The 72089-nt window shown below is 37.3% G+C and overlaps 1 protein-coding gene and 1 long non-coding RNA gene across 4 annotated transcripts; both read left to right on the top strand.

Annotated features, from left to right (window-relative positions):
* The first annotated feature begins 17872 nt into the window (after positions 1-17872).
* On the top strand, positions 17873-19847 carry LOC149847755 (uncharacterized). Its single transcript, XR_016432433.1, has 2 exons — positions 17873-18243; positions 19528-19847. It is a non-coding gene; the product is annotated as an uncharacterized LOC149847755 (long non-coding RNA).
* Positions 19848-22980: 3133 nt separating this feature from the next.
* On the top strand, positions 22981-51147 carry LOC149847754 (translesion synthesis protein REV1-like). 3 transcript variants are annotated; one of them, XM_089998972.1, is made up of 8 exons: positions 22981-23232; positions 23331-23522; positions 23613-23677; positions 38963-39085; positions 39155-39495; positions 41752-41892; positions 42107-43119; positions 50269-51147. In XM_089998972.1, the coding sequence occupies exons 1-5, from the start codon at positions 23168-23170 to the stop codon at positions 39382-39384; spliced, it is 675 nt and encodes a 224-aa protein (XP_089855098.1). In that variant the 5' UTR covers positions 22981-23167; the 3' UTR covers positions 39385-39495; positions 41752-41892; positions 42107-43119; positions 50269-51147. The 3 variants fall into 3 exon arrangements, with proteins under 3 accessions (XP_089855098.1, XP_089855180.1, XP_089855270.1); XM_089999054.1 differs by having other exon boundaries at positions 23350-23522; positions 38963-39495; XM_089999144.1 differs by having other exon boundaries at positions 23347-23522; positions 38963-39495.
* Positions 51148-72089: the final 20942 nt, after the last annotated feature.

Below are 72089 nucleotides of genomic sequence, written 5' to 3'. Positions count from 1 at the left end.
ATAGCAGTTGTGAATGTCCCTGAATTTCTCACTCTGATGAGACCTCTTCAAATAAGTATTATCTTCACAAATACAGTATGAAATTCATGAATATAGCATGTGAACCTCTTTTAAGTAAATGCTCGAGGAGACCCGCAAAAGTCTGAATATTCAAAAATATCAATTGTGAATGTCGTTGACTTTCACACTCTGATGAGACCTCCTCAAATATAGTACTACCTTTGCAATTACAGTACGAACTTTACGAATATAACCTATGAACTACTTTTAAGTAAATATTCCTTGAAGATATCCGCAAATGTCGGTTGACATTTGCAAATACCAGTTGTGAATGTCTCGACTTTCACACTCTGATTAGACATTCATAAATACAATATGACCTTCGCAAATACAATACGAACTTTATGAATATAACATACAAACCTCCTTTAAGTAAGTACTCCTCAAGGAGATCTGCAAATGATTGTCAGCATTCGCAAATACCAGTTACTAATGTCTTCAACTTTCACACTTTGATGAGACCTTCACAAATACATAACTACCTTCATAATTACAGTGCGAATTTCATAGATATAACCTGTAAACCTTATTTAAGTAAATACTCTTCAAGAAGATCCATAAATGTCTGTCAACATTCGCAAATACCAATTGCGAATGTTCCTGACATTCTCACCCTAGAGACCTTTGTAAATACAGTACTGCATTCTCAAATAGAGTACAAACTTCGCAAATCTAACCTACGAACCTCCTTTAAGTAAATATTCCTTGAAGTGATCTACAAATGTTTGTCGACATTCGCAAATACTAGTTGTGAATGTTCCCGACTTTCTCACTTTGATAAGACCTTTGCAAATACAACACAACCTTCGCAAATACAAAACTCCACTAATATAACCTGCGAACCTCTTTTAAGTAAATATTTCTCGAGACTGCTCACAAATATCTGCTTACATTTGCAAATATATGTTGTGAATGTCTCCGACTTTTGCATGCTTGCTTATTCAAATATAAAGCCATTGTGGTGTTTTTTTTTTCTGGTTAAAACCTTAACCCTTTTCCATCTAGAACCCTAACCATTTCCCTCTCTCCCTCTCTCCTTTGTGGTGATTCTCATGAAATCATCTTGTAGCATTCTGACAATATTGTGACAACTTTTTGGTAAACTTTGTTGTCTTTCGGTTAGGTCTTAAAGTGAGTTTCATATATATATATATATATATATATATATATATATATATATATATATATATATATATATATATATATATATATATATATATATATATATATATATATATATATATCAAATATCAAATATTTGTTTGTGTCTTATTTAATATTTGACACTGGATTTTTCATTTAGGGTTTACTATTTTTATAGTTTTATATATATATATATATATATTGGTGTTGTAGACTATTTGTGTTTATTTTTTATCTTTTATTTAATATTTGGTGTTTTTCTCTTGAGATAATGAGGTTAGGATTGACTGTGTACAAACATTCAATTAGTGTGATGAGGTCATTCAATTAGTGTGATGAGGTTTGGGTTGACTCTGCACAAGCATTCAATAGGGTTAGATTTTTTTTTGTTAATTGAATGTATGAAGCATATAATGGTGATCTTTTTGTCACATATTATTTTTATTAGATAAATGATATGTTGTGTGGTTGATATAGGCAGTTAATGATAGCCTCTGAAAGGGTTAAAGTACACTATCATAACACTATTCATACTAATTAGAGATATATATTGATCTCTAAAAATAATAGTTTAACAAAATTTATAGCTTTGATTTTTCATAAAGCTGGATGTACGAAAAAGTTATTAGGCCTTTGGTATAATTATTCTCCAAACGTACACAACCAACAAATATGGATAAATATTTTGGATGATGATAATGTAAAATCATTGTTATTTAGTGGTGATATTTACTTAGAGGTTAACAAAGTTAAATAAGGAGAAATTATTGATGTGAATGATGGAAATCCTGTGAAGAATCTGCATATATCTTGTGCACCATCTATTGAGCGCATTCCTTTGGTGAACATCCAATTGCCCTAAACAATGGACAATATTAGTGTTCTTAACATGCATGCGGATGGCATGCAGTTGCCTGAATCAATTAGGGTATATGACATAACTAGGTAAAAATTATTGAACTTTATAATTTATGCTTGAGATGTAGGTGTGATGGTGAATGTGTTAATTTTATGGTTAATCATAAAATTTGAAAATGCAAAAAAGTTGTATGAATGAAAGCAAATGAAGTGATAAATACAATAACTTTAATTTAGTGTATGCATTCAAGCAATCAATTAGTCATGGCAGCAATCACATTGATAGTGAAGAATTGGATAATGATAATGACTATACTATGTTGGATGACGATGACTCAAAAATGATAGGAGATAACGAATACACTAATGACATGGGATAATTAAGATGATGCAAATGATGCATAAATGGCAATTGAAAAAGTCAAATTCTTGGTATATGTGTTGTACAAGCTATATGAACATTTATTGGGTAGTATAATTATTTTTTATATTTAATCCAATGAGAAGTGATTGAATATGTTCTCGTTCAATAGATTCTCATACATGGAAGAACAATTGAAAATCATTGAAGAAAATGTATCTGAGTTGATTGATGAGTTGCATAATGAAAAACTTAATGATCAAGACTCTTTTCAATGGCTAACAACAAGCTCAAATGATAGAGTCATTGTTGGTGAGTATAAGTTTAATTATCTAAAGCACTATCATGGGATTTTAAAAAATTATGTTATAAAAAATAACTATAAATCAAAATTTGTGAGGAACCACAGTAATAGTGATTATCGTATGCATGAAAAAGAACCTGCAAACTATGAGTGATTCCCCTGGAAGATCCATTACACAAAACTACCGAAAATAATGTTCTTTCAAGTGAAGAAGTATGAAAAAGAACATATATGTGGTGGATCATTGGGCAACCTTTGAGTGAAAAGTGTCTACCATGTGGATTGCAAGTGTTATTAGCGAACACCTACACTATAACCTGAAGATGGCATTAAAAGAAATCATCAATAACATTAGTTGCGAGAAAGGTGAATCAATTACTTATAAACAATCATGACATGAAAGTGAACACATAAAAGAAGAACTATATGGTTCATATGAATACTCATTTAATAAGCGTTCTACCTATTTGGATCATTTAATAAAAAGAAATCCAACAATGGTAGGGTCATTAAGATTGATAAGAAAGAATAATTTAAATATGTTCTTATCTTTCCGTCCATGCATTGACAACTTTATAAAAGGATACCCTCAAGTTCTTATAGTAGCTGGTACATTTCTAAAAGAAAAAATATATGAGTATATTGTTGTTCGCTCATAGTATTAATCCTTATGGTGAGATATTTTCAATAGTGCTTGCAGTTGTAGATAAGGAGTCCAAGGAGTCATGGGCATGATTTTGGAGTCTCTGAAGCCCTAATTCAAATAGTTTGACAAGTTTAGTGAGTTGAACATAATTGACTATTATCACATATGGGCACCTAGGGCAAAAGTATGATATTTCCAACATATTTCATATATGTCATGTTGGATATTGGATCAAACACTTGATAAAAAAACTTTTCTAAAAAATTTAGTTCACCATTTAGTGCACTTTGGTGGAGCACAACTCAAACAACCATGAAACGACAATGCAACTATTTTTTTTTGAAAAAAATTCAGGAATAAGATACAACCACATATGATTAGATTTTCCCCAACATGAAACCAAAGTTTTTGGCTACATCTTGCTTTTAAACAACTCTTTTATTTCTCTTTTATTAGTATTGTTCTTATTGTTTTCTAATATTTTTGTTCTTTAACTTATCCTTTATTATTTTGCATATTTATCTCAACATATTTACCCCTACAACATGCACTCTTTCCATAGTTGCTTTTAGTTGCCAAAAGCTCAATCCCATATAGTGTTATAAAAACACTTTCGAGATATGTAACAATTAATTTTTTCATAATTCTATGTTACTAGAACAAATCATATGAGTAATATCTTGCTCAAACTTACCATTTTGTTGCATAATGTAGTCTAAGTGTTAAAGTTTATGACATTGTTGTATTGCAAAGCTTTGGATCCTGATCCCAACACTTTTGTCACAAGTTTTTCTATAATCATACAAAAATATATTTGTATATATATATAAGCTTTATATTCATCAAAAATTAATTTTTCATTGAGAATATAAGATATATATCATATATGTGTGTGTTGTTAAAACAAGTTTAACACTAATCATATGTTTACATGAAATGGGTTCAAATGTATGTTGCATGATTTTTTTTTGGATATTTTAAATGAGTTTCATATATTTTTTTTCAAGATTATTATTATTATTTTTCTTTATGACGAAGAACCCTCACTAAGAAATGAGTCACTTAATGAACCCGTCTCCCTACAGGGTAAATCTAGGTGGGATCACTGACACCCAAGCCCTTATGAAGTCCACCAGTTAAAGGCACCTGCACACCCGATGGGAGTCCAACCTAGGATGGCACTCGTTTCCATGACGAGTTTTGTAGCACAATCAATTATTTGTATGCTTAATACATAAAGTGGGTTATAGGTCAAGAAAGGATGCAACTATTGGAAATCAATCTTGGATGGTCTGGGTGGGCTTCAGGTAAGGCAGACAGACAAGAAAATTTTACTTTTAATAGGCCAAGTCTAAAATATAGATATTTTATTGATTTTTCATGTTCCTTTGCCTAACTTAAACAACTAACCAAAGTTAGATTTGATAAAATTGACATTCTCATCCATATCCAAATCAATCTCTAGGTCTAATTATATTGGATTCGGTATTGTGTACACCTCAGCTGAATCAAACCAACTTGATAAAACAACACTCAATAAACGTTACATGCCTAGGCTCACGGGGTATGTCTAGGTTCAAGCCTGGGCTTAGGTAGGTTGGTTGGGTTAGAAAACATGGTCTATTTTAGGATGTTCTGACAGAGATAGGGAAAAAATTCAGAACTCTCAATCTACAATAGATAAAATATTGACATTTTATGGGGAGGTTTTGGACACCTAGGTTAACTTGGGTTAAAATCTCAGGGTTATAGGGTGTGTATTCTGGGAGATAAAGTCAAGTCAAGTTGTGGGTTTTATGGTTTTTGATGGGTTAGATGGGTTCACGTGGGTGAACCTTGGGTTAAATTTTCAGGTTTAGATCATGTCAAATTGAGGAGAAATGACTTTGACAACTCGGGTCAGATTTTGCATATTACAACAGACAAAATTTGAACTAGGTGTTGGATTCAACAGTTTGGGGTGAGATCTAAGGTTGGTCTGGGCTTAGGGGTTGGATGGGGATGACTTACTTAGGATGTTTATGCTATGAAGATGGTGGTGAAAAGGGTTGGGGGTATGTAAAATGTTGGGTTCACCACGGTTCGTACAAATGGGACAACCACCGAGTCTTTGAGAGTCTACCGATGCTAGCCTAACCTTGGACTTAGACCGCAACCAAGTCTGAGAGCTTAATAACCTGAAGCATGTCTGATCTTCAATAGTATAGAGGTAAAAGAGAAAGGGGGAGAGAGAATTGAGGTAGAAGAGGAAGATAGAGAGAAAACCTTAGAGAGGTTATGGACTATAGAGAGAGAGAGAGAAAGAGAAAAGGCGAGACATGTTTGAGAGAGAGATATAACTTTGCAATTTCAATTTCTTTTTCATATATCATATCCTACAAGGCACAATACAAGGGCTATATAAAGACTTAAGAGAGGGTCATAAAGCCTCTTTACAAGGTTCCAAGCTAAATTTAAATAAAATTCTAAACTAAGGTAAGACTTTTTGACCTAGACTAAGATTGGATAAACATTCCAAGTCCTAGCTATTCTTAGGTAACACCTCACAAGTTCAAACCTAATAATAGATAACACCTCTTCAAATTAGGTATCACCTTCTTTGGCTTAGCTAGAATTAGACAGACTAATTTCAACCACCTTTTCAAGCTTTAACTCCCTTCACACATCCTTCTAAGTCCCTAAATAGGGGAGGTTGACCATTAAGTCGACCCCACAAGGGTCACCTAGTCCTCGATGGCCTCCTTGGATTTGGGTCCTTCAAAATGAGATTTGTTTCCCCAATGCTTTGCTACTTCCAATGTCAAACTCGATTTGGGTTCTACTGGGTTCGTATCAAGTGCTTGGACAACTGAACTTGGATTTGAATTCTCCACAACCTGTACAAGGTCTTCAACATCTAGATATGTAGCTTCAAGTGAATCCATCCAAGTCCCTTAGTATAATAAATATAGATCTGGATCTGAGTATGCCATACTTCGATCGATTTGGGCCAATGAATATGGGTTGAGGTCTTTCACACTAGGATCTGCTTCGATTAACTCGGACAATAGATCCATAGTAGGGTTCTTCCGAATTTGAACCGTATCATCCGCTTTTCCTTAAGAATTTTCTAGTCCATGAAGCAAGGTTCTGCTTTAAAGACCATAGTCGAACACAAAGGTTGATGCACCATTTTGTATTCTTTGGCAGACCATCTTTCAACCTTGAACAACATGTGGTACCCATGCGTCGTTTCAAAACATGAGTAGTCTATATTCATGAGCCTCTAGAGGGGGAAGCTCACTTCATCGTTGGTGGATTCATTTGTGAATTCTACCTGGATAAAAAATAGTAAGTGGGTTTAATCCCAACACTATGAGATACACCTTCAAGTTGGCCTTCTTGTTGTCAATGCTTTCATTAAGATGCAAACTCATACTTTGATGTGTGCTTGACCATGAGATAGAGTGGGGCCATGGGGAAATCGCCCACCCATCACCATCTACAAGCTTTTCAACTGAAGTGGCTATTGAAGAACAACCCCTAGCAGAAATTTCAGGATGGTGCATGACAAGGCAACACAGTGGTGTGCAGGTAATTGTAACCTTATTATCATTAGTACACATCTCCTTGTGCACAAGCAATTGAGAAACAATGCAAGGGTTGTTGTTCACCATCCATTGTGTAACTCTAACTCTATCAACCACCTTGATCGAGGACCCGTCTATGGCAAGGGCAGCCTTGGTTGGGTAGCAAGAGACCACCATCTGGATCACTAACCCAAGCATGGCATACATCGTAGGCATGCCAGTATCCTCGCCAACTATGAAAAATGCAACACTAGCTAGGCTTATGCAGTCATTGGGGATGACTGTGACTTCAACAAGGGAAAGTTGAAGGGGGCCAGTTGACTGCCCTAAACTTGAGCAGAGCTCCAAGGTGAGGTTGAGGCCCTGTTTCCAAGAATATTCGTTAGCGTTTGCTCCTATGCTGACCAGCCTTTTCACATTCCATGAAAAATGGGTTCTTGACCATTTTTTAAAGTATTAAATGTTCAGCCCACATGTGAAGTTGCTCCCCCATGGTACTTTGCGGGGAGAGCTCCCTCTTGCAAACGAGAGAGTTAGTGCACTCACCTCTCATGTTTTGATCATCTCGCTGACCACCGCCCAACATGGGTTTCAGGTCCAACCCATAACAAGCATGAGAAAGCTCGCTATGAGGCTTCACCTCACCATGCCTAGGCTCGTTAAAGGAGAACCTTCAACTTGCATTTGATTGGTTACACATGCATGGAATCCTAGCAACTAATAGGGGGGGGGGGGTCGATATATTGCTCTCATCATTAAGCTACAGACCCTAGTTTACTTTTGCGGGCATTCATTTGGTTCATACATCACTTTGTTATATTACATATTTCTTTATGCAAAATTTCTCCCATGAAAGTAGCGAAAAGAACCTTCACTGCTTGTTGATGTGGAACATCATGATCTTGCATTATTGGTATTGATTGTGCATCCTTTTCGGGAACTGTGTTGACCTCAAGAGTGATGACAAGGTTACTCTCGCCAGGTTGGTTGATGTGTTGCAGCAACGGGGCTTGTACAACTTATATGAATGTCAAAAATTTGGCACATTCTTCAAGCACACCTTTACCTTGAGAAGTGAGTTGGAGTAGTTGCTGCATGACCCAGACTTCCTAATGCATTTTCTATAGTAAGCTCACGTTGTCGTCTATGACACCGGTAAGCCTTGTAAATTTTTTATAATTGTTTAAATCAATAAAGATGAATTTTGTTTAATTTTTGGATTTTAATTTTTATTAAATAGAATTTGAAGCGAATGAGAATCTCAAATATAAATTTGAATGAATTTAAAGGTTTTAATGAATTTAACTTATGATTTGAATTCCACGAGAAATTGGAATTCGAATAGAATTTAGAAATTTATTTTCAATTTGGATTTGGCAATTGGATTTGAATCTCGGATAGGTCTGAAATCTACTTTTGAATTGGATATGGATTTATGTTTAATCTAAATAGAATAGGATCAAATATGGATCTTAGATCAAATAGGAAACCTAGATTAGGGTTTTAATTAAAATTTTGTAATAAAAATAATATCTTTAATCAATATAGTAGGTAGGATCCTAAGGGTGGTTCGCTCCTCCTTGTGGGCTCTCCTATAAAAAAAAGATGTTTACTAAAATCTAACCTAAACCATCTATTTAATATATTACCTAAATTTATAATCATCTTGATGTTTTCCTAAAATTAAATATAAGAAATAAGTGAAACAAAACTAAATGAAAGGAGCAAGTGAGGGTTGCCCCTCCTACTTAAATAAGAGATCTCACTTATGAGACTCACCTTTTTGGGAAACAGAGAAGAAAGGAAGGGTGGATCGACCCCCCCTTCTCTCTAAGGAAATGAAACAAAACAAAAAGAGAAAAAAAATAGAGAGACCTTATGGTGGAGGGGAACCAAAAGGGAAAGGAGGTGCACCCTTCTCCCTTCCCATTTTGTGCGAGGCCCTACTTAGTAGGGAGCCTCACACACCACTCTCTATCTCAATCTCTCTATCCCTCTATCGATTTCTCTCTCTCTTACTTCTCTTATCTCTCATTTTCCTCCACACGACTAGTATGAGGAAACTCCATTGAAAGAGTTTGTGTAGCTAGTGGAAAGTGCACAACTGAAGGTCGACCAACTGTGTTCGATCTTTGCCAATCCAACCAATTTTGAGGTAGGATCATGGACCACTATATGTAAACAATGGGCCGACATGCATGATCATACAGGGATGCATGTCAATATGCATATCGGTCTCGTGCAATGGCGAGACCGATAGTATATTGTACATGAGCCGGATCATGCACATATGCGTGAAGAATAGATGAATGGAAAAAATAATAATAAATCATTTTATAATGTAAGGAGCCAATTTATGTTTGATTTAATGAATTTTAAACATATTTGAGCATGCATTATCTTGTTGTTTCTTCTAAATAAATTTTGTCATGCATGAAATCAAGTATGAGCTATTCATTTGTATTTAGATGCAAACAAGAAAGAAATATGTAGTAGATTTATAAATTTTAGTGTTGTTCTTTTTGTATTAGATTTCCAAAAAAAAACCCTTGTATGTCATACACTTGGTGATTAAAACGACTTTGTTATCCAAAAGAATATATATATATATACATTGTTTGTCGTAGTAGTCACATTATTTATTTTATTTTTCTTTCGAATGGGTTCAAATGGAAGGGGACAAGGTATGTCCGACCCCTACTTCTTGTGTCACTATTGGGAAGCTGCAACCCTAGCCTGTTAATGTACGGTTCAGTTAGTTAGTCCATTTATGACTGACCGAACATGACAAAGAGGAGGCAGGGTCGGTTTGACCCAGATCCAACTACCACAGGGTGCCACAAGGCATAGCAGAGCCCACTGCACCCTGCTGGGTGCTGTTGCTATGCGTTGTACACTGACCTGAGTGTTGCGGGGCACCACAGGGCACAACAGGGCACATTGCATTCTACTCGAAACTGCCGGCTGGGGTCGGCTTGACCCTAGTCCATGGCCTTGTGCTGTGTCACTGCATTGCACCATACGGGTGCAGTAGGCAGAGGTCTGCCTAACCCCAACCTATTGCTCCTCTGTGGTGTTCAACAGTGCTATACTCTGTTGGGTGCAGCAGGCTGGGGTCAGCCAACCCCAGCCTGCTTCCCTTTTCCTCTTACTCGAGCGTCCAATTGGGCGTGTCACTATGATGGTGTATCTACAAGCTACATACTATGACAGATAGTCTGCCACAACCAGGCTTGCCCAAAAATAAAAATGTATGTAACCTGTAGCATACATTACTGGTTGTTGGTATAACACAGTTACAACTTGGACGGGTGCACAGTAAGATTAAAAGTGGTCCGCCACAACCCAGTCTCTCTCTCTCTCTATCTATCTATCTATCTATCTATCTATTATTAAGGATGGATGCTTACTATGTTGCAATGGGATGTTATATGTATACTTTTTTAGGAAGGTTGTTCCATTTGAAAACCCTATAAAATGTAGTAAGATTGATTATTTTATTGTTTTGACAATCACGTTATGGGTATGAGCGTGCATGTGTATGTTTTTTCGCAAAAATGCAAATTTTATCGCATGCACATGAAAAGAATGTTATGCTATTATTGAGTTTTGCAAAAGAATGAGATATCAACAATGTTGTTTGTTTTGCATGTAAATTTTGGTATGTGATTACATATAAATGTCACGAACATGTCTAGTGTTTGGATCGTCTGTTGATAAATGTTTGTTCTTGATAAATTTGCATATTTATGGAAATTGTAAGGTCATAATTGTGTGAAAGCTCAAAATTGAGCTGCGGTTTTGCAGAACCTTAATGGTGCCACATGACCACTTATGAAAATTTTGTATGTGTGACATGCCATGAATGTATTATGATGCAATAGTGTAATACATGCACCTATTTGTTTTGCATGAAATTGAGCATGTAGTTGAAAAGAACTAACGGGGTATGATACGTATGCCCATGTTATAAAATTGAATAATTACATGCATACATAACCTAAATTAATGTGTGACTAGTTTAAAGATATCAGAGCTTTCTTTCGACGCTCAATTAGTTTAAGTGAAGCACAAGCTTACTGTTATCTTAGTGTATAAAAAATAAATGATTTGACTACCACACTCGTATAGTCCATTGCTTTTGCCATGGAGGCAGACATGGTGTGTACCCTAGAGTGGTACTTGGGCTCTCAGAGCCTTGGATGCTTATTGAGGTAGGTACATGTGAGATTTCACATGAAAATTTATGAAATAACCTAAAAAGATTGATACCCATCCAGTCTTGGGCTACCTTAAAGAGGGTAGATGGTACAAACTCTACTGGACTCATATTTTTGTGCTACGAGTTGCAATGACTCAATTGGTCCCTCGCTCATAAAGTTAGGGAACCCTCACTACCAAATTTTATCCTAAGCGACATGTCTTGTATTTTTTGTCGATGTCGAATGCATCCTGTTTATTTTTAGCTTTGGGGTTTTTTTCTCGGTTATTATACTGCCTCTTTAGGAATCTAATTCAGATCATCATTGAGTATTAAAACACTTAAGCATAATGAACCCCTGAGTGGTCTCATCTGTCTCGATGTAAGCGAACTGTGCATAGCCATGTGGGGTTAATCAAGTGAAACATAAATCTTATATGTACAACTTTACTTTATTGAAAATGTTATTGAAAAATGTTTTAATTATGTTGATACACTACTTTAATCTTGATATGGTTTGAAATATGTCATGTGTTCAATTTTTACAAGGTGAATGCTCAGTAAACACTACAAGCAAAATGCTAATTAGCGATAGAAATTTGCGATAGATTTTTTCTGTCACCAATTAGCGACGGATTAGCGAGAGAAAACTATCCGTTGCTAAAATGCAAAATATTTGCGAATTTAGCGTTAAAAAATATTCCATCGCAACTTAACGATGGATCCGCGACGAAAAATTTTCCGTCGAACTTAACGACAGATTAGCGACGAAATTTTTTTGTCACTATTTTTTGATAAAAACTACCCAACAAGGGCACGAAATTCTCCCTCGCTGTCTCTTTCTCTCTCAAATTACCCTCAAATGATGCTTCCTCTCCTCCCCCGCAGCCGGCTAAAGCCGTGACGCCTCCAGCGCTTTAACCCCTCCCTCCTCTATTTCTTCTCCTTTTATAGGGTTTTAGCTGATCCCTTCATCAGAGACGCTCTCCCCCCGGTATCCCTTCCTCTCTTTCCTTCTCCCCTTGGTTAGGGTTTCTCCGTCTCTTCTTTATCCTTCTCTTCCTTCTCATCTCTTTTTCATTTTCTCAGGGATTTTTTACTGAAAGTCGTCGGTAGGCTCAATGGCGGACATTCTACTCCTCTGCTCACTCTCTCAGACGCTCGTCTTCGATAGCCTCCTCGTTGAGAGAGCTCTTTTTCTTTTTTTTCGATCGGTAAGGAAAAATCTAACCTTTTTTTTGCGAATTTTGTGAGTTTTTGTGTCATTTTTTGCTGAAGTGTTAGTTTCTTCCTTTCCGTCTCCAGAAGATGGAGATCGTCGTAAAAATTGTGAGGTTAGATCCAAAAACTTCTGCTATTTTCGTTTTCGCTCTGTTTATTTTCAGTCATAAGTAAAAGAGGAGAAAATTATTAAAAAACTCGTTCTGCTTAACTTTTCCTTTTGTTCGTTCTCTCTCTATCGTTGTTTATGGAATGTGTGACATCAGGTGAGAAAACACTGTTATACTTGACGGAAAGGAGTACGACTATGCTGTTTGAAATATTATAGAATAATCTTTTCATAAAATATAACTAGTTAAAAGTAATGGGCATAAACTGCCTGAATGGTATTCAAATTTTTTTTTTTTACTTTTTTATTAGTTTCTATTTGTTCTTCTTGCATCTGGTCATTGGGATGTTCCCTTGGGTTCTCGTTTGCCCTGCCTTTACCTCAATATGCATATATATATATTGACCCCCATCTCACTGCAAATTTATTCTCAAACATCAATTTTCATGCTCAGAGGGATCAATGGAAAAAGGAAAAAGCTTCATGTACCTATATTCCAATTCTCTGTCTCAACTTCAAAGTTTGTTCAATGTTGTTTGAAGTAATGTAATACACTGGGAAGGGAATTTGCCACTCAAACAGTGGAGTGGATATGATGACCTAATGCAGAGTGACAGATAGTTCCGAGAGTGTTTTTGGTTCTTTTGATTTTTATTCCTCTTATTATTTTTGTCTTATAGGATGCACCAGCTATTGTGCAATCCTACTACAACAAATGAATAGTTGGATGTCCAGGAGGAGAAGGTGGTAATCTCATATTAGATTGAACCTCAAACTTATTTGCTTGAAGTTTCTTTGGGCCATCCCCACTATATTTCTCTCTGTTTATTTTGCTGAATGACATGCACTTGTTCTTTTGCAGAGGATGAACATGATGTCGTCTGGTTTTTGCTTCAAAGAGACAAGCCTGTTGAATACCCTGTGTGTTCTCAATATTTCAAGGTAAAGCTGGCTTGCAATTGATTATTTATTGATCTGCACTGTCATGTGGTGATTATGAACTAAAGGAGTAAATGAAAAGTCTTTTGGTTTTTGAGATCTGCTAGGTGTTAAAACTGGACAATAAAAAACATTTTTTGTGGAATTTATATTTTCAGTATCACTGGAAATCTGTCTTAATTGTTTTTTGCATAAACATATATCCTAATCTATGAAAAATTAAATTGCATTGTTTATTTGAACCATTTTAGTAGGTGGGACTAGTCTGTACCTTGATTAAAATAAAAAATATATACATATAATATGTTTAGTTCAATTGGCAGAATGTTAGAATTGCTAGAATTTCCTCATCACAAGGTGTTTGTTTGTTGGTCACTAACTAGAGATTGAAATGTAGTGTTCATGTGGGACCTAAATGATGGAAAATTTGACGAGTAGTTATCATTGATGAATTGGATTTTGGGAAAATGACTAAGGAAAGGAACAATAGAATAATTATGAAGGCAACTAGAAATGGAATTTTCACAGTACCATCTTTTCATAGAGCCAGTTTAGAGTTTGGAATGGAATTTTGAATAGATATTTGGGTCCTTTGCTTGTAGCTAAATTTTTTGCTTCTTTAATATGATAATGTCCTTCGATAAAAATAGTGCCCAAGCTAATTTGAAAAAGAATAAATTGTTTTTTGCTAGCTAACCCATGTGTACGAGAAAGAATCTACATCCCATATTTTCTGGTATTGTGAATCCTTTCGGAGACTCTTTAAGGAAGGATGGTCAGATGTATCAATGGTGTTAAACATGGTTGATTTAATAAAATTTCTTGTACTTCAAGGGACCTCACAACTGCATGATGTAGAGTTCAGTGCATCCACCTTTACATGCACTGTTATGTAGCATATTTTGTGTTTATTTTTCTGGTCACCTTTTTAGGTGCGCCCCATGCTCTTCTCCAGAGTTGTTACTTTTGGAGTGTTCTCTTGCATTATAGAGGGATTGAATAAGCAACAACCGACATTAGCAATGCCATGGAAAGGCATGTGAATTTTTCCATGGTAGAATGTTAGAATTGCTATCCTGATGACAAGAAATGGAGAGCTTATCCAAGAGAGAGAAGTTGCTGCTCGGCTATTCAAGGTAAAAGTCGTAGACATGGATCAATTATTTTTTGATCCTAACAGGTACTGTGTGGCATGATAGTTTTAAGTTTCGTTTGTTGAAACCATTTTTTATTTTATTGAATCTAGAGTAAAAGTCAAAGATATGGTTCAACTGTTTCTTTAACCTAATAGGTATTGTCCGGTTCCTATGATAGGTTTAGGTTTTTGTTTATCAAAATTGTTCTACAATGTTTATTTATTGAATTAATTTGATATATGCAGTGCAATTTTGATGGGTTGCGATGGTTATTTTTCTCGAGTTTCATATTGTAATTTTTTTTAAATTAGCGACAAATATTTTCGTCGCTAGTCCGTCGCCAATTAAAATCAATTGATGGGTTGCGACGGAATTTAATCCGTCGCTAAATTGCTGACCAAAAGTTAGTGATGAATTATATCCGGATATAATCCGTCGCTAATTAGCGGCAGAACAATTTTGTCGCTAAGCCGTCGCTAATTAGCAAAAGTTTGGTGACAGATAAACGCCATCGTAATTTAGCGACTAGGATTATGCGACAGATGCTATCTGTCGCGAATTCGTTGCTAAATCGTCACTAAACATGTTAGCGACAGATTTTGCGATGGATTAGCGACAGATAGCGTTCGTTGCTAATCCACATTTTTCTTGTAGTGAAATAGTTCTATGATGTTCATGATTTCATTTATACTTTTCTGAAATAAATATGGTGTCTTTTCTAAATGATTATATATTCATTTGTTTTGGCACATTGTTTGCATCCTTGCAAAATGTTTCCTATTTAGACTTGTGAAGTTTGACCCACATTTACTATCAATTTTATAGTTAAGGAATGATCAAGCAGGAGTGGTTGCGGGATGCTATGGTTGGCGGTATAGGGTCTGCATTTTCTTAAAATCTGGTAGACTCTTAATTATTATTTAAACAAATTTAATTTCAATTTGACAAACTCAGTGCAAATGATTATTTTAAATTCATGTGATCAATGACATTTATTTCTCATGATTTAATGTTTGTGTTGGATCCTAACACCTGTAACTCACCCAAGATTTTAACCAATTTAGTTTAAATATTTCTGTTATGCTTATTTCAAAAAAAAAATTTATGAAAATTTTGGGTAAAATTTTGGGTTGTTACAACACCAATTACACGCTTTCCAACCACATCACGTTTGGTGTTAACTTTTTTCATGGCAGTTTGGCTAACACTAGCAAAACTCATTTTTAAAATTGAGAAGAACGATGATCGTTCACTCTAATACCAAGTTGTTACGTGTCTGAGCTCTTGATGTAGGTCTAGGTTCAAGCTTGGGTTTAGGTAGGTTGGTTAGGTTAAAAAATTGAGTATGTTTAAGGATGTTCTGACAGAGGTTGGAAAAAAAATCAGAACTCTCGTTCTACAACACATAAAATATTAAAATTTATGGGAAGGTCCTAGACACCTAGAGATAACTCGGGTTAAAATCTTAGGGTTATAGGGTTTGTATTCTGGGTGATATAGTCAGGTCAAGTTATGGTTTTTTTGATTTTTTTTGTGGGTTAGATAGAGACACATGGGTGGACTTTGGGTTAAATTTTTAGGCTTAGATTAGGTCGGATTGGGAAGATATGACTCCGACAACTCAGGTCAAATTTTGCATATTATAAAAGACATGATATGAACTAAGTGTTGGGCTTAACGATTTGGGGTGAGATCTAAGTTTGGTTTGGGCTTAAGGGCTGGATGGGGATGACTTACTTGGGATGTCTAGGCTCTAAACACAATTGTGGTTGGAGCTGGGGGTCCGTAGAACATTGGGCTCAACAAGGTTGGTCTATATGGGACAACCACCGAGTCTTTGAGAGTACCATTTCTACCCGAACCTTGGACTTGGATCACAACCAAGTTTGAGAGCTTCACGACCTAAAGCGGGTAAGACCTTCAACAATATAGAGGTAAGTGAGGGAGAGAGACTTGAGGTAGAAGAGAGAATAGAGGTTTTAAGATAAAACCCTAGAGAGGTTACAAACTAGAGATAGAGAGAAGGCGGGATGTATTTGAGAGTGAGAAAGATAACTTTACAATTTCAATTTATTTTTCATATATCATATCCTTTAAGGCACATTACAAGGGCTATATAAAGACTTTAGAAATGGTCATAAAGCCTCTTTACAAGTTACCAAATTGAATTTAAATAAAATCCTAAACTAAGGCAAGACTTCTTTAGGTAGACTAAGATTGAAAAAACTTCCTAAGTCCTATCTATTTTTAGGTAACACCTCACAAGTTCAAACCTAAGAATAGATAACACCTCTTCAAAATTAGGTATCACCTTCTTTGACTTAGCTAGAACTAAATAGACTAATTCTAGCTACTTATTTAAGCTTTAACTCCCTTAGCAAATCCTTCTTAGTCCCTAAATAGGGGAGGTTGACCCCCTAGGTCGGCCCCCACAAGGGTCAGCTGGTCCTCAATGCCCTCCTTGGATCCTGGTCCTTTCAAATGAGATTTGTTTTCCCATGCTCTGCTCATCCCAATGTCAAATTGGATATGGGTTGTATTGGGTTTGTATCAAGTGCTTGGATTGCTACACCTGGATTTGGGTCCTTCATAACCTATATATAGTCTTCAACATCTGGATATGTAGCATCAAGTGGATCCATCCAAGTCCCTTGGTGTAATGAATATGAATATGGATATGAGTATGCGATACTTAGATCTATTTGGATTAATGGTTGTGTGTTGAGGTGTTTCACTCTGAGACCTGCTTCGATTGACTGGGGTAATAGATCCGAAGTAGAGTCCTTCCAAATTTGGCCCAGAAGTAGAGTCCTTGCAAATTTGGCCCGTATCAATAAATGAAGCCAAGTGTACTCCTAGTGGGAAGGTTGAACATGAGATTTTACACCAGTGATCTCAATGATAGAGGTGTTTTTTTCTCGGTAATCTCCCCCAAAACCTTACTTCCCTCACACACGCTCGCACTATAAATCATAGTTACCGATAAGTGAAATGAATACGTGAAACTAAAGCGACAAGTGCATGTTAAAAAGTAGGGTGAAGCATGAAACCAATTTGGTTTTGGAAGTGTGTGAGAAACAAAAAGGGCATGTTTGAAATTGAGAAAGATGTAGTAAAAGTGAAAATGAAGAGAAAAAAGTATGATTTCTCACCATTCTAAATGAGATATTTTTTTCTCTGGGAGTTTTTTTAAAAAATACACTTTTTGATAAGAAACATTCATCCAGAGGGGTGAAGGGATGTTTTCAGGAAATTTTGTGGCTCTCCCTCTCTATCTCACCACCCCCACCATCCATCTCACCACCACCACCCATCGATCATGGGAGGCTAGTGACCACCCACCGACAGAATTCTAGTAGGTGGTGGGCAGTGGTTGCTTCCATCCATTATGGACGATAGAAAGAGATGAAGATAGGGGAAGTGGATAGGAGTTAGGCGACTCGTTAGCTGGTGGCCAACCATTGCAGGTGGTAGGCCACCAGGATGGGTCTGACCTGCGGCCTCTACTCCTGCCCTTGTGGGCACCTGCTACAGGGTCACTTGGCTCTTGTGTGTCTACCTCTTGGTGATGTTCCTCTTGATTGTGCTGCTCTTCGGCTTCACCGTCTTCGCCTCCAAGAACTGGAAGAAGATCGCGAGCAGCCTCCAAGAACTAGAAGAATATCCTGCCGCAAATCAGATTCATGGATAGAGCAGGTAACTACCACTCTTTTATAGGTATATTTCTTTTAATTTTGTTGTGTTCTAACCTGATCAAGGAGATTGGTAAGAATTGGCTATCATGCGTGCTGAACTTAAATTAGAATGTATCTGCATTCATATCATTAGCAAGTTATGCATGTATGGATGGGAATGGTCAATTTGTATATCATCTCTTGCTGCTTAAATTCCTAAACACAATGTCTTATTGTTTCTTTTACATGGAAAAGTGCAAATTAATTGGTTTTCGTTGGACCTCCAGTTTGAATCTATCGTGTTGTTCTTGGATATGGATGTTTAGACGATTCAGTATGCATATTCTAGTCAAATTCAGACTTGCAGTATATGATCTTTTGGATTTGAAGTTGAATTCAGATAGGTGATTTTTTGGATGCATATACATTCTAAATAAAGGTAAGACACTTACACTTCTTAATCATTTACATGTAATTTTTTGTATTCGGTATTAGCTTTTTTCCATCGAAGTATCCGGTTAGCCAATATCCGATTAGTTGGATTTCCTATTGGCTACATTCAACCCGAATCCAAACCATTTACATCCCAAATTGAAGATAACTGCAACCTTTTTTTTCTGTTCCTATGTCCTTCATGGAATAATTCACTTAACAAATTTGGTCTTGTTCTTGCTTTAGATTTAATCTTAACCCATTTAATAAGCACAATGATGTTGATCTTTGGGAGTCCTTGGAGAGAGCATATTTGAAGGATGTTATTAGAAGAAATCCTTTGGGGCTTGATGCTGAGGTACAAACTGAACTCACTTGGCTCTCTTTGTTATCATTGGGTTGAGTAACTAATGTTCCCTAAATTCACCGGTGGGGTATTTCTACAATGGGGAGTAAAAATAATTGTTTGAGTTCCCATTGTATTATAGGATTTTTGTTCACTTCTTTTTGTTTGATAAATTCATTAACAACATATACATCGTCAACACAGAAATGTTGTCATTACTTTGTTCTGAAAAAAACAAACGAGAGAAGCAGTAATGATGGCCACAGTAAATTTCAACTACTAGAATGTTTCAGAAACAAAGTATATGCTTTGTACAGTTATTGTCAGACTTACCAATGAAAGGCTTTCATCCGTCAGTAGTGGCTTTTTGCCAAAATTCTGACTCTGGTTCAAGTCAAAGGCTGAGCATGTTGACAGACAATCCTTTATTTTGTTAACAAGTGCACTTTGCAAGGAGAGTTTCAGGTTAGATTGCATTGCCACTTCTACTGATCAGCATTGTCCTCTCCTCTCTTTTCTACTTTCCAGTGTCGTTGTGCTCGATGTGGTTGATGTGCTCTTGGGTGATGACGACTTTGAAGAAGTCTGCTAACCACTGACAGATATTTGAATCCAACTACATGTATTTTATACTCAGTGCCTTTATTAAGCTCTGAAATATTTACTGGATAAACAATGTTTCTGTTTATTCCTTGTAGCAACAATGCTGGCAGCACAAAGCATTCAGTTTAATCCTTGTTTCGGTTTATTCCGGGTATCAACGATGTTGTTGTGGCTTGTTTCCTGACTGAAGAACATTTTGTATTAGGTTGGTCTGTGCTATCATAATTGATCATTTTGTACTTGTACGTATATAAATTTTTAGGGTTTAAATTTGTAAAAAAAAAAAAAATTATAATCAATGTCGACAATAAATATCGTTGGATTTAAAAAAAAAAAAAATAGTTAATGCCAACGATAAATATCATTGGCCATATGGACATATATGATTTGGCAATATAATATGATAGTAATTATTGTCGACTTTAATATAGAACCGATGATTCATATCATCATTGATATTAAATATAGTCAACGATATTTATCATCAAATTTAATTGCTATAACCGAAGACAATTATCGTCGGTTATTTAAATATATATGATTTTTCAATATATATACGACGATAATTATCGTCGACTTTTAATATATAATAGACGATATTTATCGTTGGTGTTGAAGAATATAAGGCAACGATATTTTTTGTTGCTTTTAACTATCATATCCGACGATATGTATTGTCGGCTTTAAATAATATAGGCGACGATATATATCATCAGTTTCAATTAGTATAGCAGACAATAATTATCGTTGCCTTTAATTTCTATTACCGGCGATATTTTAGAGCCAATAGCTTTGTACCGATTATGTCAAATTTAATTTTTTATAAAAATGATGATATTTATGTCGAAAACAGTAATATAAACAACTATAAAAAGCCAACGCCCATGGCAACGATGTTTATCATCGTTTATGTTATTGGCCATCATAAATCATATATTGCCGATGATAAATATCATCGGCAATGACCTGTTTTTTTTTGTAGTGACGGTCTGCAAGAGCATGGTCGACAGGGTGAACGAGCTAGATTTCATCGCCTTGCAACATCGACGCCTTCGGGAGAAGCTCTTTGGCACACTGAAGAGAGCAGTGATGTATAAGCTCCACCACCACCACCCTCTTCCTCTCCTCTCTCGATTTTTCAAGATTTTTCATCTTATTTTTCTCATGTTACACAAACAAGTGGATTTTTTAATTTAAAAACATTATCATATCAAAACTGCTTGTAGGCAAAATTTTCTTTATGAGAAATTTTCTCGCTTCCAAACATCAAAAAGGGAAACTAGGGAGAAGTGAACGAAAAACAAAGGGGGAAGCAAGAAGCGGAAAATAAATAATAGCATAAAAAAACACAAAAAAAACAAGAGCGCAACAAGGTGAAAACAAAAGCGATGCGAGAGAATCGATTTGAGAAGTGAGTGGGAAGGCCGCTTCCCACTAATGGGAAGCGAATTTCCCTGGTAATTCCCGCTCCATAAGCAAGCTTCCTGAGAAGTACGATTTGCCTCTTGGAAGGCGCACCCAATAACTATGCAATAAAGCACCAGGGTTCAAATTTGGGGAGTAGTTGTGCCTGGCCTGGTTTCTTGTGACCAAGCCCCAACCGGAAATGGATTAGGCCTGGCCCATTTATGCACCTCTGGCTGGTCAACCAACCCATTAGGGGTACAAATGGATGGGAGCAGATCAGGTCATGCTGAACATGAGCGTTTTTGCTCATGCCGACATCGTGGCCGTCTGTTTGCATTTTGGATGAATGCCACGTGGTTTTGTTGACTTTTGAACTTTTTAAAATGCAAATCGGATGGCCACGATGTCGGCATGAGAAAAAACGCTCATGTTCAGTATGACCTGATCTGCTTTCCAAATGGATCGGTGAGGTCGGGCCACTCATTCAATTCTAAAAACCTACTTCCCAGATATAGATCTCAAATAAGATCCATATGTATGATAGGGTTGCATTTGCTTTCATCCATTTCGACCTTTCCCGATTTGGATTCAGGTACCAAGTGCAATTTTCTGTCGGATCTATGACCAGTCTACTATTTACAAGTTAAAAACTTCAGTGCCTGTTATCATATAGTATTTAGATCTAAATCCCACTGCACTGTATCCAATATAATTTGTATTTGGCTGATTCAGATATATTGCTTAGAATTAGGAACCATATTCGGATCTAACATGATTCTTTTGCACCAATACGGCCCATGCCCGTCAACAGCTGGTGCACTCGGTTTAAATTTAGAGCTGGACAGCCTGGTCTGGCCCTTGCAAGATGGTGGGTGTGCCTCATCAGGCTGCTGTCGTGCTGGTCCAAATAGACGTGCCAGTTTGACCAGGCCATGTCCCTTTGAATATGGATGTAAACCATTCAGATTCGGGTTAGATGTAGCCAATACCAAATCTGACTAATCAGATATCGGCTAATTGGACTCCTCAGTCTCAGATTCAGATTTGGATGGAAACAAACGGATACTGCATCCAAAAATGTACATGTAATCAGATTCAGATATCTGTGGAATTCAGACATGAAATCCTAAACAAAAATCCGAATCTGGTTACTAATCGGATTCAGTTTTCTCAATAGAATCCGATTAATCGGATTTGAATTGGGTCGGATATCATATATATCCAATCCGTTGACATCCCTACATTTGAAGGTGCAGGCCATGCCGGGGCTGGCCGGCTGCTCACTCCTCCAGAGACCTAAGTAACTATTAGGATGTCAATGGGTTAAGTTTGGGCTGGCTGCCAAACGGAATCCAAATCCAATCAATCGAATGGGGTAAAGTAAGTAGAAACCAATTAACATTCGGAGTTGGATTCGGTATGAAGTTCTGTATTTTGGTATCTAAATTCAAATGTGATCTGAATCTAAATCCGATGGATGAATCAACCCGGTTACATATATCCAATTAGCTAATGAGACATGGGTCCACTATTACTTTTCTTCAAGCTGACCCGAATCTGAATCCAAATCCTGTAAAGCCAGCTCCGATTAGGTCGAATTCAGTAATCCCAGATCCGAACCGAGTCCGACCCGTTTACATCAACTCTACGAGGAGAGAAGTGATTTGACATCTTCACCGTCCATTGATTCAGGTACAAGCATATTGGATCGGATCTCGGTACTAGTATCCGATCCGTCGAAACAACATGCTCCCAGACTCCCAGTCGGTCCAATTCCATCGTTTAAACTTAAAGCGGGACCTACATATAAAGGGTTTGGCGGTTCACTCCGTCTCCGTCCCCTTCTTCCATCTCCGCGTTTCACCGCCACCGACTCCGGTCGAGAGAAAGCTCAACGCCATGAGTTCCGATTCCGGGAGGCCCGGGAAGCGGAATCGAGATTCCGACGATTCCAGTTCCGGGAAGAAGAAGCAGAAAATCCTAGGCATGACGTGGGGCTCCAATTCTCCCGCCTCTTCCAAACCGCTCGCCTTAAGATGCTCTCCCTTCACCGATTTCGGCAGGTTCTCCCTCTTCTCCTCTTTTTCTTTCTCTTCCAAAGCGACTTTTCTTTCGAAACCCTAAACATTTCTCCGATTTTCCGTGATCTCGCATTTACATGGACGAGAAGAATCGTAAGCTCAGGTCGCAATTCGATGTGGATGCTTCGAGCTCGTCCCCGAGGTAGTCTTCTGAATCCGTTTATTTCTTTTTCTTTGATGTTTTGGAGGGTTTCTTGGTGTTGATTTTCTTTTTGATTTGTTTTTTCGATCACCCGGTAGCGGTTCGAATGGGAAGAAGGGTCTCTTTCACGGGATTTCCATATTCGTCGATGGATTCACCATTCCTTCTAGCCAGGAACTCCGGAACTATATGTTGAAGCACGGAGGACGGTTCGAGAACTACTTCTCGAGGAAACGCGTTACTCATATCATCTGTAGCAATTTGCCGGATAGCAAAATTAAGAACTTCAGGTGCGCGTTCTTGCCGCCTCGAGATCGCTTGCGTTTTCGTTTCTTTAAGGAATGCTTAGTTTTTAGTGTTGTTGTTGTTTCCTTGTATAGGTCCTTTAGCAAAGGGCTCCCCGTTGTCAAGCCGGCGTGGTTGTTGGACTCGATAGCGGTGAATCGTGAGTTCTCTTTATCGTGGAAATCTCTTCTGATTGTGAATGATTTTGTTATTTGATGTAGGTTGTGCAATTCAGTCAACCGAGTACATATTTTTGCTTGTGATTGTATTGATGATGATTCTTGTGCCAGATGGACCTTGGAGTTCAGTGAAAAAATTGAGATATAGGGGAGGGAGAATGATTGCGTTATGGAAAAAGGAGCTGTACTTAATTATCATCCACATTTACAGTAGTAGTAGTTGTTGTTGTCATTTGTTTTACGTCTCTTTTTACTGCCAAGCTGTGATTAGAGAAACCAGGTAAAAAGTAACCAAGTAAATTATTCATTTTAAGCCTCATAGAGATTTAGGCAACCGTGTGGGAGGTTTATCTTCCATTATATGTTTGAATATAACTTTACCAACACAGCCAGTTAAACAGCCATAGATGTACAAGATTTGGGTGCAAATCGAACATCACACTCCAATACTTGAGCAAGAAATGCTTGGATCCTGATTCTTATTCCTGGATATGATTGCACTTTTCATTGATTTGGCGTCCCATCGAGCAGACTCAAAGCATCCCCTGCTTGTGCAAGAGGAATATAACTCAAAATCTGATGCTAGAATGCTGCTTAAATAAGTGATGGGTTGATGGAGGCAAGAGGCCATTTGTGCATGATGCGGATATCTCATTCTTCATGGAGAGCCCCTTGACAGATGGTAATTAAAGCTTGTTTGAGTTTCACATCGTGAACTTCTCAGACATTCAAGTGCCATTTAATAATGGTGAATGACAAGACAGGGTGGAAGGTTTCAGGGCACAGTTGAAATGTCTTGACCATGAACTGGGCTGACTCGTAACTTGGATAATTGAAATTGAACATTTTCTCAACCATTGCTCCTTGTGAACATGCTTGTTCAATCACTTCATATTTTGATAGTTAGATGTGTTGGAATCTTTCATCTGCAGGAGATCTAGTCAGCAAAGCCTTTTCCCCCTGCCCCTAGATCAGTCGAGATATAATGCTGCTTTGATCCAGAAGGGCCACACTTATTTGAACTCCAAGATATTCTCCTTGTCTTATGAAATTTTGGCTGGCAATTTAGAGAAAGCACATGGAAGTGATTGAGAAGCATGAGAGGAAACACATAAAAAATATGAAAAGTAGAGTGAGAGAACGTATAAGAAGAATAGATGAAGCGTATGGAAAGCATAAGAGAAGTGTGGGAGAATCGAGATTCTCATCAAGTTTCATAAGTGAGGAGTATCGAGCTTATAAAGCGAGCTTTTAGGTAGCAAGCTTCCCACCTATGTAAGAAGCTTACAGTAAGTCTGGGTCTGCTTCTTTATTAAATAAATGAGCTTGGGCCAAGCTTTTTTTTGAGTTGAGCGCATGAGGAGCTTGGATATATACATCCGGATGTGTGTCAGTGTGTGTGTGTTAGTGATTAAAATATAGGCGTTGAGGTGACCTAGGTGAATGCTTAGGCGGAGGCACCTTGTCGATATTTATGTTATTATAATTTTTAAACATGATCATCTTGGTTTGGTAACTCCGCCTGTGTATAATTGTTTAGTTATACACTGCCGGTCCCAAGCCCGGATAAAGGAGGAGGGTTGCAGTAGGCCAGTGACAGCCAACATAAAAACTTAGTCATACCCTATGAATATGAACAAATATGAGAATTTCGTTGGGGCGTTCCATACTGAGCGACGCGCTGTACTCTATAGGCCCGAAGGCAGTGATAAATGGGCAAGGGTTGCTAGGTCGTCGCCCGGAAGCGACGTGTCACACCGGCGCCCGGGTGTGGTGTCAAATAGGCAAGGGTTCCCTCACTTTGTTGGACGGGTGGGGGTAAAGAAGTTAGTCCAAGACCATAAAATTAGGTTAGCCACTTGGAACATAGGGTCTTTAAATGGTAAGTTGGTAGAGTTAGTAGATGTTATGTGTAGGAGAAAGATTGATATTTTATGTCTATAAGAGACCAAATGGGTAGGTGAGAAGGCAAAAGTGATAGAACCTCGGGGATATAAGATTTGGTATACAGGAATAAATAAAAATAAGAATGGAGTAAGGATTGTTATGAGTCGTGAGTTTATAGATAATATAGTTGAGGTCCGTAGGAAGGGTGATAGGATTTTACTTATTAAATTAGTATTAGGTACGAATATTATTAATATTATTAGTGTTTATGCACCTCAAGTAGGTTTAGATGATTCCATTAAGCGTCAATTTTTGGAAGATTTAGATGGAGTAGTACAAGGGATATCTTATGATGACAAGCTCTTCATCGGCGGTGACCTTAAAGGACATGTAGGCATTAGTAGGGATGAATTTGAGAGTATCCATGAAGGTTATGATATAGGAGAAAGAAACGAAAGTGGAGAAAGGATTTTAGATTTTAGTTTCTCTTATGATATGATCTTAGCAAACACTTGGTTTAGGAAGAGGGAGTCTCACATAGTAACATTTAAAAGTGGGGTTAATACGAGTCAGATATATTTTTTTCTACTTAGAAAAAGAGATAGGGGTTGTTGCATCGATTGTAAGGTTATACCGGGAGAAAGTATAGCTACACAACATAGAGTCCTAATTTTAGATCTTAGAATTAGACAATGCCGCAAAAGGGATAGACATAGGATAAATCCTAGAATTAAGTGGTGGGCACTGAAAGGAGCTAAACAAAGAATGTTTGTAGAGCAGGTAGTTAAGGAAGCTGATTGGTGTCTCGAGGAGGATTCAGACTCAATGTGGAATAAGATAGCGGGTGGCATGAGAAAGGTGGCTAAGGAGGTATTGGGTGAGTCTAAAGGCGGTGCACCGCTAGGTAAGGAAACATCATGGTGGAACGAGGATGTCAAATTAGCTATTAAGGTTAAAAGAGAGTGTTATAGAAATCTAAGTAATAGTCGTGATAATGAGAATTTGGAGAAGTATATGATAGCAAAGAAGGAAGCTAAAAAAGTAGTTCGAAATGCGAGGGATAAGGTATATAAGGAGGTTTATGACAAGTTGGATACCAAAGAGGGCGAGAAGGATATTTATAGGCTTGCAAAGATGAGAGATAGAAAATCGAGGGATCTGGGTATGATTAGATGTATCAAAGATGAAACACAAAGGGTTTTAGTCACAGATGAGGAGATTAAGGAGAGATGGAAAAATTATTTTGATAAGCTATTTAATGGAAGTCATGCTCAGGATCTTGGAGACTTGTCAATTCCTTTTCATGAGATGAATCGTGACTTCATGCGCAAGATTCAAAAGAAAGAAATTGCAGAGGCTTTGAAGAAAATGAAATCAAGAAGGGCAGTTGGCCCAGATGGTATACCTATCGAGGCTTGGAAATGCTTGGGAGAGAAAAGTTTAGAATGGTTGATAAATCTTTTTAACAAGATTTGGCAGACAAATAAGATGCCTAATGAGTGGAGGAAGAGTACTTTGGTGCCTCTATATAAGAATAAGGGTGATATACAAGATTGCACAAACTATCGTGGTATAAAACTCACGAGTCATACTATGAAACTTTGGGAGAGGGTGATTGAGTATAGGTTGAGGAAGGTTGTCATGATATCGGAGAATCAATTTGGTTTTATGCTTGGAAGATCAACTATGGAAGCTATACTATCTTCTTAGACAACTTATTGAGAGATATAGAGAGAGGAACAAAGATTTACATATGGTTTTTATTGATTTGGGGAAAGCATACAATAGAGTACCTATGGATGTTCTCTGGTGGAGAATGATGAAGAAAACTTTTTCTCTCAAGTACATTAGTATAATTAAAGATATGTACGAAGGAGTAGTAACCAATGTCCACACTTGTGGAGGGGTGACAACCAATTTTCCTATAACGGTTGGGTTACATCAAGGATCTGCTTTAAGCCCTTTCCTATTTGCTATAGTGATGGATGAGCTTACGAGATCAATTCAAGAAAATGTGCCGTGGTGTATGTTGTTTGCTGATGATATTGTTTTGATTGATGAGTCTAGAGCTGGGGTTAATGCTAAGTTAGAATTATGGAGACAGACATTGGAAGCAAGAGGTTTTAAGTTGAGTAAGGGTAAGACAGAATATATGGAATGTCGGTTTAGTAAGCAACGAAGTAGTGATGGAAGTGTAGTGAAGCTTAGTTAGCAAGAAATACCAGTGGATGATTGTTTCAAATATTTGGGATCTATCATTCAAAAGTATGGAGAAATTGATGCAGATGTAAATCATAGGATAAAGGTTGGGTGGATGAAATGGAAAAGTGCAACTGGAGTGTTGTGCGATCGTAGAATGTCATTGCAGTTGAAGGGAAAGTTTTATAGGACGACTATTAGGCCCGCTTTACTATATGGTACGGAATGTTGGGCTGCCAAGAGACATCATATTCAAAAAATGAGTGTAGCTGAGATGCGTATGCTTAGATGGATGTGTGGAAATACAATAAAAGATAAGATTCAGAACAAGGAGATACGTAAGAAGGTAGGCGTTGCACCCATTGAAAATAAGATGAGAGAGAATCGTTTACGGTGGTTAGGACATATTCAGCGAAGGCCTAATGATGCTCCAGTTAGAATGTTGGAGAAATGGGAAAATATATTAGTTAAAAGAGGTCGGGGTAGGCCTAGGAAGACTTGGATGAAGATGATAAGAAAGGATATGAATGCTTTGAACCTCACCGAGGACATGGCATTGGATAGAAATGATTGGAGGAGAAGGATTCATGTGGAAGACCCAGAATGATTTTCTTTGTTGGTTCATATCGCCGACCCCAATTGTTTTGGGATGAAGGCGTAGTTGTTGTTGTTTGTTGTTGATCATCTTGGTTTGGTAGTAATATTTAAAATATTAAAAAAAATTCACAAATTTTCTCATTTTATTATTTTTAGTATTTTGGGGTGTCTCGAGGAGGATTCAGAATCAATGTGGAATAAGATAGCGGGTGGCATGAGAAAGGTGGCTAAGGAGGTATTGGGTGAGTCTAAAGGTGGTGCTCCGCTAGATAAGGATACATCATGGTGGAATGAGGATGTCAAATTAGCTATTAAGGTTAAAAAAGAGTATTATAGAAATCTAAGTAAGAGTCGTGATAATGAAAATTTGGAGAAGTATATGATAACAAAGAAGGAAGCTAAAAAAGTAGTTCGAAACACGAGGGATAAGATATATAAGGAGGTTTATGACAAGTTGGATACCAAAGAGGTCGAGAAGGATATTTATAGGCTTACAAAGATGAGAGATAGGAAATCGAGAGATCTGGGTATGGTTAGATGTATCAAAAATGAAATACAAAGGGTTTTAGTCAAAGATAAGGAGATTAAGGAGAGATGGAAAGATTATTTTGATAAGCTATTTAATGAAATTCATGCTTAGGATCTTTGAGACTTCTCCATTCCTTTTCATGAGATGAATCGTGACTTCATGCGCAAGATTCAAAAGAAAGAAATTGCAGAGGCTTTGAAGAAAATGAAATCAAGAAGGGCAGTTGGCCTAGATGGTATACCTATCGAGGCTTGAAAATGCTTGGGGAGAAAGGTTTAGAATGGTTGACAAATCTTTTTAACAAGATTTGGCGGACAAATAAGATGCCTAATGAGTGAAGTAAGAGTACTTTGGTGCCTCTATATAAGAATAAGGGTGATATACAAGATTGCACAAACTATCGTGGTATAAAACTCATGAGTCATACTATGAAACTTTGGGAGAGGGTGATTGAGTATAGGTTGAGGAAGGTTGTCATGATATTGGAGAATCAATTTGGTTTTATGCCTGGAAGATCAACTATGAAAGCTATACTATCTTCTTAGACAACTTATTGAGAGATATAGAGAGAGGAACAAAGATTTATATATGGTTTTTATTGATTTGGGGAAAGCATACAATAGAGTACCTATGGATGTTCTCTGGTGGAGAATGATGAAGAAAGGTGTTTCTCTCAAGTACATTAGTATAATTAAAGATATGTACGAAGGAGTAGTAACCAATGTCCACACTTGTGGAGGGGTGACAACCGATTTTCCTATAACGGTTGGGTTACATCAAGGATCTGCATTAAGCCCTTTCCTATTTGATATAGTGATGGATAAGCTTACAAGATCAATTCAAGAAAATGTGCCGTAGTGTATGTTGTTTGCTGATGATATTGTTTTGATTGATGAGTCTAGAGCTGAAGTTAATGCCAAGTTAGAATTATGGCACAGACATTGGAAACAAGAGGTTTTAAGTTGAGTAAGAGTATGACAAAATATATGGAATGTCGGTTTAGTAAGCAATGAAGTAGTGATGGGAGTGTAGTGAAGCTTGGTGAGCAAGAAATACCGGTGGATGACTGTTTCAAATATTTGGGATCTATCATTCAAAAATATGAAGAAATTGATGGAGATGTAAATCATAAGATAAAGGTTGGGTGGATGGAATGAAAAAGTGCAACTGGAGTATTGTGCGATCGCAGAATGCCATTGCGGTTGAAGGAAAAGTTTTATAGGACGACAATTAGGCTCGCTTTACTATATGTCACAGAATGTTAGGCTGCCAAGAGACATCATATTCAAAAAATGAGTGTTGCTGAGATGCGTATGCTTAGATCGATGTGTTGAAATACAATAAAAGATAAGATTCGAAACGAGGAGATACGTAAGAAGGTAGGCGTTGCATCCATTGAAAATAAGATGAGAGAGAATTCGTTTACGGTGGTTTGGACATATTCGACGAAGGCCTAATGATGCTCCAGTTAGAAGGATGGAGAAATGGGAAAATATATTAGTTAAAAGAGGTCGGGGTAGGCCTAAGAAGACTTGGATGAAGATGATAGGAAATGATATGAATGCTTTGAACCTCACCGAGGACATGACATTGGATAGAAATGATTGGAGGAGAAGGATTCATGTGGAAGACCCAGAATGATTTTCTTTTTTTGGTTCATATCACCGACCCCAATTGTTTTGGGATGAAGGCATAGTTGTTGTTGTTGTTTGTTGTATTATTTTTAGTATTTTATTTTATTTCTTACTTTTGTTGTGTCTAGCACAGCTGACTGCTATACACACACACATAATGTGTGTGTTGTTAAAATATTATGTCTCTTTTAACTGTAAACTGAAATACCCATCAGGGGTATTTCAGTCCTTTTACTCAATAGGTGTCAGCCACCCTAATGAGCTAACATTTGTACTTTTTCTTTTTTTATTTACTTTTGCTTTTTACACTTTTTTTTTTCTTTTTGACTGTTGTGAAAGGGACAGCTCCATATAGCTGTTGGAGCTGCCCCAACAGTCACAAATGTGACCGTTGGGTGCAGCTCCAACAGTCATATTGAGCTGCACCTGTGGCTTCTTTTTGCATTATAAATAGGCCTTAGTGGCCCTTGTAAACATATTCTTTTTTGTGAGTGCATATGCAATATTGTAAAGCCCCTCTTTGGAACTTATGAATTGAAGTTCATTTTGTTTCATGCTGTTGTGCATGTGTATCCGTGCTTTCGTGCACTTGTGAGTGTTCTCCTTTGTGCCTTTGTGCACTCTTTGTATTTCTTGTATTGTGGTGTTACACACAATCTCTTTTTGTAGAGATTTTCACATGGTATAAGAGCAAGGTTGTTTGGAGAAAGAAATTGGTGTGATTCTTCTCAATATCAAGTGCCTCGAAAAACGTGCCTTCAACTTTTTGGTGATTGGAGTGGAGGCTCTTCTTCATTCAATATTTTAGAAGATTACTACAACAAGAAAGATTTAAAATCTTATTGTGGTACGTATTCTTTTCTTTCTTCTTTCCTCTCTAATGGGTGAGAAAGACTCCCATTTTTCTCTTGGTTTCAAGCTAAATGGCTCAAATTATCATGTGTGGGTCGGAAATATGGAAGCTCACATCAAAGGGAAAGGGCTTTGGGGTTACATTCAAGGCTCGATTCCGGAACCCGAGCCTAAAATTACTTTTGTTAAAGAAGGAGAAATCAAAATCCTTGAGGGAGATGAAAGAACTAATGCTCTTGAGGAATATAGTAGGAAACATGAGCAATGGGAAATAAAGAATTTTAAGATCTTGTCTTGGATTTTCTCTTCCGTTGAGACAAGGATTAATGCCAACATTATAAAGTTTAAAAAGGCTTCTCAAGCGTGGGAGTATCTTGAGAAGATGTATACTTCTAGGGACTTGTCCCATAAGTATTATCTTCAAAAGAGAGCGTTAACTCTTGTTCAAGGTGATATGTCTATAAGAGAGTATTTTGCGAAACTCTCTTCAATTTGGGATGAGCTTGCCATGCTTGAACCCAAGTGGTGTGTGTGTGTGTGTGTGTGATAGGCAATGCCCTATAGGGACATTTTGGTTATTTTGTACCTATGTAATAGGCCTTGTCTATTAGGAATATATTTGTCCTTTTTTGTTTTTTTATTTGTTCACCCCCTCGAGTAAAAGCTTCTATTTTTTTGCCTATTTGGTTTTGTATAAGGGCTCTATGGTCAAAAGACCACGGAGTCGTTGGGAGCAATCCCAATGGCTATATTTATAGCCGTTGGGAGCTCCCAACGATTCTATTGGGAGCTCCCAATGCCCTCGTGAGTTGTATATATAGGGACTCTTTGTCCCCATTTTCTCTAATGCTTCCTTTAAGCATTTTATGAATATTATTATTTTTTATTTGATCTTGTGTGCTCTCTTTTGAAGCGATTTGTGTGTGCCTTAGTGGCTCTTTTGTATTTGGCTTGTGAAGCTTTGTATTTGTGCACACTTTGTATCCTTGTAAGTCCTTGAATGGCATTTCCTTGCGCATACTTTTGTTTCATTACACTATATGCTTCTATCTGATATATGAAGGTGCATGTGTATATGCACACACACACACATTAATAGTGGAAACTCCACTATTTAGATAGGCCAGTGAAAATGCTGATAATGCATCAGTATTTTCAATCTGCTTTCTCTTTGTTTTTCAACAAAAATTCATTGTCCACAATGGACTGATGGCCTCTGCTAATACAGATGAGTTGTTGACATTATTTATGCTTTTCCTTTTTGATATCTTGCATAATTTTATTCATTGAATTAAGGATCATGATATCAAGCCTTATTTTTTCTCTTTGTTTTGTTCAGGTCTTTCTTTTTTCATTTTTCTTGAAAATGACATTTAATTTTCTTTGGTATTGTATAACATACTTTTGTAATGCATATGATATTTTCCTTTTTTTTCCTTTTGTTAAAAATATATATGATATTTCCTTGGTAATACATATTACATAACATACTTTCTAAAATATAGGTCATAAATCTAATGGCTTTATTTGTTATTTTGTTGAGAAATATATGATTTGTCCTTAGAATACAAAACATATTAATGCATGTCATACTTTCACGATCAATGTTGTGTCTATTTTGTTTTATGTTTTTTGTTCAGGAATTAACATGTGATTTTTATAATCTATAACATCCTAATCGATCTATTTCTTGTTTGATAATTTGGCTAAATAGCTTTCTAAATTTTACCTTCGGCCAATAACATAGTTTCATCAGCCTTGTACATGTCCAATCCTCTCTCTTTCAGATAAGGAAATCATTTTTTATTCATTTTTTGTGCATTTGTGCACATCTCTCTCTGTCTCTCTCTCTCAGATAAAGAAATCATTTTTTATTCATTTTTTCTGCATTTGTGCACATATTTTTGTAATGAGATATTGCGGAAATATAAAGAGTGCATACAAGCACATACAACAATGAATAAAAGAGAAAATATCACAAGTCCACGAAGGGAAAATACAAGCACAAGCCTTTAAGAAGGCAACAATATACAAAGCCTCTTATTGAAAAGAGAGAGGAGCTCTCCAAGATTATAATACACAAGGGGATCACCCCTATTTATACAAGAGAAGGAGGAGGAAAAAGGAGGGCCAAAGGGCCTCAAAAGGAGAGCCAAAAGGGGGCTCCCATAGAGTCGTTGGGAGCCCCCAACGGTCACATTTGTGACCGTTGGGGGCTCCAACGACTTCTATGTTGGAGCCCCTTTTGGTCCTCAAAAATAATAAAAAAAGAAATGAAAAAATAAAAAATAAAAATTACATTTGATCAAAAAAGAAAAACTAGTTGTTTTCTAAAACAACTGTGAAATTACAAAAATACCCCTATCGGGTATTGATGTAATAAACAGAATATATATATATATATATATATATATATATATATATATATATATATATATATATATATATATATATATAGGTACATTTTAACACCCCCCCTCAAACTTTACGGGGGAAGGACGGAAAGTTTGCCGAGAAGAAACATGAACCGAGGAGCCGGAAGAGCTTTAGTGAAGAAGTCTGCCAACTGATATTCTGAAGTGACATATGGCAGAGCAATAGTTCCTCGTAAAAATTCGTCACGAACATAGTGGCAATCCATTTCGATATGCTTCGTACGTTCATGAAAAGTATGATTGCTTGCAATATAGATGGCACTCTTATTGTCGCAACACAGCTTGGAGGCTTCAGTAATATCAACTCCCATATCTTTAAGCAAACTGCGAAGCCATACAAGTTCCATTGTTGTGGTTGCCATTGCCCGGTACTCAGCTTCAGTGGATGATAGTGAAACTTTCTGCTGCTTCTTGCATCGCCAGGCAATCAATGAGTCCCCTAAAAAGACACAAAAACCAGTATTTGAGACTCGATCATTGGGATTACCTCCCCAATCTGCATCAGTATAAGCAAGAAGATTCAAAGGGGAAGAGGAGGATAGAAATAGCCCTTTATTGATAGTATTCCGAATGTAGCGAATGATTCGGAGAACCGCACTCATATGCACGGTTGTAGGAGCATGCTGAAATTGACTGACTGAGTGAACCGCATGAGTGATATCTGGTCTGGTGATGGTTAAATATGTAAGAGACCCAATGAGTTGTCGGTAGGGTGTAGGATCTTCCAGAAGAACCCCATCCTCTAACCGTAACTTGGCATTAATAACCTCGGGAGTCTCTACCTTCTTATAATCAGAAATCCCAGACTTAGAACATATATCTGCAGCAAGCTTCATCTGTGACAAAATATATCCTCTAGGAGAATATGCAACCTCAATTCCAAGAAAATATCTGAGAAAACCTAAATCAGACATATCAAAATTATCTTTTAACATATTTTTAACATTAATAATACTACTTTGATCATTTCCAGTGATAATCATATCATCAACATAAAGCAACAAAATTACGATACTAGAACCTGCATTTTTAACAAAAAGAGCAGTGTCAGTATAACAAGAATGAAATCCTAATTTTATCATGATATCACTAAAACGATCATACCAAGCCTTAGGAGCTTGTTTAAGACCATATAATGCCTTTAAAAGCCGAAGTGTTTGACCTTGCTTAATATTTATTCCGGGTGGTGGATCCATATAAACTTCTTCACTTAAACTTCCATTTAAAAAAGCATTTTTTACGTCAAGTTGATAAATAGGCCATTTTTTGGTTGATGCGACAGCTATTAAGGTTCTGACACTTGTCATACGAGCTACGGGGGCGAATGTTTCTTCGTAATCAATACCATATTCTTGGGAGTATCCCTTAGCAACCAATCTTGCTTTATATCGTTCCAAAGAGCCATCGCTTTTAGTTTTAACTTTGAAGACCCAACGACAACCAATAGGTTTTTTGTGTGAGGGTAGATCAACTACTTCCCAAGTATTGGCCTTTTTTAAAGCATTTAGTTCAACTTGCATTGCTTCAACCCAATGAGGTATAGATTTAGCTTGATTATAGTGGGTTGGTTCAAAATAAGAGTGTAGCGTTATCAAACATGCCCGATAGTTGGGAGTTAAAGAGTCATAGGAGACAAACCTATTTGGGGGTATTGATATTCTAGAAGAATGCCTAACTTGTGGTTCCTCAATGGATTCGGAAATTTGAGAGTATTTTTCGAGGGCACTAATAGGTTTTTCTTGATTTCTTCTTGAGTAAACATTTATATTGGCATTGCTATCATGAACATTTGTATTTGAATTATTATCATTTGAGAGTGTTATGTCAAGAGGGGATACCTCGTGAGTGTCATCTATGTTTTCAAGAGAATCTTCTTGTATGTCATCAATAAGATCATATAAGAATACATAATTAATTTCATTTGTCTCTTCTATTTTATCAAAACCGTTTTCTTCTTCGAGAAATGTTACATCTTTTGAAACATATAGTTTATCATTCTTAAAATCATAACATCTATACCCTTTTTGATTTTCACCATATCCAAAAAATACACATTCAATTGCTTTGGGAGATAACTTATCCCTTTTATGTAGTAGGACAAAACATTTGCAACCAAAAATACGAAGTCGATTAAAATCGGGTGAAAACTTAAAGAGTTTCTCATAGGGAGAAGCATTTTTTAACTTAGAAGAGGGCATTCTATTGATTAGATAGGTTGAGGTAAGAACGGCTTCCGCCCAAATTTTTTTTGGAATATTTCTAGACACAAGCAATGTTCTAGCGGTTTCTATAATGTGCCTATGTTTCCTTTCCGCTAGGCCATTTTGTTGAGGAGTCCTAGGACATGACTTTGGTTTAAATAGTTTTGGAATTCGTGAGATAAGTATTCACCACCGGAATCGGATCTTAAAATAGATATGTTACTTTGAAATTGATTTTGAACCTTTTTATGAAAATCTTTAAAGAAAGTAAATACTTCCGACTTATGACTAAGGAAATAAATCCAAACATACCGAGTAAAGTCATCAACAAACGTAACATAATATGAATAACCCCCTTTAGACATAACCGGAGAAGGACCCCAAACATCCGAATGCACCAATTCAAAAGGCCTTGATGAGAAAAAAGATCTAGTTGGAAAAGGAATAGACTTCATTTTTCCAAAAATGCAATCTTTGCAATTAATTTCTTTTTCCTTACAAAATTTATTTCCAAAAGGAAAGAGATACATTTTGGAATAACTTGGATGACCAAGTCTTTTATGCCAAGTTTCCATATTTTTTTCTTGGACATAAGAACAAAAAAAGTTTGTAGGGAGATCAAGATGGTCCATATAATAGAGGTCTCCCTTTCTATGGCCTTGCCCAATCCGCTTCCCGGACCGGAGATCCTGCACAAAACAACCATTAGATGAGAAAGATATTTCACATCCATGGTCGGCAATTTGAGAAACCGAAAAAAGGTTTAAATTTAATTTGGGAACAACTCTTACTTTTGGAACACAAAAATTTTGAGAATCTTTAAAAGAGCTAATACTTGAAATTTTCAAAAAAGTTCCATCGGCCGTTGAGACACAAGAGTCCTTTGAATTGATGCAAACATCACTAAGTGCATTCTCATGAGGGGTCATATGAAAAGAAGCTCCGGAATCAAGGATCCAAGAATACGTACCGGGTGATGATGTCGAAGCAATGGCCGCACCCGATGTGGAGGAAGAAACTTTAAGCATTTGTTGGAGAGCCATAAATATTTGTCCAAGAGTTGCTTTAATGTCATTGTTTTTGCCTTCATCTTCTTTGGAGGTGGTTTCTTCAAGAGAGGCTACTTTAGGCTTGAAGGCTCCCATAAGCTTTGGACAAACGGGTCTAATGTGACCCGGCTCATTGCAATAATGACAAACAATCATTTTTCTTCCTCCATTGTAGTTCCCTTGTTTCCCAAAATGAGGAGGCTTATAGGTTCTAACATTGTTACCCGGTTTGGATACGGCAAGGACTTCATCAACATGCTTACTCATGCCAAGCCTTGTCTCCTCTTGAGTGATTTCGGCAATAGCATCCTCAATAGGAGGAAAAATAGATCTATGGAGAAGTGAGGATCTCACTTGCTCAAATTTGGGGCGTAGCCCAAAAAGAAATTGAAACAATCGCTCTTGTTCCATTTGTTTTTGTCTTAAATCAACATCTTCTATAGAAACCCACTTTGGCTCTAAAAGAGCCAATTCATCCCATAGTGGGTTAAGGGCACTATAGTAGTCTTGAATGCTAGAATCACCTTGCTTGGTGGTTCTAACTTTTTCTTGCAAGAAGTATGCTCTTGCAAGATCCTTTTGGGTATACATACCCCTCATAAAGGACCAAGCCTCATTGGCTCGACGAAATTTAGCTATATTAGCACATACCTTAAGCTCCACATTGTTCATAAACCACGCAAGGATTTTTGCGTGATTGCTTTCCCAATCTTCTACTTCCTTTTGATGATTTTCAATGGCCTTGAGACGGGCATCTCCCTCAAGAGCTTTTTCTTGATCTTCTTCCATTTTTGTGAGCATAAGCTTAGGTTCCGGAACGGTCCCCATGACATAACCCCAAAGCTTCTTCCCTTTGAGATTATTCTCCATTGCCGATGCCCACATCATATAGTTCTTTCCATTGAGTTTGAAAGAAAGATCAATCTTTGTCTCCATGATGTTGCCAAGAAGTGAGAAGATGTCCACCAAAATAAGAGATACACGAACCACACCTTTCCTTCAAGAATCGAGTGGCTCTGATACCATGTAATGAGATATTGCGGAAATATAAAGAGTGCATACAAGCACATACAACAATGAATAAAAGAGAAAATATCACAAGTCCACGAAGGGAAAATACAAGCACAAGCCTTTAAGAAGGCAACAATATACAAAGCCTCTTATTGAAAAGAGAGAGGAGCTCTCCAAGATTATAATACACAAGGGGATCACCCCTATTTATACAAGAGAAGGAGGAGGAAAAAGGAGGGCCAAAGGGCCTCAAAAGGAGAGCCAAAAGGGGGCTCCCATAGAGTCGTTGGGAGCCCCCAACGGTCACATTTGTGACCGTTGGGGGCTCCAACGACTTCTATGTTGGAGCCCCTTTTGGTCCTCAAAAATAATAAAAAAAGAAATGAAAAAATAAAAAATAAAAATTACATTTGATCAAAAAAGAAAAACTAGTTGTTTTCTAAAACAACTGTGAAATTACAAAAATACCCCTATCGGGTATTGATGTAATAAACAGAATATATATATATATATATATGTATATATATATATAATAGGTACATTTTAACAATTTTCTGCTAGTATATATGAATGTGCATACGTTTGTGTATATAATATGCATAGGTAACTCACATCCTTGTGTGCACATATATGCCTCTGTCAACTTTCTCAAAGAATGCTTTATCATACAAATTACTTTTGGATCCTGCTTCAGAGGTTCTTGGCAAGCTTTGGCCACCTCCAAAGCTGTCTGGTTGTTGTTTCAGTTTTACTTTGCACTTTCTGATTTTCTCTTGTATGCTTTGCTTCGTTATGTTATCTAGGCAATTAGCATTTTATTGCTCTGTGCGTGGTATTTGTTTGATTCATGTAGTCATTGTTGCCTTCTGAAGGGGTGCCATATCAACTTCTAAATGGAGCTCTAAAGCAGCAAAATCTATCGTCCTTTTTCGCTTTGAAAAGCAAATCAGCATCTGATAGGTCTGTGTCGCCTTTGAAGTCCCAACAATCTGAAGGTGAAAGTTCAATGACAACTTACATAAATAAAAGGGAGATATCTGTTGACGATGCAGCTCTACTTCCAGTTGAAGATGAGAAACATTTATATCCCCAAGGTGATCAATCTACTGTCCCTGATCATGAAGAATCATTTGGTTGTGGAGATGCAGATTCAACTTCCACTGAGCCAGTAGATCCAGATGGTCCTGGAGAGGATAGAAAATCAACTATTGAAAGATCATCCGAACCAAAAAATTCTTCTCTTGGCGATTCAGAGTCATTTGGTCGTGGAGATGCAGAAGCAAGTTCCACTTAGCCAGTAGATTCAGATGGTCCTAGAGAGGATAGACAATCAACTATTGCAAGATCATCTGAACCACAAAATTCTTCACTTGGAGATTTGAATTTTGTTGAAAAATATTTCAAGGTTAGGGTTGCTCATTTTCTGTTACATGTATGGTTTACAATTGCTTTACGACTTGAGTGGTGCTCATGTCAGTGACTGTGCAAGCAAAGGGCAGAAGATGGATAACCATTCTAGGTATTTGCACAAGTCTTAATTTGTGGTCAATGACATTGGAGTACAAACTTCCATCATAGGGTGGTTTCATGGGTGGAGTATCTGCATGTACTCGCTGTCTACTGGATGATGTTACTTTAGTTATGAGTTGTCAATTGTGATTGTTGTGATGTTTATTTATTCATGTATTTCTTTTTATTCTTTTTAATTACTGCATATGTAACAGGTCGTAAATGGAAACCCTGAGTTGATGATAGAGCAATGTGTATAATATGAGTGAGCTGTTGCAGCTTTTAATTCTGGCTTCTTTCATGGTTTTGGAACGACAGTGACTTTGATATGGGCAATGATGCTTATTCAGAAAAAGAGAAAAAAGATAGACAGTATTGCTGACAGCTATTCTCAATTATTTTTCGATGAATCCACTCCGATTATTTTCATATTTTCTTTATCTTACTTTGTGAGTTTAGTATAAAAAAGAAATTCGTTAATTTCATCCTTCGTTCCTCTGATCTTAATCCTTCTTTTGTTGACTTTATTCTTTTTATTTCCCTTTCTTTGTTCCTTTTCTCCTTTTCTTCTTTGATTATCAATATTGTCATGTGTTGGTCATTGCATGCAATCCTTCTCATAATCTGCATGATAGTTCTTTTCTATTTGCACTATATTTTTCTTTCATGTCATTCCCCAACTGCCATCTTTAGAGTGTGATTAACACCAGACAACAACCGAGACCCACCAAACGCAATCAACAGCTTCAGCGATCTGGCCCCCAAGAATGGTGCCCGGTCCCCCCTTTCCAAAAAAAAAGGAAAAAAGACAACATTTTATAATATGATTACGTTTCTGCTTCTAAGCTTGTTTCATTTTTTCCTGTTTACATTAATTGTTTTTCTCTTTACTTATGTATATTTTTCATCTTCCTCATTTCAATCCTTTCAGTGCGTAGGTTTAGCTGGGGTTTTCAAGGTTTGTTCCTTGGAAGTTTTATAATTATGATTATTTTATATCTATGAGTAGCTGAAGATTGTTCGGACATGGTCATCTTCTCATCCTTTTCAGCTCCACTTTGTCGTGTGGTGTATCATTAAGACAACTGTTTATATTATGGTCTATAAGCCCTATTGATGAGAAAAAATTTATTCAGTTACATCATCACTTTTTATTTCATTATGTTATGAACGTTAATCAGAGCTGGTTGACTTTATTGTGCAATCCCCTTTGACTGCAAATGTTTTTGGAGGTGCGAGGAAGTTTTTTATTTCTTTTGACTTGTGTTAGCATGTTCTATGTCTTGTTCATGTGCATAATATTGCTCTGGGACACTGTTCAGGATAGTCTGTTGTTTCCCTTGCTTCGGTGTATTTGTATATGTTTATTGTTTGATCCCTATAAAGGAATTTGAATGAAGATCTTTTCTGTTTTCCCTGCCTTTACATTGCAAACGGCGGCTCACATGTCTTGATGTCATGATCGTTGTTAATTTTGCTGCATAGAACTTTGTTGGTTATATCACATTGTGATTTGGCTGTGCACTGTCATAGTCATGTTGCTTCTTTTCTGTGTGTTTGCCTTCCCCTTTATGTTAGTAGTTACTTTATCTCTGTGAAAAAACCCTACCTTGTTCAGACGCCTTTGACCAAAAAAAAAGGGTGGGGTGGTGGTTTTTTTTTTTTGTGTTTTGGAGGGAATGGATCGGGACATACCAAATCATTCTGACTCTGTCATAGGGATCCTCCAATTCACTTGTGTCATGCTCTCTTGAACATTATTCTTAATAGAGAATTTTACAAAATTGACATGTCTGGTGTCCTTTTTGTCGTGTCCTTGTGACAGTTCTGACTTGGATGCAACTCTGCTTCCCTCATTTTTTTTGTTTCCATGATTTTTTCTCTCATCTTATTGGTTATCAGAGAAGAGGTTTTCATATATTGATTATGCCTGTAATATTGGATGCTTGGAGAGATACATTAGCAAACTTTTTTTGGTCACTATGAGTGGCTTGGACATGTTGTAAATCCCATTTAACAAGTGCTTCACAGTCCCCTTGCACAGTTGCCTTTTAATTGCCTTTCTTGTCATTTAATTGTTCACTACATATGGCAGATGATCTAAATGGAACCATTTGTCTTCCATTCATTATGTATTTGTTTTTTGTTCTAGAGCTCAAGGTTTCACTTCATAGGAACCTGGAGAAATCGATACCCCAAGTGTTTTGATCAGTCATCACACAGGGCTTGTAACAAATCTGAAAGCAGTGTTCATGCTGCCTCAAAAAGCAGAGTTATTATTCACGTTGACATGGTAACTTCTGTAAATATCTGCAAGAGTTAAATTTTGGATGCAAATTTTTTCTCTCCTCTATTCATCTGCATGCCAAAGTTGATTTTATTTGTTTCTGGTAAATCTGGTATTACCTTAGTCATGTTCAAAAGTTTCATTTTTCAATATTTCATTGTGTGATTATTTGAACTTTTGAATCACAATAAATGTTCATAAGAATTGTTGGCACTTCCAGGACTGCTTTTTTGTATCTGTAGTCATCAGAAAATTTCCTGGGTTGCATGAGAATCCAGTAGCTGTATGCCACTCTGGCAGTCCAAAGGGAACAGCTGAAATTTCATGTGCGAACTATCCTGCAAGAGATTATGGTCTGATGTCAATATCTTGTTTGAACTTTGATTTCTTCACTCATCTGCTGGGCTTCCCTAAGATCAAATGCTATTAGCACATTGGCCAATGTTTTGTAGGCATACATGCTGGAATGTTCGTCAGGGATGCCAAGGCTCTTTGTCCTCACCTTGTCATTATGCCTTACAACTTTGAAGCTTATGAAGAGGTGACTTTTGCCTTTGGTACTAGATTGATGAACATATGAAAACTCTTTCTCTCTCTCTCTCTCTGTGTGTGTGTCACACACAAACACATGGGTACGTTTTCCTTTTGTTTTTATTTGATTGGCAGGTGAAGTATGCTTTGGCCTGATGTGCAGGGGCATTGATGAAGAGAATGTCTTATTCTATTTGTGAAAACACACATTTACATCTTGATGGCCTGTATTAAACATTTATTTTTCTGAAATCTATGATCAGGTTGCTGACCAGTTCTATAGCATATTACACAAGTACTGTAACAAAATTCAGACCCAGAATGATTTTCTTTTTTGGTTCATATCGCCGACCCCAATTGTTTTGGGATGAAGGCATAGTTGTTGTTGTTGTTGTACTGTAACAAAATCCAGGTCTGTTTGTTGTTATGTCTGGATCAAGATTCATTTGCTTTGTGTTCATTGATTAACAATGGCTAACACTAATATCGATAAAGGGCAGGCAGTAAGCTGTGATGAAGCATTTTTATATGTCAGACTTGGAAACAAAGGATCCTGAGGATGTGGCTTCAATCATCAGAAAAGAAATTGTTGAAACTACTGGTTGTACTGCCAGTGCAGGCATAGCTGCAAACATGCTTATGGCTCGCCTGGCTACCAGAAGAGCCAAACCTAATGGGCAGTGTTATATCACAGAAGAAAAGGTGTGCTTGATTTTTTAATATGCTTTTTGCTTGATAAGTGGTTTATAGTGGTTTTGAGCTCGAGTGAGCATCTTTACATTCTGTATATGATTCATTGTGGTTGTTTGAGTGTATTCAATCTGTATTTGGATAGAAAAAGAATTAGTTAAGAAGACACCAACATATGGCATGTTTTGGTATGTATGCTAGGGGACTATTTTTCCAGTGTTTGCAAAATGTGCAAATGGTTCAGGTTGTTATATTGTAGTCAACCTTAGCATATAAAAATTCTAAACAGCACATATGAAGTATGATCCAAGGGCTAGTTTTGGTTTTGGGGTTTGAACCTCTACAAACTAAGAGTATTCCATGATTTGTTATTGTGATTCATAACAAAATAGATTCACAAATAAATAAAAATATATGGAATGTGTGTATGTATATACACATACGTCATGCACATCAATTATGTATGTTAGTAGAGTAGAAACTGTAATGAAATAGTGAAAAATACAAAAACAATGCCACTAAGGGCTTTACAAGATCATGATCATAAACGTGCATAAGCACAAACCAATGCCACTAAGGGCTTACAAGATCACAATCACAATGTGCACAAGCACAAGTCCACTATCAGACAAAACAATAGCCAACAAGGGGCAACAACACAATCACTAAGTGCATATAAAACATTAAGGAACTAAATAGAAAAACAAAAAATATAAAAAATATTCATCTTTATTAAGCATAAATGCTTAAGAGAAGCATTATTTATACAAGAGGGATTCAACTTCAACCCCTATTTATACACAAAACAGCCACTAAGAGAGGCTATTGGGAGCTCCCAAGGAGTCGTTGGGAGCTCCCAAAGGTCATAAAAATGACTGTTTGGAGTCCCAACGACTCTTTGGGAGAATGCCCAAAGAGCCCTTGGTCTTTTGGGAAAAGGACCAAGAAAAAAATAAAAAATAAGACTGTCCCTAGAGGACAGATTCTATTACAAGGGGAAAAAACAAAAATACCCCTGGCAATAACAGAAAATAAAAGAGTAAAAAATATACTATATATACATATATTTTAACAGAAACGGGTAGGAGGGAGACCAAAATATTATGCAATTCATCCTTCACTGCCAGAATGCCAATAAGATATTATTTTAATGAGTCCTAGATTTTGAGATTTTTGTATTGCTTAGCTGTTCGTTGGACCAATCTTTTTGTCGTTTTTGTCTATATGTACGATTGTTTGCTTGTCATTTGATAGCTTGGTTTTTATGTTTTATAGTGTTTATGCTGGTGACAATGTGACTAATAACTGAGCTTCCAGGCGTTGGACATGCCTTGGCAGAGAAGCTGAATGATCAAAATATTCAAACTTGTGCCCAACTTCGCCTTATTTCAAAGGTTCAGTAAGTGGCAAAACTATGTCACATAGGTGCGGGTGTGGATGCGGGTGCGGGTGTGGATGCAGTGATGCGGCACTTTAAAAAAACTTGGGTGCGGGGAGGATATATATATATATAATTTTTAACAGTTTTAAGTTAACACTATATGTATTTGTGTGCATTTATGTATTTATATATAATATAGATAAAAATGGACTTGATTAGGGTTAACCTATGTCACAGGGATTCGGCTAGCAGGGTGTCGCATTCATGTTGACTCGACGGGCGTGCGGGTGCGGCACCGGGTGCGGTCAACCCGACCCTGGGTGCATTGACCGCACCTAGGGTCATTTTGGTTCATTTTTTGGATTTTTTTAAAAAAATAATATATTACATTTTTGCCCTTGCCGCACCCCCGCACCAAAGTTTTTTGAAAGTGCCGCACCCACACCCGCACCCGCACCCATGTGACATAGGGTTTAACTGAATCTACTTTTGGATAGAAATGGACCTCAGTGTGGTTGACTTCACCTAACACAAAGGAAGTTGTGTCCAAGTGTCGCACCCGCCTGGGTGCGTGTGCAACGCGGGTGTGGTGCCCTGTTAGAAGAGTCCGTGTGACATAGTGGCAAACTGATATAAAGCAATTTATCCATTAAAAGTGTTGATATGTTATTAAACGATGCTAAAGCTATTTGTATGTTTGATCAGATAAGCATCCATAGCTTACCTATTTTTTTTAATTAGTTGTCTTTTATATGTTATTTGATTGCATGCCATGTCCTCTTGAATGAAAATTTCCTGCATTTTTTTTATTTTCTTGTGTGCCTATGAATTTTGGATATATTGTACTTGTAGATAGCATAATTTATGGATTGTTTAATTTGCATTTTTTGAATAAATACGATCAGTGCGTTATGCAGTTCATACATGCACACACATAAATACACGATCAGGGTATTTTGGTAATTTCACTACAGCATTTATTTTTTCTTACTTTTTTTTCTTTTCTTTTTTTGTATTCTTTATATTTTTTATTTTTTATGTAATTGGGAAAATATATTAGTTAAAAGAGGTCGGGGTAGGCCTAGGAAGACTTGGATGGAGATGATAGGAAAGGATATGAATGCTTTGAACCTCACCGAGGACATGGCGTTGGATAGAAATGATTGGAGGAAAAGGATTCATGTGGAAGACCCAAAATGAATTTCTTTTTTGGTTCATATCGCTGACCCCAATTGTTTTGGGATGAAGGCGTAGTTGTTGTTGTTGTTGTTGTTGTTATGTAATTGGGACCATTGGGGGCCACACCAATATAGTCGTTGGGGTCCCCAACGGTCATTAATATGACCGTTGGGGCTCCCCAACGACTATATTGGGAGCCCCAATGGCCCCCTCTTAGTTGCCTTTTCCCTTCTATAAATTGAGAGGCTCTGTTAAATAATGTAACAATTTAATATGTAATCTCATAGTTTTAGTTTACTTTTAAGTTTAGTTAAGATTAGGTTAGTTTATTTAACTAGGTTAGGTTTCTTTTTCTTTTTTTTAGTTTATTTTTGGACTTATTTGGCTTTATGCTTTTTTGACCAAAGTCAAAAAGCATAAAGTAGATAGAGCTGTTGGACTCCCAACAGCTCTATTTAGAGCCGTTGGGAGCCCAACACTCCCTCATTCCCTCTCTCCCTTGTATTATAAATATGGGGTGTTCCCCCCTTGTAACTTACACTTTTGTAAAGCCTCCTTTTGGGACCCAAGATATTGAAGTTGATATTTTTTTACGTTTGTGCATTTGTATCCGTACCTTTGTGCACTTGTGAGAGTTCTCCTTTTATGCCTTTGTGCACACTTTGTGTTTCTAGTATTGTGTTTATACACAAAATCTCTTTCACCTCATAAACACACCCTTTCTAATGTTCATTCCATTCCCATAACATCATATGTTTCAACGGTCGATGAGACTTCTTTGAAAATTAAAAACATTGAAACACTTGATTTAAAACATTATCAATTTTTTTTTGTTCCAAAAGGGTGGTTCCAAAAATTAATTTAAACTTTTTTGCTGTTTCTCAAATTACCGTTCAAGGATGCCAAGTCTCTTTTTTACCTAAGGATTGCACCGTGCAGGATCTTCAGTTAGGGAAGCTGATTGGGTAAGGCCATAGGTGGGGCGATCTGTATTTCATGGATTTTTTGACACTACCATCCAAGTCATTTTATAATTTTGTAAATGTCAAAAGTATAGATGTTTGGCCCAAGAGACTTGGCCATCCGAATTTTTCAAAGATGCCTCTCTTCTCTTTTTTGAGAAATTTTTGTAATGAAAAAGTTATGACTTGTAAAGATTGCATTTTTGGTAAATCAAAAGCCACTGTTTTTCCTCAAAGAAGCTTTGTCTCTACACGACCGTTTAAATTAGTTCATTCTGATGTTTGGGGACCTTCTCCTATCATGTCTAAGGGAGGTTTCTTATATTATGTAATTTTTGTGGACAATTTTACTAGATACACATAGATTTTCTTTTTGAGTAGAAAATTCGAAGTGTTTTCCATCTTTAAAGATTTTCATGCAATGATAAAAAACCAATTTCTAAGTAATTTGTCTATTCTAAGATCCGATTTCGGAGGAGAATATATGTCAAATGAATTTCAAACTTATTTGAGATAAAATGGAATTTATCATCAAAGATCTTGTCCTAACACACCGCAACAAAGTGGTCTTGCGAAAAAAAAACATAGGCATATTATGGAAACAACCAGAACTTTTTTAATTTCTAAAAATATTCTAAAATCTTTTTGGGCCGAAGTCGCTTTAACTTCAACTTATCTTATTAATAGAACACCTTTGTCATCTTTAAAAAATGTTTCTCCTTTTGAAAAACTTTATAATAGGTCTCCGGATTTCAAAAGGCTAAGAATTTTTGTTGTAAATGTTATGTACTTACTCACAAAAATGATAAGCTTTCCCCGAAGGCTATTGAATGTGTTTTCTTAGGATATGGTGAAAAATAAAAGGGATATCGATGCTTTGATATATCAAATAATAAACTTTATATATCAAAATATGTTAATTTCCTTGAAGAAGAAGATGATTTTGCAAATAATGAGCCAAAAGAAAACAATGATTACTCTTTCTTATTTGATTTACTACCCCGACAAGATGAATCAATTGGGAATATTGAACCTCTCAATGAAGTTGAAAATCAAAATAATCAAATTTTTGACAATGAAAGAAATGAATCTCATGGAAATATAGATGAGCATGTAACAAATAATACTCAAGTTTATACTAGAAGAAGTGAAAATACTCATCCATGTGCTTTTGATAAATTTTCTCAAAATATGTCTTTAAAAGAATCATCTCAAAGAAGGTCAAACCGTATCTCTAAAGCACCAAATAGATTTGTGTCTTGTGAGTCTTTTTCACCACATTTTCGAACTTGTCTATTAGTCATTCACTCTTTTTATGAACCATCTCATTACAATGATGCTAAACAATATACACATTGGAATGAAGCCATGGAACATGAACTTAATGCTCTTAAGAAGACCCAAACTTGGAAAATTGTGGATCCTCCTCAATGAAAGAAACCCATAGGATGTTGTTGGGTTTTTAAGGTAAAAATTAAAAGTGATGGATCTTTAGAAAGATATAAAGCTAGATTGATAGCTAAAGGATATGCACAAGAATATGAGATAGATTATGATGAGACGTTTGCTCCGGTTGCTCCAATAACAAGTGTTTGAGCTCTTATTACAATTACTTCTATGAAAAAATGACATATTTATCAACTTGATGTTAAAAATGCCTTTTTAAATAGAATTTTTAGTGAAGAGGTTTATATGGATCCTCCTCCTGGTATGTTTTTAAATGGAAAAGTTTTGAAACTTAAGAAAGCATTGTATGATCTTAAACAAGCGCCCAAGGCTTGATATGACAAGTTTAATAATGTTCTAATTAACTTGGGGTTTGTTTCTTGCTATACTGACACTGTTCTCTTTGTTAAGAAAATAGGTGATTCTATTGTAATTATGCTCCTTTGTGTTGATGATATGATCATCACAGGAAGTGATAAAGAGGGAGTAAATGACATTAAATCTATTTTAAAGAAATTTTTTGATATGTCTGACTTGGGTTTTCTGAGATACTTTCTAGGTATTGAGGTGGCCTATTCGCAACGAGGATATATTCTATCCCAAATGAATCTGGCAGCAGACATTTGTGCTAAGTCGGGGATTTCTGATGATAAGAAAGTAAAAACTCCTGAAGTTATAAATGCTAAGACTTGAAGATTGTGTTCTGCTTGATGATCCTACTCCGTATCGACAATTAATTAGATCACTTACTTACTTGTCTATCACTTGGCCGGATATTGCTCATGTTCATTCTGTAAGTCAGTTTCAACACACCCCTACGATAGTTCATATGGCTGCTGTCATGAGAATTATGCGATATATCAAGAATACTATCTCTGAGGGACTTTTCTTATCCTCATCTTTCTCTCTTGATTTGACTGCTTATACTAATGCAAATTGACAAGGTAATCCCAATGATCGAATCTCAACTATTGGGTTTTGTATTTTCTTAGGAGACTCGCTTATCTCTTGGAGGTGTAAGAAGCAGCAAAAAGTATCTTTGTCGTCAACTGAAGCCAAATATCGTGCCATGACGACTACAACCATGGTGATTGTATGGCTTAGAAGTCTTCTCGGTGATATGTGAGTCATCATCTCAACTTCTTTCAAGATGTGATGTGACAACAAGATTGCGATCTACATTGCAAGCAATCATACTTTCTATAAGCGCACCAAGCATATTGAAATGACTGTCACTATGTTTGGGATGAATACCTCAGATGAATTATTACATTATCTTTTGTTACATCAGAACATCAGTTGGTTGACTTTTTCACCAAGGCGCTTCCGACTCTTCGCTTCTTGTTTTTCCTTAGCAAACTTTCGGTTTTCTCCTCGTAAAGTTTGAGGAGGGGTGTTAATATATATATATATTCTTTGTTTATTTATATCAAAATACTTGATAGGGGTATTTTGGTAATTTCACTATAACATTTTATTTTTTCTTAGGTTTTTTTCTTTTTCATTTATTGTATTCTTTTTTTTTTATGTAATTGGGACCATTGGGGGCCCCACCAATATAGTCATTGGGGTCCCCAACGGTCATTAATATGACCGTTGAGGCTCCTCAACAACTATATTGGGAGCCCCAATGGCCACCTCTCAGTTGCCTTTATCCTTTTATAAATTAAGGGGCTCTCCCCTCTTGTAAGTGTGGCTTGTACTAGTCTTTTTACCTCAATATTATTTCATTTTGAGGGGCTCTCCCCTCTTGTAAGTGTGGCGTGTACTCATCTTTTTACCTCTCAATATTATTTCATTTGCCTTTTTGGCATTCCCCCTTAGTGGGTTTGTGTATTGTGCACATTATGTCCTTGAAATTCTTGGCTCTTTGTTAAACTCTTCTAAGAGTTATCTTGTTTTTTGTATTTATGCATTGTTCATTACACTACTGGCATGTCATGTGGAAGCTCCTGAAAAAAGGTGGGTTTTGGGGATTCAGCAAGTCAATTCCGGCTCCCACCAACTACAAGTTTTCATGCAGAGCCTAAGAGAGGGGAAGGAGAAGAAAAGTATACAGGCGTAAAGTGAATAATTATTTTGAAATTATGGGACATCATGATATTCTAAAAGAAGGGCTAAAGTTTTGATTTTCATAATGTCTTAATTTTTTTATAACATCCCAATTTATCGTGATATTAACTCTATATGTAGATTGTACTGTGCAGGAGCTCTATCAAAAGGATCCTGAAGGATAGTGAGCAAAACCGTCATCTGCTGACTGAAAAATGCCAGTCTCGGAGTGACACTCCTGTCGACAGATGATCCATCGAGAATTAACTATCTTGCTCATTGTTCTCTGGGACGTTTGGATGCCTTGCATACTGATGTGCATTGTATCAAACTCTCTTTAGAGAACATATCGGACTGGACGGCAAAAGTTAAGCATATAAATCAGGTTGCCTACTCGTCTGATATTTTCCTGCACTTGTTAGAGCTACATATTAGCTAGAACAAGACCTCGGTCTGTCTGAATAAAAGCCACATAGGCTATGTTTGAGAGCCTTCAATGGGAGCTTTGTTGCTGTTTCCCCAGTTCTCTCGTGCCTTCTGTTGTTTGGAAGCAGTGTTTTGCAAAAACAATGCGTTGGTAATGGAGTTGGCAGCCTCAACACCACATTTCAACACCATTCACAAGGGAATGTTTTGGCAACTCCATCCTCGACACCACATTGTAGCAAAACCATATGTACAAGTGGCTTTTATGCGTCTGTTCAATCTGGGGTTCAGATTCATGGGTTGTCAATGATAGACGTGCGATGATGCTGACCTTTATATTTACATATGGTTCTGTACATAGCATGTGTGCTGTAAGGACATGGTAAATTGATTGCTTTCATATTTATGACATGAATTCAAACCAAATGATTTCATGATAAAGGTGAGAACAAAAATACAAGCTTCCACGGTCTTATGCTTCTGCATGTAAAGGAATAACAACTTGTGCTCTAGTTATGTATTCAACCTTCTGCTAGCGTGTATTAGAAACAGTTTCCTGCATTAAAAAAACTTTCTTCTAACGTGTATTAGAAACAGTTGCCTGTTTTTTTTTTCTTAAATATGTTTCACTGACTTCGTTTTCCTTTTTTCATGGCTTTCTTTGATTTTGGGTAGTACGAGTAACAAAATATCGTTCAAACCATGTTTAGCCTTTAGAATGGCTGAAGGCATCTTCCTAGCATTTTTGCAAACTGGAATAATTGTAGTTAAAAGCATAATGCTGAACTTCACAAATTTATGGGCTCATAAAGATTTTCTGGCTCGGGATAGCTGAAGAAAATTTAGTGGCTTATCCTTCTTTTCCAAGTCCTTGTTGCTAGTGGGGCTTCCGCCTTCCTGTTTTCCACATAGGTTGGGTGCAATATCACAAATCTCGATAGCAGGAAAACCTTAGGGAGCAAAAAAAACCCTTTTTTATTTGAAAAAATCTATGGAAATTAACATTTACAAAAATTTATTTTTTACAATATTAAAAAATAAAGAGTAACTAAAATATGAGAACTAGAAATGTGGGCATTTTCAACACTTTTTTTGCAAATCCAACTATGTGGATGTGTTTGGCATGGTGAGTTTGCTAGGAATCAACCATTGGATCATGCATTTTCGATGAAAAAATGTGATTTTTGAATGCTTGGATATTTATGAAGATTATGAGGCATTGATTTTAAAACCTTAAAAAAACTACGTTTATGCATCAAAATCTGGATGATTCTAGAGCGGATTCTTATAAAATCAATCCTGTAGATCACATCTTAGATTGAAGAGAAAAGAACAAAAAATTCATGAAAATAGTGGTTCATACATTAGTTCTTCTGATATTTCTAGTTCTCATATTCTAGTGATTCTAAAAATAAACATACGAAGAAAACATAAACTAATGTTATGACATTTAAAAGCGTAAAGAAACGTTCTCATGAAGAGAAACAACCTATAACATTGATGCCATAAAATAACGAATTTGCAAAATATTGCGATATTTGCTACATAGGCTCGGTGGGTCAAGCCTTTTACCATTTCAAAAAGTGCAACATAAGGAAAATCTTATCTAAAAAATAAGTCAGGCAATTAACTTGTTTTCTTCCAATCTCAACGTGCGAAAAAAAAAAGCAAATAAGGGACTCATATTAGGTTATTAGCTTGCCCTTCGCTAATTCACCTGAGGGTCCAGGCCCAGGAATAATTTTGATCTATTTGTGCACGTGGTTTGGTAGTAAATGATATTTTTTTTGAAAGGGCAAGCTGGGGTTAGGCAGACCCCTACCAGTATACAACGATACCATTGGGATTTGAACTTGCAACGTCCCAACACAAGGTGACGTTCACTGGCTGCTTATACCAGACAAGCGGAGACCCCGTTGGTGGTAAATGCCATTTAGTTGAAGTAGTAATAGTTATAGATTCTGAAAGTAGGCCGGAAGTATGATGGTTCGTTTTCATGTCTAGAAGCAAACATGTTGATGGTTCGTTTTCATGCGTAAAAGTAAGTTAGGCATACTTTCTTAACTCCCCTCAAAAAAAAGTTAGGGATACTTTCATCTCACAAATAATAGTCAACCTTGAGGAAGGTGACGTGAATCCAATAAGATGCAATTGGAGAAAGAATGATAAAAGAAGAGAAAATAAAATACGTGATCAATTCTCTATCTCAAAAGCGTGTTGACAGGTGTTGCATATATTAGCATTTCCCCAAGGTTGGCAATATCCACAAATGGAGATATTGGAATTTATAGAAAATTGGGATGCGTTCCTGTTTGGCAGTATCCACAAATTTTACACCTGAGGATCTAAAGGGACGTTTGAACAGAGTGATAACATGTACTTGAAGAATGTGACAATTACCTGCCGTTGACCAATGAATTGGAACCAGTGAAGTAGTGGAGGGGAAACAGTGACTGTGCCTAATTCTCTGACGAAAAAGGGTCTAGGGTATTGGAAACCCAATTCCCTAGCTTTAGGATCCGTTTTGCTCCAGCCATGGGGAAGGAGCTCCCATTCCCCACGGTTCCAGGCAGGGGCGGAGCTACATACTGGCCATAGTGGGCAAGTGCTCACCTTGACCCAAATGCTGTGCCCTTCCCTCCCTGCCCCCAGCCACACCCTCTCACCAGAATATGAGAACTAATGTGTGAACCGTTATTTTCATAAATTTTATATTGTTTTCTCTTCAATCTAAACTATAAGGATGTGATCTACATGCTTGGTTTTATAAGAACCCACTCTTGAATCATCCGAATTTCGATGTATAAATGAGATTTTTTTAAGGCTTTAAAACCAATGGCTCATAATCTTCATAAATATTCAAGCATTCTAAAATCACTTTTTTTTCATCGAAAATACACTATCCAATGTTTGATTCCTAGCAAATTGGACATGCCAAGCAAATCCGCATGGCTGGATTTGCAAGAAAAAGTATTGGAAATACCCATATTTTTACTTCTCATATTTTAGTGAATATATATATATATATATGTGTGTGTGTGTGTGTGTGGGCGCGTGTGCCTGCTCACCCTAACTTGGATTTCTGGCTCTGCTCCTGGTGTCACGTAAGGATGAAAATAGGTCAAGAATGGAGGTTTTGCAATTTTGGCTGTTCCGTATATGATCTGATATGACCACAGTGTATTTAGCTGTTCAGATCTGTCCAATTTGGGTTCCTAGTGTCACGCTGTGGCGGCCACATTCCTGTAGGACCTAACAAAGAAAGCTCCACATTAATGTATGTACTAAAAAATAGATGGTGCTAAAATTTGGGTCGATACTTTGGTAAAGCTTTTCTTGTTTTTGAATAAAAACAGCGCACAAGTACTGCCAAGATCCCCCTTTGGAGTTGTACAGGGATCTGTGTCCAGCACACTGTGGACCCACTGGGAATCTGGGATCCATCTGGCATAGATTGATCCAAAGTGTTATTTTCACATGCTTCACTTTAAGTCATGTTTGTATGATATGCTGAAAAGTTGGTTTCAACTAAGCACAAATCTGGTTAGATGGATTGGTTTAAGGTGTTCAAGTTGAAGGACTAATTAGGTTGCGTGTCCCTTGCTGCAAGGTCGAAGCCATTGGAAACTATTCTGGGTGTTCATGGGAGAGTAGTTGCAGAGTTCTACACCACGGATATTGAAACAGGGCTACATTCAATGTGGCACCTTTCTACTCATAACGGGATGTCTGAACTAGGGGTGTCAACGGGTTGGGTTGGGTTCAGACCCAGGTGGAGCCAGACCTGACCCCAATTTTTGGGTATGGTATCGGGTCTGGACCTCGGTATAATCGGACCCACCACAAGAGAAACCATACCCAGACCTGGTAAAATAATATATATATATATTTTTTATCATTTTTACATTAAAAATTTGTGGGTCTTAATCGGAACTCCGGTGGGGCTCGGGTCTGGTATAAAATTTTACAAACTATACCCGGTTCATGTCCAAACACGAGTCTTAATCGGGTCTTATCATTTATCGCCATACCCGGACCCTATATAGGGTTTGGTACGGGTCGGTTCCAGGTAAACCCGACCTGTTGACACCCCTAACCATAGCGCTGGTTTCTCCTTGTTATAATTAAAAAAAAAAGGTGCAAACCTTCTTTTGATATGAATCTGATTCTACATTTAAACCTAAATATGTGGGGTTTTCTATTTTTCAAAGATGGATGGTGCTCCTTTCCACCACTCATTTTCTTTACTTTATCCCGTCTTTTATTTTTTATTATTTGAAAGAATTATTTTTTCTTGTCTACATTTGCTCTTTTATTTTCTTCTTTTCCTTTTTTGGTTGGATAACTGGGCTTTGGACATAGTTAACCAAACTCCACGTCTTAAGTTTTAAAAAAAGATTGAAATAAAAAGATGTAACTCCAATTTTTTTCAAAGTATTGGTAAAATAACTCATTCTTTTGAGATATACGTTTATAACAAGAGAAATTACGAGACCTCTCGTCGTTCCTATGTCTTAACTTGATTTTCAAAGAAAAACACATATATGTGCCCTTTCATGTATTTCTCACTATGAGTCAATGGTCCTACATAATAAATATCGTTTCTGCAAGCCAGACCTCAGTTTTCTTATTTCGTGAGTGAACACTCCCACATAACCCTCCATGTTAAGCACCGTCCATCTTTGAGATGGATGGCAACCGGCTTGTCACAAACTGAGTGTTGATCTCACAGAGATGTCTGTGACATTTCCTCCAGTTGTTATTTGGGGCCGGCTCATCTGAAGTTGAGGGTCTAGGTGAAGCCTCCAAATGAGGACCTTTTTATTGTACATAACAATTCTATTATTTATTAAAAGGGGTTGCACCTTTTTCTTTCTTTAAATTCTTAATATTCTTCATTTTATTAATTGGGTTCATATATATGAGGCCCCACCAAAATAGGATCTGAACCGTTTGCATCTCGAACTTACTAAAGTATATACCCTACTTGGATACACAATTACAAGTAAAGAATTTAGCTCTTGTTGGATTTTGAGTTAAACTAGAACTGGACTGCATTTTCGGATGCAAGAATAGTCAGATTAAGATATGGCTTTCTTTACTGAGTAAATGCTAATAGACTCAGAGTCAGTTTGAGATCCAATCCAAACCTTTGGCAACCAGAGCCAGATCAATGATCTGCCAAATCACTTTAAGGAAAGTGATTTGGCATCCTCACCGTCCACAAATTGCATAAAGTCGTGCGATGACACAATGGACGGTGAAGATGTCAAATCTGCTATGGTTTGCAACATAGGACTACAAACTGTCACACTAACTCCTAAACAAATATTGTTTCATTAAATAATTTGAGGCAATAAACTGTAAGACCGTACAATTTTTTTATAAAAACAAAAAATGTAAATAAAGTAATTTTGTCTAACTTGGACTTTCGATTGGTCGTGGGGGATCCTTCAACAGTCATGTATTTTATCTTTTTCTCTTTAAATATTAAAACATTACAAAATTTAAAACACAATCTGCTGTAGTTACGGTTGCCATGTCGACGGTGTAAACCCGATTGTTGAACAGATCCTGATACTGATACATAGAGAGACACTTCAGCCATTCTTGGCTCGACAACAGCATAAAAATTTTTATCCTTTTTTTTTTTCGAAGAAGATACCAACTACAGAATCTCCTCACCACCACGGGGTCGACCGCATAGCCAACGGGGTGGTTGTGAGGTTGCTGAGATGAAGGCGCTGGATCAAACCCCATTGGTACACGGGTATGTCTATAGTTTTCAGAGATAGGCAACTTAAGGCAGGGTGGTCGTACTGGGGCTCCACCTTCAGCAGGCTAAGACCAGTGCCGCCAGGTCTCTAATCCAGGGCGCAGTTTCTCTATTTTGTAATAAACGAAAAACGAAAAACTACAGAATCGCCACGAGAAATTAATTTGACAACAACCATTCTTTCTACACAGAGTTGCACAGAAACTTTTTTTTTTTTTTTTGTATAATTCTTTCCTTTGACACATACCATAAGACACAAACCATTCACTTACTGATAACAAATGCAGATCTTTATGATATAAACATCTACACGAATATTTCTCAGAAAGGAAAACGATAAAAGAGAAAAGAATGCAAACTCTCCTTTAGTGCCCCCGGCCTCTTTTGCTTGGGCCTGCAGCAAGCTTATGCATCAAACTCCCTACCAAATTTCTCTGAGAATCAGCAAACACCACAAACCTACTGACTTCATGACGACCATGAATGTCCTCTGCAGCCGCAGATCTTCCCTTATCCTCCTCCTCCTCTACGAATGTAGAGACTCTACTGGAGCAACCAATCTTCAACAAAGAGAGCACCACCATGGCAAGAAGAAGAGAAGCCTTAACAGTGAGAGCCATCTACTTGCTCTGAAAAGAGAAGGAGAAGGGCTTCGATCGATGGTCGGGAGTAAGGGTAGCTAGCCTTGCTTAAGTAAAGTACTTGGAAGGGGAGACAGGATGTAAAGAAGATGGGAAGAAGGTGGGCGTCTATATTGACTTTACACCTCTCAAGACAGTTAAAGTCTCATATGGAATTGGTTTCACACATGGGAAAGGGAAAGGGATGGGTTTTGACTTTCTCATGAGTCGGTATAAGTAGCCTTCTTTCCTGCAAACAGACTTTTGTATTCAGAAAATTTGACAGTCATTCCTTTTTTGATTCAAAGAGTGAGACGGCCGGATCCCTTCGAGGATAGAGAGCTATTTGGGAAATGATATTCTGAAGTATGCTCCGTTCAGAGGTGGGCCGCGTAAGGCAGGGTGGTCGTGGGGCCCCACCCGGGATTTTCCCTAGCTTTGGTGAGCATTCTTCATCATAAAAAATAAAAAAATTCGGTTCAGTTTGACTTAGTAAAAAATTGAGAGTTTTAAAATAATAAATAACTTTGTGAATTAGTGTTATCATGGTTGTTAAAAATGTGGTAGTGTGTTGGCGTTCAACAAAACAAAACCGGAATGTAAAAGCTAACAATACAAGTACTTATAATTGCTTAAACAAGACACATCACACACCTCGAAGTCCGCTGCGCGTGTGGGCCCATAACCCATTGTTGGCATTCATCAAAATAGAATCCGAATGTAAAAGCAATAATACATACCGATAGATGCTATAGACGTTCTCCTCAACCTATCAACGCCCACGATAAGCCCAGGCCATCATGGCGATGGTGAGCAAGACCCTAAATCCCCAAAAAAGAAAGAGGATACCCCTTGGTTGCTCTCATCAAGCAATCATTCCTCTTTTTATGTACTTTTAAGAGAGGCCTTTAGTGAAAGGTTAGTAATGGGTAGTTGCAATAACTGCCCTGTAACTCCCATGAGTTATGCCATCCCATAATTAATATGCCCATGTCAAACCGGGTCACATAAGGTTGGATCCGATCTATTTTCCAACATTGTGATGTTATAGCAATCCAACAAACATTGTAAGTCTTGTTTATTCCGTTTAATGCATTTGGTCTCAAAAAAGAAAGAAAAAACTGTTTAAATTGCATGCAATGCATTAGTCATACGCATGTGGTCTTTATTGCATTTTGTTGCATAGTTATATGCAACGATAAGCCATTTAGCACAATATGAGTATATTTTAACGTTAATTAATTGTAATTAGCAGAGCAAGGATATACCCCTTTTTAGGACAATAATGATAAAGTACACTTTAATGTTATAACTAGTATGTAAAGATATCGGATTTCAACTTTTCTTATATAGTGACCATGAAAGCAGAAAATATTTGACAACAAACTTATCATGGCATTTTACATTTTTTAAATATTTCTAGCATTTTTATTGAAAAGTATTTGCAATAATAAAATATTTTAAATAAAAATATAAAAGAAAATAAGGATTTTAGAAGTGTATGAAAATAAAACAAACACTTTTTCATAATATTTTGTAAAAAAAAACAAATATCTCAATAAATTCATGATTTTTTATTTAGATGATCAGGTCGTGATATTTTCAAAGTATTGTGATATGCGTTTAAAAGAGAAATCAAAATATCAAGTTTTTCAAGATACATATTTCGACAATATTGCAGCTTTTGTATTAATTTTCACGTAAAATGTGGCATCACATGAACGCCAAGAACCAATTTTAGCTTAGAAAAGCCTGTTAGATTTGAACCTTATACATTACCCAGATAAAATAACATTCAAAATAGTTTATGGATCAAAACCGGTTAGAATTTGGTACATAGCCAGGCCCATCAACACCTCGTCCGAGGTAGGTGAGTCTGCTAATTCTTTTTTACAATAAAATGAAAAGCATGGCACTGTTGACAGACTTTCATTCTTTGTGCAACTATTTAATAACCTCCACATCACAAGATGGATGTACATGATTGTACATTCAATAAAGATGGCTCTACCATCATGACCATCCATCTTGAGTTGCATTAAAAAGGACCATATCCAATTTTGTAATTTCTTAATGTAAAAGTGCCAATTCTTGATAATGCAATATTTGAATGTTAATTCTCGCTCATAGGGATGTCAACGGATCTGGGCGTTACTGAATCTGACTTAATCGGATTCAGATTCAGATGAAAAAAGATAGAACCACAAATCTGGATCCAACTAGTCAAAAACCTGATACTTACAATTAATCGGATTCTGTTCTTAGTTGTATTCAGATTTTAATCGAAATAGGATTCGGATTTCAATGAAAATTTAATACCTAATATGAGTCCAAATTTTTATCATATCGGGATTTGGCTACCGAATCCAACTAATGGGTCGGATATGGAGTTAACATCCAACCCGTTGACATCCCTACTTGCGGTAGGCAAGTAAGGAGTACTCGTGGAATTTTAGACCGTAGATATGGAAATAAAGCCGCAGTCAAGATCTTTAACAGTGGTCCAGTTATGGGATGTCTAAATCTTAACAGTGGTTTCTCTACTTGTTATCTAAAAACAAATGTCAATTGCCATCCACAAGCCCAGCGGTTTGTCCACGATAAACAGCGGTCACAAAAAAAAAAGCATATAAAAAAATGCCATTTTGAACAAGTGAACATTTCGTCGTATATAGACAGTGGTGGTTGAGTACTGGCTTGACTGTCATGATGTTCACATGTTAAGAACTTTATGAAGTTTGCATAAAATTATATGCCAACTTTCTGTCAAACTTGAACAAAATGAAAAAGTCTGTATATATTTTGTGGGGACTTTCTCAAGTTCTCATATATTTGATTATATGTAACTTTTTTTTCTTCAACATAGATAAAGCTTGAGTAACGCAAACCCTTACCAGTTATACAACTATTTCATTTGGGGTTCAAACTTGCAACCTTCCAACACAAGGTGACATGCAAGACAAGCATAGCTCTTGTTAGTAAAAGCTTTTTGAAAAAGGAGAAAGATGATGTGATTTGAACCCCCAACCATAAAAGTCATTTTAAGTGGACTTCCTCATCCTCACTTATATTCGTTGTTTGCATGTTTAGTAAGAATAATGTATCTTTCAAATGACATTTCTTTTCAATCGCTCTTTAGATTAAGGTGATCTTAGTGGCAGTGAAAAGCTGATGTCTTGATTTGTCTTTTTTTTTCTATTTTTTTTGAATTTATAGTACAAGTGGCTAAAAAATATCATAAAACAGACAAAAAACATGCAACTCTAGATAGTGCAGAGCATGTTTATATTTCGGTTTTAGAACTTAAAAACATGAATCCTATTGAGGTTTTCGATTTTAACTCAAAACATAAAAGTTATAGGTGAGTGTTTCAACTTTTCAATAAAAACATAAGTTTTTGATATTTGATCAGAGAAATACATATATAAGAATATAGATTATTTTTGCAAAAAATAATCACATATTTGGGAGAAAGTTCACGTGTGAATAATAAAAAGTTTTTTTTAAATTCAAAATGTTTGTGATTTTAGATATGAAAAGAATATAAAAAATTAGCGGGTTTTTTTAAAAAATGCATCAAATTACTCGTACAGTACACTGTCATTTTCCAAAAAAGAAGAAGAAGTAATATGACACCGATTTAAAGGGCCAACTGATCACAATATTATCTGCTCAGGTCATTTTTTTTATGCAGCGGCGGCATGCAGCTCCGCTACTTATGACCATCCATCTCGTTCTCGATATGGATACCACACCCATCGTGAGAAATGCCAAAATGAACAAGTAGGTCGCTGCATATAATGTGAATACTTATCCTTTATACAAAAAGCGCAATATTCGCTAGTGTTGGCTTTAAAAAGAACGGGCACTTTTTATTTCTCAAGTCAACTTTATTTTCTTACAAATAAATTTATTTCTCTTTTAATTAGTGCATTTTTGCCAGTACTGTGTTTTTTTTAAAATGTCATGCAAATTGAAAATTTTTAATTCCTCGTGAAAACATGGCTGCCATTTTAAACTTTTGTCACTAAACCAACGGGCAGGAGCAGGACCAGTTAGTAGTGCATGCACGTCAGCTTGTGTTGAGACGTTGCAAGTTTGAATCCCAATGGTAAGGGAGAATAAGTGGTAGGGGTCTGCCTAACCCTAGCTTTCTGAGTTGATTTTTTTTTTTTTTTGTTACTATGCTGCAAGTGGGTGCTGTGTGATCATGATGGGCCCATCTGCACGTGACCACGAGAACCAGAGGTAGGGATGTTGCTAGGGGTGGTCATCTGGTCCCTGGACAATGCACCAGGCCGGCCCAACCCAGTTCTTAACAGGCTCGGGTTTGAAGAGAAGCCCATGGCCCGAGCGGGCCAAGTCCGGTCTAATGTTAAAATGCATAAATGATTGATTGAAATTATGAGTTAATGAGAATAGCAAGTTCTCATGCAACTAATTTCTAATTAGTACAACTAAGTAGATAAATAATAATAATAATAATTAATAAATGGCAAGCTCTCATTCAACTAATTAAGTAAATAATAATAGTTATCTAAGTTAATATGTAATAACTAATTTTTAAAACTTTTATATTATTAAAAAAATTAATAAATAACTCAAGCTCATCAGGCCAGCCCGTAGGCCGACTCGAGCCCCCGGCCCACATATATAACAGACTGGGTACCTAACAGGCCGAGGCCTAAAATCATGATCCAAACGTGAACAATTAATCAGGCTGCAGGTCCGGTTTCCCACCACTAGTTGTTGGTAAGATTTATTTTTTTTTAGCTGAGGTTAGGAGGACCCCACCAGTTATACAACTCAAACCATTGGGTTTTGAACTTACCAACACAAGGTGACGTGCACTAACTGCTCTTACCAAACAAGTGGAGCCTCCCTGGGATTGAACCCCACCCACCATGTGTTCAACGGATCGAGTGAAGAACAAAAGAGTTATATTAACAAGAATCATAACTGCTTGTAGATAAATAGCTCAAACAAACGAGCATAATCACAAATCTAGTTCTCCGGAAAGTATCTGCCAACAAAAAAATATGGACACAAATATGGTAAGGGCTTGTGAATGTCATCAATTGTTGGGATGTCACGCTTTCTGCACAAGTGTATATGAGTAATGCACTGTGGTTCTGCCCCGTTTTCTCGTTCTACACCGTTAGGCCCCTTCAAAAAACATAGTTTTTGGTATTTTTTCTCACATCCAACACCGTAGATGTAATCTACAGGTTTTGTTTAGTAGGAACCGGCATTTGAATTACCAAAATCTGAGCTGTATACAAGTTTTTCGGTGATCCAAAATCAATGGCTACGAAGGCATTAATTTCTTCAGCTCATAAAAAAAAATATTTTTTTATTAAAAAACATGATGCAAGAGTTGATTTTCACTAAACACATTTAACTGTTCAGATCTATCATAAAACACTTTAAACTATGAGGCCTAATGGGACAGAATGAGAGATGGCCTTCTCTCTCTCTCTCTCTCTATATATATATATATATATATATATATATATATATATATATATATATATATATATATATATTATGACTGTGAAAAAGCTATTTTCATAGTGTTTGAAAACGGAGAGAGAGAGAGAGAGAGAGAGAGAGAGAGAGAGAGAGAGGAACTATAATCATAACAGGCCGCCGAAAATACAAAAAAGGCCCAAGGCAAGCCTAGAAGCCCAAAAAAGAAAGCAAGATATAAAATACAGATGATCAACGAACGTCACTCTGGTTCAAAAGGTGTCGATGGATGCTGATTGCGCTGAAGCTCAAGAAGGCTGATGCGCAGAATGGCGTACACGTTTGCCAATATCAAGTTCACTAGTTTATTGAAAATTGTTGAAATATGCCGAAAAATAGCGTTGTTGCGGATCATCCAAACGACCCACCAGGATGAGAGAAGCCAAGTTCGCCAAATAATCCACCATTTGTTGCACTGACGTACTGGTTGAAGACCCCACAACAAGTCATTGGCGAACGATTCCTGGCGTACGCTGACCACAGACTTATCTCAGGTGACCTTAAAGATGTTTTGAAATACAGTGCACTCCCAAAAAAGGTGAAATACAGTTTCTTCGGCCGCCTCGCACAACACACATTTACTCAGAAGCTGAAATCCGATGGTTTTGAGTAAGCTATCAGTCAGCACTCGATCGTGAAGGATGAGCCATGCCAAGAAACGAGATCTAGGAGTCGATCCCTTGCCCCATATAAGGCTTGTTGGGAACCGATCCACCCCCGAAGGAAGGAGAGAGAGGTATCATTATTTTGCGTGGAAATAGCCGTTAGGAGCAAAGGCACGTCCTAAGAACTGGGACTGCGAGTCAATAATGCCATTATTTGAAAGAACCACAGACCAAGCTTGGATCTATGAGCGACAAAGCTTTGACATTGCTTGCTGATTCACGCGAGTGGCCCCAACCAATGATTCCACACCCTCGTATTTAGCAAGAAGAACGCTTGCGCACGGGGACCCATGTTCGTGCAAAAGCGAGCTCTGCTTCATGACGAGAATCATACTCCTCAATCTGGGGTCCTTGATTCTCAAACCCCTCTTATAAAGAGGAAGCCTTAGGGTTTCCTACCCTATCAGGTGACGCTTGTTGTTGGGACCACAGGAAGTTCACCAAGACTCGAAATAGCTTCTTACTAACCCTCACAGGCATCAGGAACATTGACATAACAAATTCTGGCATGGCGTTTAGGATGTGCTTGATGAGAGTCAGTCTACTCACGATGGAAAGGTAGGAAGCTTGCCAAGCCAAAATTTTATTCTGAACCCTTTGAAGAGTCGTGCTTCAGGCTACCTCTGTGACCCTGCTTAGCTAAAGCAGTAGACCCAGATAAGAAAATGAGTTGTCTGTTACCGTGCATTCGAAAATCCACTGGTCCATGGCTAGCATCGACTGATGGGAATTTACCAAGGACAAACAACACTTATCGTAGTTCATAGATAAACCTGACATCGATAAAAAAAGAGAAGGATAAGCTTGAATCTTAACATTTCTTGGATTGAAGCCCTTCCAAAGATAATCATATTGTCGGTGTAGGTCAGGATATGACATGGGAACTTCGGTATACTGAGTGACTCAATTAGACCACACTCCACTGCCCTCTTAACCAAAACCACAAGGCCCTCAGAGACTACGTTGAAGAGTAAATGAGACAGGGGACAACATTGCCGAAGACCACGACTAAGTTTGAATTGCTTGCCCCTTACCCCATTGATCTGAATTTGTGATTGAGCATTGATAACCAACTCCTGCACCCAACTAGAGAAACGTCTGTCGAAGCCCAAATTCGCTAATGTGTTGAAAATGAACGACCAATGAACTGAGTCGTAGGCTTTATGGAAGTCAAGCTTAAGAGCGAAGAAAGCTCTCTCGCTGATCTTGAGTGAATGCAACACTTCTTTGGCCAAAATGAAAGAATGTTGAAGCCTTCTATTGGGGATGAAGGCGAACTGATTGTCCAAAAAAATTCTAGGAGCGACTGACCGCATCCTATTTGCCAAAACTTTTGCGATAATGCGATATAAACCTCCTAACACAGAAATGAGGCGAAACTGGGAGATGTCAGATGCGGCAACCTCCTTAAGAATAAGAGACACAATGACGAGGTGTGAATGAATCGACAATCGGTCGTTGCGATGAAACTCTGCGAAGACACTAAGGATGTCACTCTTAATGCATTGCCAGAAAATACGAAAGAAATCTATGAGATACCCATCAAATCTTGGAGCTTTCCACCCAGACGAATCCCGCACAGCCGAGAAGATTTCATCTTTGGAGAACGACACCTGAATGACTTTGAGAGAGCCCGATCCATGGACAAGAATAATGCAGTACCCATAGCGCCACCTGCCGCGCGACTGCAGGAATACATGTTAGTGAAATAGTTGGTGACAACATGAAGTACCTGATCGTCCGAGTAGGAGACATCGTCGATAGATATAGAAAGAATCACATGACTTCTATGCCTATGAGAGGCGAAAGAATGAAAAAACCTTGTGTTTTTATCACTTGCTTTAAGTCAAATCACCCTTGACCACTGCTTCCAGCGTATCTCATCTTTTAGACGCCAAGATTGCAACAATAGAGACAACTCGACCGATCTAGCATTGAGGCTTTCAATATCGGATGCAGACATTGAGGTCATAACCAAGAACGACTGATTGATGTTTGACAGCTCGTGGTTCCACTCTCCCATATTTTAGAATTTGATTATGTTATTGGAGACAAACAAAGATTTGATGTCGCAAGATAACCGAAACAATTTAACCAAGCATCGTGAAGCCGCTCGGTCCGCATGGCAAGGTCTATTCCAAGATTGTTGGACTAACGACTCGAAACTTGCCTCCTTAAGCCACCATTGCTCAAATTTGAATGTTTTGTTGCCGGAGAAGCCTTGACCCCATCGGATAACAATCTAACTATGGTCCGAGACAGAAGGAGGAAGAAGGCAACAAGAAATGTCATTAATAGAGTTCAGAAGATTCAGCGATACGAGCACCCGATCTAGCAGACAGAAGCATAGTCGAGAACGCCGATTAGTCCAAGAGAATGCTTCACCTACATGTGAAACGAGGTACAACTGGTTCATCTGAATAAAATTTTGAAAGTCCCTCATTGAGGCCGAGAAAGAAATCGAAAGGTTTGAGTCGGTTGGCGACAAAAGACAGTGTAATCACCCATGATAATATGTTGGTCCCCGAGAGAGAGAGAGAGAGAGAGAGAGAGAGAGAGAGAGAGAGAGAGAGAGAGAGAGAGAGAGTAAAACATTGTATCATATATTCACGTATTTGGCTCAACCTTTCCATGAATTTCGGCTGATTGGGAGATCTCATATTCAAAGATCTGAAGATCCTGCTTGAAAAGCCTGAACCTCACACCAAATCAAACGGGATTTAAATGATCCAAATGCCCCTTTTCTTTTCTTTTCTTTTTTATTAATCCGAACACTTCTTGTACCCATCATTCCATTGCCTTAAAAAGCCACGGAAATATATCAAGACAAATTATTATCCAGAAAAAGAGTTTAACAATCAATTTAATAAACCACTTGTAAGTTGGCAAGGCCAACCTAAAATAATGATCTACAATGAAACTCAAATAGAATAAAAGCACAATAAATTCTAGGATAATGAATGTTCCATGATTTTCAGGGCAGAAAAGGAACGAAACGAAGAAGAATAAAGAATGGAGGAAAAAAATAAAGATAAGACGAGATTCTCTCGGATTAAAAAAAAAAGATTTCCAAAGGACAGGAGGGATCTCAGGGTGGTTGAACAATGAAAAATTAGACTCTCAACCAAAGTCCTTCCCGAGTATATACTCGTCAGCATCACAAGCAAGAAGCAGCCCCTGGTCGTACACACACGTGCGGAAGTAGGTATGCACACGTGTCCCATCAATCCACACGGGTGGGACTTGGCTTTGACGAAGAAAGGCATCCTTTCCAACCGAACCGTGTTTGGTTGGACATATCCAGAAGCAAACAAAAAATTGGGATGACTTTCTTTTCCCGTGCAGATAGTGGGTCCCACAGAAAACCCCATGGTACTGTTAGGGATGTAAACGGCTTGGATTCGTATCGGATGTGGCCAATACCAAATCCGACTAATCGGATGTTTCTGCATATCCGTCAGATTCGGTAGCAAAAAACTAAAACCATATACGCATTCAATTAAATATGATATGGTTTTGGTCCGACTAAATAAAGCCAGATTCGGTCGGATATCCGGACAAAATCTGATCCATTGACATCCCTACGCACAGTCTGACAGGATCCGGTTTGATAATGAAAAAGGTCTGATTAAGAATTGGGGTCAGACCCATAAAATCCCAACAATATATGGAGCCAGGTATGATTTATGAAATTTTATGCCAGACCTGCGTTTGACCCGAGTTTCATTTAGGACCCAAAAATTCTTAATGTAAAAAAATAAAATTACTATTTTACGAGGTATAGATAGAATCTGCTTTATGTAATCCTTACAGAACTCGAGTATGGTTTTTCGTATAGTAGGTTTCATTGGACCAGGGTCCAGACCTTGTATCAGCCAAATCTGGGCATGGACTCACTGCATCCGGTGGAGGTCTGATTCATAGACACCCATGTATGGAAGGGCCTTTAGGGCTGGACTTTGGACCTCCGTAGCGAGGGTGCCCGCCGGGTCTGGGTTTTCTTTTTGGGTTTTAGGATTCGGTCCAACTTGTCCAGGCCCAGAGTATGGTCTGGTACAATGTGCTTTCAGGCCAGCCTCATCTAAAAATTTCCAAAAGGGTCAGAGTTATTACTACGCATCATGGACCAAATCATAGAATATCTGGATCTAAATCCAAAACTTAAGAAACAAATTTGACTCCAAATACAGATCTCGAATTAGATCTGATGTAATAAAGTTGGATGATGATTCAAAATTTACATGGTAATGTTTTTTTTATGACGAGGAACCCATGCCGAAGCGAGGAAAACCCCGGGTAATGTTGAATCATATTGAAAAAATTGGAAGCGAGAGCTTTACACATAAAAAGTGCAATCGAATAGGATTAGATCTGGATCTGAACATAAATAATTTAGAAAACATAGATCCAACATCAAATAGAAAAATCCAATCATATAAGTTTGATGAATCTCTATGTCAGATCAATTTACTGGAACAGATCAGATGTCTAAACGAATCTAATCCGCTTGCCCTCCTACCAGAAGGCCCCATCAGTCCGGCCTGAGCCCAAAAGAAATAGGTCCAAGCCAGGTTTGGGTCATTATGAGCTTGAAGTGGACTTCTGCAATGAAGAGGGTCCAGCGAAGATGTAATTGACCACTGATTTGGTAGTTGGGATGCTCTAGATTTTGTGGGCCTCAGGGTGTCCCACTCTTTAGGGGGTGTTTGTTACACGTACTCAAGGGAAACCTCTTTCCTTTGAAAGAGCCAGTTTGGAGGAAAAGCGTTTCTTCAGGAGAAAATATATGAACTCATTTTCACATGAAAACTGTTTTTTTACATTATGATAGTGTTTATTTCATAGCCCTCCCTATGAAAGAGACTCTTTCTTATAAAGGGTGAAACAAACACGTCTATGAGCAGTGCTGGGAAATGAACCAGACAGCTCACAACTCGGCTCACCTCAAGCTCGTTCATGTTTGTCAAATGAGTTTGGTGAGATGATTTGTGAGCAGCTCGTATGATGTAAAATGAGCCGAGTTGAAAGGGAATATATTTAATATATATTCTGAATATGTCAAAAAATACTGTTTTTCGTAAGTGGTTAGGATGTATGGCATACAATACGAAGGTCTATTGTTCGAATCCTGTCATTGATACTCCTAAATACTTCAATTCTTTTTAGCTCAGTTAGGTTCGTCTTGCTCGAGCTTGGCTCACCTAGACCAGAGCAGAAGCCTAAGTTGGGTCAACTGGTAAATGAGCCGAGCACGAACAATCGGCTGCTAGTTTACCAGACCTATTTATGATAAATATATGGTGGGATCCACATACTAAATGCGAAAAAACATTTTTCTTATGAGTTCATACCTACCCTAAGAAAGCACTTAACTCCAAAGTGGCCCTTTTAAAGGAAACAAGCTTCTTTGGGTGAGAGTGTAACGCACTCTTCTTATTATATGGGTCCCCTTATATATATGTGTGTGTGTGTGTTTATTTCACCCTTTGTAGTAAAGAGCCTTATTTCCTATGAAATAGAGCATCTTTCATAGGAAAAGGCACGAAACAAATGCCCCCTTAAGGCACGTTTGAAAGCAAAAAAATGTCAGAAAAAAGCAAGTCGAAAAGAAAAAGTGACAACTTATATGCGAGCCATCCTACTGCTACACAAGCCTAGCAAGGTGATAAAGATGCAAATAGGTTTGAGTTCTTACACGTTTTCTTTCTGTAGACTTCTTTTGGTTTTCCCCCAAACAAACCGTCTCATCCGAAAAGGCTCATTGCCAAAGATTGGTAAGCCCCTGCCGCGTGTCACCCGAACAGAGATAGGACATGAGGATCTGAAAGAGAAAGGACCCAACGGCCAGCTATAGGTTACCTTTCTCTCTATTCCAAACAATAGATTTTTTTTTGAAAAGAGAACCTTTTCACCTTCTCTGATTTTGACAGTAGAATTTTCTCCATCTCAATATGAAAAATTTTTCTATCAAAAGTTTTCAGTTTTGAGGGCCCTCACTCAAATAAAAAAAACTCTAAAAACAAATTTTGAACATGGTTTTCTCATTCACACAAACAAGAGAATTTTTCTCGTAAATGCTCGGAGTAGACCTGTCGGTGATCAGGCTCCAGCTAGTCGATGGTGGAAGGGCTGGCTGCTGTTCGTGAAGTTCTGCAGTCCGACCACTCTGCCTGTTGCGTTGATGACCAAGGGCAGCCCTATTCGCGCACCACTGCCGTGAAATTGTTGATTGTGCCATGGATTGTATTAGCCTTGTTGATGGGGCCACTACAAGAAAAACGCCACGTAGCGACAGACGATATTAGTCGCTAATCCATCGCTAAATTGTTTAGCGACAAATTAGCGACGGATTAGCGATCAATATCGTCTGTCGCATAATTCTAGTCGCTAAATTCTGATGGAATTTATCTGTCGTCAATTCATCGCTAATTAGCGACGACTTATTTTCATCGCAAATTCATCGCTAATTAGCGACGGATTTGCGACGGAGTATATCCGGATAAATTCCGCCGCTAACTTTTCATCAGCCAAGTTAGCGATGGATGTGCGACGGAATGCAATCCATCGCAAAACATATAATCCCTGAATATTAGCGACGGATAATAGCCGTCGCTAATCCGTCGCAAAAATTTAAAAAAAAGAACCCCGAGGCGTGCGCCTCATACGCCTTGAGGCACGCCTCAAGACGAGACGTGCACACTCATACGCCTTAAGGTGCGCCTCATGTGCCTTTCCCAGGGGCAATGAAATTTCTCTTCATTATTGGTCTTGAGGTCAACCACTTTCCCAGGGTCAGTGTTCTACTTTTCCACTTGCAAATGTGCCCGATAAATCAGCATTGAGAAGATGATACCATATGTTAGCATTACATGTGGGCTTCCATTCCTTTACAACAGCTACTAAATGAAGATTTTTTTTTTTTAATTTCATTTCAATATTGTGCACTGCAAATGTCATTGCACAGAGTTTTTTTAAAGACAACCTGAATGTGTCGACAAGGTCACATATACAATCTTCAAAATGAATAACATCAGACCCACATGTTCTCGCTTCTTCAATTCTGAAGTGTTTAAGCATATAGCAAATCCATCCTTCGTCATTTGAACTAGGCAATCAAGGACATTAGCTCCATCTTCCACAGCTTGTTGATAAGCCAGATCAGTGCAGCCAACATATATTCCACTCGACCCCAAAAATGAGATGACCAAAGGCTTTGCTAAAGCACCCAAGGATAACATAAAACTAAATCATGAGAAAGCAAAATAGTGCCAAAATCTCCACAGAAGATCTAGCAGAAACTAAGCCTGCGATAGAATAAAAAAGTAGTTGCGCACTAAGAATATGCAGTGGGAAAGCCTACCTTGGCCAGAGGTGCGATTTGTTACCTGACTGAAGCAATCTGAAACGTCAAATTTAAAATATAAGATTGCAATGAGGCTACATGTCATAAAAGAAGAGAAAGCTATGATTAATATCTCAAAAATGAAATATTTTTGTGTTCCACTCTTAAATAACACGTAACAGATTATATACATTCTTATGGAAAAATATGACCGAAAGAGTCAACAAAGTAAGTCCAATGCACAATCACCTACATAGATTAGGTTCTATTAGAAATATCTTTTTATGCCTGATTCTGTTTGATGCTGGCAAGCACAACCAAGCATTTAACAACACTTTCAAAACTAATAGGAACTGCTCATGAAGGCCTCCTAATAGCATATAAATTTGCTAGTCTTTTGTACCTGCAATCTAGTAGAAAACAACACATTTGTCAATTTGTTCCACTCCTGCAGATCTAACCTTATAAATGTGATATATACAGTTTCTTTAGTAGAAAACATGCTTTGAGTTATGTGTCTGCAACATGAGTTGGCTTTCCAAGGGCTTCAGAAATCAACCACAATGTACCAAAATTTCATGACAATCATATATTTTGAGAAAAGATCCAAAGTGTGATCATCTCATACCACAGTTAACTTTCCAACAGAGACAGTATACAACTATACATCTGTTTCCAAAGTGTGCTTTAAAAAATTACAACAAATTTTTTTGGGGGATGATAAAATTTAGATTAAAAAGTAAGAAAAGGACCAACCATAGTCATCCTAGATCATTTGCTTGTTTTGCTTCTTTCTCCACCAAGCTACAAAAGCTAAAACAAGGAGGGCGTCTGAAGTGCAGCCAAGAGCAACTCCAAATGCAACAACGACTTTATGGCCCTTTTGTTTTCCTGAATAAAAAAAGAATGACAAAAAGCCAATAAACAGATCTTTAGATACCAAAATGCTAAATTGTAGAAAGTCCTGTTGAAACATACAGTGAAAAAAGGAAGAAGAAGAATTAGTGGATGGAGAGAAAGAAACGTACCAGGTGATGCATTTGGAGGGGAAGAAAGAACAATTGACTGAGTTGTTGTGGAACAATCTTGTGTAGAACCGCTCCCGCATTTTAGAAGATTACCTTCAATACTAACATCAGATAAAATACAACCCACATAAGAAAAAACAACAATATGAAAAGAACATAACAAAGGATGCCACAGAACATTTTTACTTGAATGTTATAGTAGGAACTTTGGGCACGGGTCCACTCAAATTGTTGAAAGACAAGTCCCTGTAACATCATGGCATCTAAAAGTCATTAAACATCACCATATCTAGAAACATCTTAGGAATTTAGCACTTCAACTTCTCAGTGAAAAATAAATGGGAGACTAAACTTACAGAAAAATAAGTTGTGGGATTTTAGCAAGAGAAACAGGAAAACCTCCACAGAGACTGTTATTGTTTAACCTTCTGCATGCACTCAACCATGACCATGTTATTTACCTCAAGAAAAATAAGGCCATACATTACAAGTGAAGAAAGAGAAGGAAAAACAGAAAACACACACACAGTGAAAACTTAAAAAAGGATAAAAACTCACAAATATTGAAGACTGGCG

The sequence above is a fragment of the Nuphar pumila genome, chromosome 1 (assembly GCF_984573655.1).
Source record: "Nuphar pumila chromosome 1, dmNupPumi1.hap1.1, whole genome shotgun sequence".
Taxonomy (NCBI): Eukaryota; Viridiplantae; Streptophyta; class Magnoliopsida; order Nymphaeales; family Nymphaeaceae; genus Nuphar; species Nuphar pumila.
Note: the sequence above shows the minus strand (reverse complement) of the source record. Positions and strands in the feature narration are given on the sequence as shown.

What these genes read in the sequence shown, in the direction of transcription:
- LOC149847754 (XM_089998972.1), top strand. Translation starts at nt 23,168, where the DNA reads ATGGACGAGAAGAATCGTAAGCTCAGGTCGCAATTCGATGTGGATGCT. An exon ending in GGACTCGATAGCGGTGAATC is followed by an intron (nt 23,678 to 38,962) that starts GTGAGTTCTCTT and finishes TGCCTTCTGAAG; the next exon opens with GGGTGCCATATCAACTTCTA. An exon ending in GAAGTCCCAACAATCTGAAG is followed by an intron (nt 39,086 to 39,154) that starts GTGAAAGTTCAA and finishes CTCTACTTCCAG; the next exon opens with TTGAAGATGAGAAACATTTA.